Source organism: Neltuma alba, unplaced genomic scaffold (genome assembly GCF_004799145.2).
Source record: "Neltuma alba isolate B1F8T4 unplaced genomic scaffold, ASM479914v2 tig00012449_pilon, whole genome shotgun sequence".
In the NCBI taxonomy this organism is placed as follows: domain Eukaryota; kingdom Viridiplantae; phylum Streptophyta; class Magnoliopsida; order Fabales; family Fabaceae; genus Neltuma; species Neltuma alba.
This window is the reverse complement of record NW_021636928.1, coordinates 2,243-53,554: the sequence shown is the minus strand read 5'-3', so window position 1 is coordinate 53,554 and position 51,312 is coordinate 2,243. Positions and strand designations below refer to the sequence as shown.

At 32.5% G+C, this 51,312-nt stretch overlaps 4 protein-coding genes and 1 non-coding gene across 5 annotated transcripts; 2 read left to right on the top strand and 3 right to left on the bottom strand.

Annotated features, from left to right (window-relative positions):
* Positions 1 to 6,882: 6,882 nt before the first annotated feature.
* Positions 6,883 to 10,545, bottom strand: LOC114727122 (U-box domain-containing protein 9). Its single transcript, XM_028913845.1, has 2 exons — positions 10,129 to 10,545; positions 6,883 to 8,208 (listed from the first exon to the last, which is right to left on the bottom strand). Exons 1-2 carry the CDS (start codon positions 10,450 to 10,452, stop codon positions 7,120 to 7,122), a joined length of 1,413 nt encoding a protein of 470 aa, XP_028769678.1. The 5' UTR covers positions 10,453 to 10,545; the 3' UTR covers positions 6,883 to 7,119.
* A 13,044-nt stretch (positions 10,546 to 23,589) lies between these two features.
* LOC114727121 (uncharacterized) lies at positions 23,590 to 24,914 on the bottom strand. Its single transcript, XM_028913844.1, has one exon. The coding sequence runs from the start codon at positions 24,599 to 24,601 to the stop codon at positions 23,696 to 23,698; it is 906 nt and encodes a 301-aa protein (XP_028769677.1). The 5' UTR covers positions 24,602 to 24,914; the 3' UTR covers positions 23,590 to 23,695.
* Positions 24,915 to 31,273: 6,359 nt separating this feature from the next.
* Positions 31,274 to 31,401, top strand: LOC114727124 (U6atac minor spliceosomal RNA). Its single transcript, XR_003738560.1, has one exon. It is a non-coding gene; the product is annotated as a U6atac minor spliceosomal RNA (small nuclear RNA).
* A 672-nt stretch (positions 31,402 to 32,073) lies between these two features.
* LOC114727120 (probable mitochondrial-processing peptidase subunit beta, mitochondrial) lies at positions 32,074 to 37,343 on the bottom strand. The gene is made up of 9 exons (XM_028913843.1): positions 36,565 to 37,343; positions 35,874 to 36,038; positions 35,570 to 35,707; positions 35,253 to 35,404; positions 35,072 to 35,180; positions 34,376 to 34,474; positions 33,843 to 33,908; positions 32,507 to 32,614; positions 32,074 to 32,429 (listed from the first exon to the last, which is right to left on the bottom strand). Exons 1-9 carry the CDS (start codon positions 37,234 to 37,236, stop codon positions 32,343 to 32,345), a joined length of 1,596 nt encoding a protein of 531 aa, XP_028769676.1. The 5' UTR covers positions 37,237 to 37,343; the 3' UTR covers positions 32,074 to 32,342.
* A 1,611-nt stretch (positions 37,344 to 38,954) lies between these two features.
* On the top strand, positions 38,955 to 44,144 carry LOC114727119 (probable mitochondrial-processing peptidase subunit beta, mitochondrial). The gene is made up of 9 exons (XM_028913842.1): positions 38,955 to 39,781; positions 40,521 to 40,685; positions 40,861 to 40,998; positions 41,095 to 41,246; positions 41,340 to 41,448; positions 42,031 to 42,129; positions 42,530 to 42,595; positions 43,626 to 43,733; positions 43,818 to 44,144. Exons 1-9 carry the CDS (start codon positions 39,110 to 39,112, stop codon positions 43,902 to 43,904), a joined length of 1,596 nt encoding a protein of 531 aa, XP_028769675.1. The 5' UTR covers positions 38,955 to 39,109; the 3' UTR covers positions 43,905 to 44,144.
* The last annotated feature ends 7,168 nt before the right edge of the window (positions 44,145 to 51,312 follow it).

Here is a 51,312-nt window from a genome sequence, read left to right as displayed (position 1 = left end):
CATAATGTAGTACTCTTATGATTTTTAATATAGGATCTAATTAGAAGGTTGATCTTGGTTCTAAATATAGGGCTCATTTCTCTCCTTTTTTTTATTCTTTCTTAAATTACCCCTATTAAATAATTAAATGTCACAATAATACTTATTATTCATTAATAGTACACCTATATATTTTATAAAGTCAATGAGTACTTATTGCTTATTAATTTCATACATCAATTCTACCATTTTATATTTTTAATAAAATAAGAAAAAACATTTTTTTAAAAAAAATGTTTTCATACAAATACCCATTCAAGGTAATTGGATTTTTTACCTTTGAGGAGTAGCATAATAATAATAATCATACTATCTATTTTCTTTGTTCCTAGAAAACATAATCTTTTATTTATATTTTATCCAATCAAATAGAAAAAGTTCCTCCCTGAAGAAAAACAAAAAAAATTAATTCTTTTTTCTTATAAACATGAAAATTGAAAACAAATAAAGAAACAAAAATAAAATATTAAATTAAGTTACACCCTCTATCGTGAGCCAAAAAAATTAATTCTACACATTTACCATTCATTTTAAATCTATAAACTAGCATCTCATGATAGTTAAAAAAAATCATTTTGAATCTATAAAAAATTTCATATACATATGAAGCTTGTTGTGGCTCTCCATCGTGGTATCAAAAGCTGAAATAGTAATGGAAAAACATCAACAAATGCCTCAACAATCCTGAGCTTCATTTATCTTATGCATTTACAAATGATGTTGGACCGAAGGAGGTGAATTATCCAAACTCTTAATTTTTTTTTTTTCAAATGTCAGTCTTTTTTTCAGAAGTTTTAACTAAGGGTATTTTAGAAAACATATGCCATATTTATGATTATTACCTAACTTAACTAATATTTTTAATTTAATCAAAGTAGTTAAATGTATCCTATATTAAGGACCAAAGAAGCACTATTTTAATGGCATGAGGGAGTTCCCAGTAAAGATTTCAATCTTGCTGTTGATTCTCTAAAATATTGATTCATAAGCAACAATTGGCATTATCATAAATCTCAATTCGGTTAAAGACAATAAATTTACACTATAAAATGAATCTTACATTTAAGACTGAATAAGTAAAAATAAAGAGATTGGAAGAGTATTTCATATGCGCAGTCAAATATAATACAATAAAATTGTAGATGAGATATATGTATAATTTTGTTCAAATTATTATTCTAAGGTTACTTTTATAGTAGGCTTAATAGTTAATATAGCCTGTTATAATACCTTAGAGAAGGGAGGGTTTAAATTGATATTTGGCAATAAATTATTGTAATTCCCTTAAATTATATGTGCATGTTCCTATTTGTCAAAAGCCATAAACTATACAAATATATTTGCACATTTGTATCAATTAGAGTTAGTGTAAATTAATATTTATGATAAAAACGTGTTTTAAGTAATTTTAGTGATATTACTCACAAATAATGAAAAGAAATTAATACTATTAAAAGTGACAATAAATATTATTCTAAAATAACAAATATATAGTGAATAATGTATAAATATTTATCTTATTTTCTAGGCAGTTTCTCATTATTTTTGTATTTTTTTTAAATATCTTTTAGCCTCCTTTTTATATGTAACTTAATTAATATTAATATCAATGTAAAATATAATGAATGGATGTACATCCTGTTTTGATACAAATGCATAAAATAGACTATAAAGCATCAAACATTCATTAGTTTTTGTTTTTTTTTTTTTAACATTTTATTCATTTTTTAACTTAAAGCATCATCCATTAATGGGTTTATCACTTAAAATTTTTTACTACTACTACTATAGGACGGGTGAAACACAAGTCAAAATCATATAAGGACAAGAGTGATTTGTCATCATAAGTATAGAAGAGAATGAATTAGGTAAATCATATATATATATTTGTTTATTATAAGCCATAAAATTTTATTTTTAAGTGGAATATTCATCAACTGATACGTGTTCTGATACTGATTAATACGTGCTCTAATACCGACTGATATATGTTCAAAATTATTAAAAAAACAAAAAAAAGAAGCAAATATATCTAATTGCATATGGTTTTAAAATTTATGTTGTTGCTCGTTCAACATTGAGCTTGTGACATGACAGTAATTTCTAAAGAAAAGAGTAAACAAAAAATAGTAACATTTGGAGGTTCTCCAGAGGTTGAACTATGTTACGTGAGAGATAAATCATTTATCAAAGAAAAACATTACGAGGATACTATTTTAAAACTTTTACAGGTATTCTTATTGTCCTTCTAGTACTACCTGTTTGATTTGTTTTTATATAATTGCTTGTTTTGTTATGACCATTAGAAATACATTCTTGATTGGTGTAATGATTTATAAATGGGGGCTAAATTTTCTTGTGGCTATATTATATTGTAGACTCATTTTATATGGGAGACTGTGTTACTGATGAGAAAAAAATATACTAAGGAAGTCAGAGAATTGGAAAAGGTTTGTAAGGATAGAATTGGAATTAAAATTCTTTTTTTTTTTTTATACTTGTGTTAGATTTGTTCTAGATAATATTAGTACAGATGAGACAATTAAACTACAAAATATGCATACTTTTACTTTACTTTTGTCATGTTAGAAGGCACGGAGCAAAGTAGTATCTGTTTAAATGTAACTATACCATTGATGCATTGGATGATGGTAGGCTTATAAGATGTGAATATATGCTTTTTTTTTGCATGGGAATGTTCACGTATTAATTACAAACTTGTATTTTACAGGCTTTCAATCTTGAGACTGTCGCCAATCCTAATGGCAAGATGGTAGAGCTTTTTTAGAAAAAGCTTTTGTAATGAACATCCTATTAAACTTAAGGATACAGAGTAGTATAATATTAATAGAATATTGATAAGAGAGAGTAATATAATATCAATGGAAGATCCATAGGATAATTCCTGGAAAGTTCACTGATGTGTTACTGAATTAATGCTGTCATATATCAGCCAGAATACAAAACATCACGAAACTCAAGAAACATAAGCAGGAAAATGCACACAAAAGAGCTACAAAAAACTAACAGACAAGGAAGAGCAACAGGGAATAATCAGGAGAGGAAGAAAGGCGTACAGAGAGAAATGACCCAAATTTAGCTAAAAGACACCCAATGCTAAGTGAGAAAATACTTATATAACATCATAGCCAACCAATTTCCGTGATCGCTTCCTAATTCTGTTATTGCGCGTGGAATGCATATTGTTATTTTCCACCAGTGTCACGTGTCCATCTTGAGCTGCTGTCACTTTTTCCGCATTGTCCCCATATAATTCCGGTCTTTTCTCATTAATACTGTGATCAGCTGTAATTAATCCCTTGCTAGCTGAGATCATTACAGCTTGCAAGGGCAAAATACAGAAGGAATCGGATTCTCTCCACTACCCTTCCTATCCTCTTTCTCTCCATTACCCTCCTTTTCTCTTCACAACCATTAGATCAAAACTCCAATGGTCCAAATTTAATATTTTATAACATTTTATAAAAATAAATATTATGATAAAAAATAAATAAATAAATTTAAACTGTTAAAATCTAATCTGAACAGTTTATAACTATAGACTGTTATTATAGGGCAAATTTTTTTCAATTTTTTTTTATTACAATTGTAAACTCTTCAGACCATATTTTAACAGTTTAAATTTATTTATTTTTTTTAATGACATTATTTTTATAAGATGTTAAATCTAAACCATTAGAATTTTGATCCAATGGTTGTGAAGAGAAAAGAAGGATAATGGAGAGAATCCAAGTCCCAAAATACAATGGGTGGAAAGAGGCATATGACAAGAGATCACGAGAATTACAAAATTTGAAGTATGTTTTATGGTGATTGTTAGGCCTAATAGCCCAAAGGTTTAAATTTTAAATTGATACCTGTTGGACAATGGCCTATATGTCAAAGCGTATATCATATTCGATCAATATATCAGCTACTTTATGGAATGTGTACTAATATTACAGAGAAGCTTGTAAGTTTGCTCTTAGCGAAAAGCATTCTCAAATGGAAGGGTCTCATTTGGACCAAAAAAAAAAAAGGAAGGGTCTCAAGATGAACTGAAGTTGCATAGTAACAGCAACGTGAGGCTTTAGAAAGAGATTTTGATAAAGCTAAACTAAGCAAGAATTTTTATACTCCTCCAATTCTTAATATAAGACCTAACTGTTGAGTTGATTTTTGTTCTAGATGTAAAACTTAATTATCATATTTATCAATTTTTTCTAAATTATTAATATTGATACTCCATCAAACATAATCAAGTAGAAAAGGAAAGAGGATATTAAGGAAAATTATGATAGTGTTTTCAAAAAACATGTCATATTTCTTATAATAAATTTTTCCTAAATTATTTGCATAACTTTCTTAATCTAATCAAATTGGTTAAATAGATATTATATTAAGGATTGAAGGAACATCTTCAAGAAAATGACAATATGATGTTTGATTATCTGTTGAGTGCTTGAAGGTCCAATATCACTTGTGCTGTGAAATCAATCTTGGCATTGTTGGAGATCCCGTGATTACTCCAAGTAGACATACATAGAGAGGGCAGCGGTTATTCAGCATCTTCAGCAGGTAATGTGGTTTTGCATATTTGGTCCTTTTGATCATACTACTATGAAGAATGGGTACTTGCAGTCATCTATTGTTTGATGTACTTTTTTTTTCTTTTTTCTTTTCCCCTCATAATTATTATGAACTAAACCAAGATAAAAGAAAAAGTGCAATCAGATACTATTGCCTTGGTGCCTGGGTCGATACCTCTATGTCCTTGAAGCACTCGTCTAAGATTATCATCATTTGCTCGCAAACTTAAGGAAAAGGACGTTGCTTTTGCGATAATTTGCTGATTAATGATGAACACCAATCCTTTTCTGAGAAGAACGAAAATAGAACGCCATTTGTTGGACCCTTCATTGTTTGATGTACTTGTCATGTGTGATGTAATGTACGTTTAATCTGCATCAACTCCTACTATTCACAAGTTGTGTATCTTTCTGTTCAAAATATAAGATAAATTTGGCTGATTTACTCAAGAAATCAATTAAAATCAGCTTAAAATAATAAACATATAAGGCATACATGTTTTTTTCAAATATATCCTTAGTGATGAAGAAAATAAATAAAAAAAGTAATTAATGAATCGAAAAGGAGAGAGAATATATAGGAGGTAATATTGAAAAAAAAACTCATTAAATGCTTAGACAAAACTAAAATGTATCTTTAAAAAAATAAGTCCATCCAGCAAAATTTATTTTATATTTTGAACAGTTTGTAATTTTTCGATGCTGCACTTTTGTGATTAGAAAAACGTTGATCCAATCACGCGGAAAGGACTTTATCCAGGACAGCTTGCACCTAATTTGTTTGTTTACTGGGGATTTAGAGAAATATGGTTTTATAACGCATTGTTGCCGGAGTTTTTACTAATATACTTTTCCGGTCCTAAATATAAGACCTTTTTGTAGTGTAATTACATCACAAAAAGGGTTTTATATTTAGGGCCGGAAAAATATATAGTAATTCAAAAGATTGAAAAAATTTTACCCTTCTCATCCAATACTTTAATGAAGATATTAAATGTTCCGTTTACAGTTTGAGACCATATGATTGATTCTTTTCTTTTCTTTTGTAAATAAACATGTTTGACTTTATTGAAAAATCTACTAATAAACATATGCCCTTGTCTAATACTAACATCAAATCATTGTCCCGACAATTACTCTGCATCAACTAACAGGTAATGTGGGATGCTTGTGCCCTAGAATATTTCTCTGTTAATATGCTTTTGCAACCTTTTTTGGGGTGATATATGCTTCCACAAATTCTAATGACAATTATCTACTTTTTCCCGCCCTTTTGGCCTTAATTTATATGTACATATACATATGTGTGTGTGTATATATATGTTTACTGAAAGAATGATGCATATATTATTATCCTTATTATTACAATATTCGTGATTACAATCAAATTTTGGGTGAATTCAACTGAGACAACGATTATTGCAAGAAGCCAAGAAATATAGGTATGTGCTAATAATCATTTTCTTATATCATCATCCGGCTAATGTAGTTTGAAGTTAGTGGCTTTTCCTCCCCACAAAGATTTGTCTTTTGAGATTCGAACTTGAGACATAAAAGGATTTAGTAGGGCCTTACACTGCTAAACTAACATTTTGATGGTTCGTGCTAATAATCACTTCTGCCAGCTCATAATACAAAATTTGAAAATGTAATGGTTTTAAATTCTTAATAATTATAGGAGTGTAACATAGTAACATCATACAGAATTTGCTTTTCTTTGTTCTAGTACTATCTACCGTAATCTCTGTAATTATTTTTAATATTGTGTCTTTAATTTTACATTTTAAAATAAACACATAATTATTATTTTTATATTTTTTTAAAATGATTTTTTATTTCATTCGTTTGTGTTCTGTACATTTACTAAAAATTGTTGCGTAAGTTTAGTTTAGGTATTTATCCTAATTTACCTAATAAGCTTAATTTCTTGAGTCTTGATAGTAAATGTTTGCTATCTAAATGGTTCTTTTAATCGCATTTTTCATAATGAACAGAAGGTCCATACAGTTATCTCCGAGAAGATGACCCGAGAACATTTTATCCTTATTTTTCTAATGAAAATTGCCTCAACAAATAAAAATTGCTCCACAACAATAAATTCCAAGTATATCGCCAAAAATCCAGAGACAGAGCATTAGCTTCGTCCCCCAGCAGTAATTGTTGGTCACGGGAATGACTTTCTTTTTGTTTTGGTGAAAGAACGGAAATTAAAAAGCCGGTCATATATAGGGAAACCTAGCAACATCATTGACTACCAACAACTTCTCCAATAAAATCATGATCAAGAGATATATGTTACAATTTAATACCATAAACATAAGTCTTTTAAGAACCTACTCCACGTTATATTTTACACGTTATGCTTTTATTTGACTACGAGATAATATACACAGAGCAAAAATACTGTCCTAATTTAAACTATCAGAAACCTTAGAAGAATCAAGAATGTACAGACTAATTTACCTTAATAAGAGGATCCTGATAAGGGAAATTATGCAGTGTGTGTAATATTAACAACCCTGTTTAGTCTCTCAAGGATTCCAGCAGCCTTCCTCTTAGCTCTTGAAGTTCCATTTTGTGCAAGCTCTGAGATTGTTTTATGTCTGTTCTCTTCTTCTTTTATCTCCTTCAACCTGGTTCTGTCATGAAGACAGATAGTCTGAAGGATTGCAATGCAGTTCTCTTTGTTTCGTTCACAAGTGGTCTCTCTGATTAAACTCAGCAAGCTAGGAACAGCTCCAAGCTCTCCCATGTCCTGAATTGCCTTCTGGTGACTTGAGAGCAAGGCGAGAATGGCTAGTAGTTCGTCGACATAAACCCGGTCAACAATTTTCTTTACAATCACCTTCACCGTGCCATCCTTCACTGCTCTTGCCTTGTTCTCTTGAAGGACACATAAAGTAAAAATTGCCGATGCAACATCTTTCATGGCTAAGGGATGCCCTTCTTCCAAAAGGTCAACCAGAGGCTTCAAGGCTCCAGATTTCCCTATAAGTTCCTTGTTTGAGTCTAGAGCCGACAAAGTGAAAAGGGCGGCGGCGGCATTGCTTCGTGTTGCTATCGTTCCCGATCTCAATGCCCTCATGAGGAGAGGAATTACCAAGGGAGTTTCTGCCACAAGCTTCTTGTTGTTGTCATGGATGGAGATATTGAGGAGTGTTGTGATAACATCTTCTTGGAGGTCAGGGTGAACATTACCAAGAGAGTGACTCCCACAGATCGGTTTAAGCACTTTGGGAACGGCATCTGAAAACTCACCGAAAAATACCCGGAAAGAAGGCATTTTCTTTGTCAGAATCCGGAGCTCCTTTGCTGCAGCTTTCTGTTCAGAAAGTGCTGATGAAGACACCTTCTCAAGCAAAGAAAGAAAATGACCATGGTCTGGTTCTATTACAGCTTCCTCATTGATATAGTGAACATGGTTGGAAAATTCAAGCCCTTGGGTTCCACAACATTTCTCAATCATTTCCCTTATTAGGTTATTTGGAGTGAGAACAGTGTGTGAGAGGACTTGCTGCGTCCGTGGACATGTCCGGTTGCCGGCTTTCAGCCACTTTTGAATGAACGTTCTCTCATATGTCTGCAGTATTAAACCAAGTTAACATATACAATTAGCCAAAAAGGATAAAATGTTCAATAAGGACCTCAAGTTCAATATCAGTTCCTACTTTCATCCATTTTTTGAATAAATGTTCTATCACATGTCTGCATAATTAAAACCACCAATCCGGCATCATATACTACTAATCAAGGGAGGTAAGAAAATAAAGCAATGTTGATAATAAGAACTTCACATGTCCAGTTCAGCCATTTTTCAGGAGAATCTTCTATCATATGTCTGTATACCTGGAGCAAACAAGTTGGTGTGTGGGGTCTAAGGCTCTAAGCCCAAAAGAGAGAAAATAAAGAATGGTTAATGATTAGGGTAAAAGAAAAACTTAACTTTCTCAAACTTGTTCAGTATTAGTAAACATCATTCAACATCAATCTAAACTAGTCAATCACGGAACAAAAAGGCTTGGGACAAGAAGATGAAAAGAAATTTGGGTGCAGTAATTCACAGAAAGAAAGGGCTCAGAACACTAGAATTCAATGATTCTCTTTCGAGGAAATCCAGTCAAAAGTTTTTCACAAAGCTACAATCAACCACCGGCCTCCACTCAATCAAGAATCACGCTTTATAGACGAAGAAGACTAGGATAACATTCTTTCTTTTCTATGCAGTTTCTTTGCCTCCACTATGGTTGTTGAGATGTATTATCATACTTTTCCTTTCTTTTCTTTTTTTTTGGTTTTCTTCTTTTCAAATTATTTATTATTGGATGTTCTTTGCTCAGTTAAAGCAATATGAATGATCTACCCGCTAGGGACTCAACATAAGTGGTAAAAATGGGTTGGAATGTGAGTAATCTCAAGAGTTCAAATCCTCTGATGTAACCCAGAAAAGAATATAACACAAATGATCTTCATAAATGTACTAAGTAGAAAATACAGAATTGTAAGGTTCTGGGTGATGAAAGAAGGACGACTAATTCTCGTCTGTCTATCTTTCCGCCCTTTTCAGCCTTTTTAACGGAGAAAAAAGTGCAGAAATTCCCGGAAAAAAGATGGACGTACAAGAGAGGCTATTAAATCATATTCTATATTCTCACTTTAATCCGACTCTAAGAAATGCGACAAACCATTTTCATCCAAAACTTTATCTCTGTCACGGTTCAATAGGTTAGATGTCAACCATATATGATTACCAGGATAAGGGGGGGATGGTGGGATCCCATTTTGCTGAATGACATATATATGCATATTTTTAATTTCATTTTTCAAAAATTATATTTTATTATCATCGAAACAATAAAATTAGTAATATTAAAAAAAATTACTTGAATCTGATGGTCAAAAAATTAAAAAGGACTAAATAAACTCTCGAAATAAATTATTAAAATACTTTTAATATTGTTGCGTTGTTTTAATTCAAAAATTAACACTGAACTAAAAATATTTTGATAATTGACTAATTGAGGCCTTCAACTCAAAGCAATTGCATGTGAACAAAAATAAAAATTCAACTTAATTCTTCTACGTTTTATGAAAATTAATTTCTCAAAACTCATCATTATTCGTTACACACCTAATTAAATAAATAATTTGACAAAAGAACAACCAACGCGTTAAGGATAAAAAATAAACGAAGGGTAATTAGGTATATATTTCAACTATCAATTACTGCCAAATTGTTATCTGGCCAAAAAGAAAAGAAAACATTTTACTCAAAAAAATTTTTAAAAAAAAATCCGGGCAAAGGGTTGTCTCTCATTTCTCTGCAAATTTTTCTCAGAAACCAAACAGATCAAAGTCACATTTCGGAATTGCATCACTGAAACAAAATTTGGCTCAAAGAAAGAGAAAAACACGCCGGAGTGTGGTTTTCCGTCAAGATATTTGCGGCATCTTCTGCGAAACCTAACATACCAAAACAACATTTATAAATTCCGGCACTAACCTGACCAGAAGCCACAATGACAGGATCTCTCATCAATTGCTTGGAAAGAGGGCATTTGAATTCTTCGGGGCAATTTAAGCCGGTTTTATGGCGAACCGTCAAAGACAGTGACGAAGACGACGACGACGACGTCGTCGTCGATCTCTTGCTGAGCTTCAGCTCCCTCAGCAACGACAGCGTCTCCATGGTCGTATCGATGGCCTCAATGCCGTAATGATTCTCATCTTCAACAATTGACTTTACCAATCTCTGCAACTCCTTCTTCAGCTCCATTGCCTTCGCCGTCACCGTTGGATCAGCTTCCAACACTCCCGGCTTCGCCATGGGCGGATCCGGGTCGTCCCTTTAAATTTTACCAGAAATGAGTCCGTTCTTCTGAGAATGCCGAAGAAGCAGAGTATAACAGTGGCAAAATACCCCTTTTCATCTCTCTCTTACGTGTTCTTTTCATGTGTGTGTATGTGTGTCAGCATATATATATATATATATATATGTATGTATATAAATACACACATACACACACACATACACACACTAATGATGCTACTATCTTATAAGAATTGATTAAATAATTTGAATAGATTAATAAAATTAATTATTTATAATAAATAAGTATTTTTTTAAAATATCTTTACTAATCAAGTATATTAGTTAGAACTATTATTATTATAAAGATTATTTTGAAATAAATAAATAAATATGAGAGGCAATATGAATTTGGGTTTTATATTTAAAATAAAAATAAAATAAAATCTTATATTAAAAACTGGAGATAGTAATATACTATGATAGATTAAAAAAATTGAATTTAAGAGAATGGAGGTTCAATTTTTGAATGCAAAAAAATTGAATGTATGGTCATTATATATACATTCATACCCCAACCTACTTAATTAGTTTAGATAAATTAATGAAGCGGTAAAATAAATTAATCAATTATAATGAATATGATGTCATTTTCTTAAATTATTTGTTTATATAACATTTTAGATAAATTAGTTTAAGAAAATAATAAATATGAAAAATATGATCAGATTCAATTTTCCAAGAGAAGTTTTATTTTGGGTATACAAAATTTTACTTCACATGCGTGAATAAAATTAATGAGAGTTAGTTAAGGAAATATTTGTTGGCAGACTTATGTTTAATTAATGAATGACTTGTTTTGTTTTAGGGAATCTTAAATTTTTCTGAAAAGGGGCATTTCAATATAGAGACAATGACCCCATCATGCCTGTAAATATTAATGGATGGTAGCAATGAGTATAAAAGTTGTGAAAATAGGAAAGGATAAGAATGGAAAGGGGGGTATGGCGTGCCGACAATGGAGGGCGAGGGAATGTGAGGAATTTGGAGTTTATGAAGAGAGAAGGGAATAGAAGAGAGTCACGTGTTTGGAGATTAGAAAAGGAAGCTTGAGGATATCATTGAACGCCCCTTTGCTGACAAACAGGCCACCTTGGCCCTTGACAGCTACTTTCTGCTTCCTTCCTCTTTTTTTTTTTAAAAAAATTAATTTAACACTCATTCAATACTTAATGTAACATCTATTTAGCTAATTTAATTAGTTTAAGAAAGTTAGGTAAATTTAATAAATTTTAAAGAATATGACATGTTTTCCTTAAAATACCATAATCATCTTTTTTAATATTTCATCCCCTTCTTCTATTTGATTATGGTTGGAGAAGTATCCATAAGATAATTTAATAAAAATTAATAAATATGAAAAAAAATTTTATATTTAGAACTAAAATCAATTCAATAACTATATCCTATATTAAGAATTAGAATAGTATTAATAATTCAAATCACATGCACCTTTCTTGCCTCAACTTTCGCTTCGGAGTTAAAGGGGACTGCTAACGAGGATTATGGCCCCCTTGAGTACTCAACTTTTTCATTGGTGTTTGTGTGGAAATCAGGATTTTTTTTTTGAAAAAAATCATTAAACAAATCACTGAAATAGAAAAATTACATCAAAGGACTCTTTCATAAAAATTATTATCAAAATCCATACTAATATTATTATGGGTCCCAATTTGAAATTTTTCTATTTCAGCGGTTTTTTTACTATTTTCCTTTTTTTTTTTTAGTTCTTATTTGTTTAACATGATGCTTTAAGAAGGGGTTAACTTGAAACTTGAGTCACAGGGTTTCCATTCAAGCAAGACAAAATTTATACATTACAATCTTGGTAAGAGACAAATTGAAAGTGACATGAAAGTTAAATTAGAAGATTAAATCATTCCACAAGTAGTAAAGTGTTGATACTTAAGATCAATTATGGAATTCAAATCAAGTTTTTTAAATGGGGAAAAGTTATTAGAACTTTTTGTAATGAAAGTTTTATTGCACTGGGAAACTATATGGTAAGAAATGTTAGGCTTTAAAGTAACAACATGCGTATAAAATGAGGTAACATGAGATGAAAATGTTGGGATAACCATATAATTATATAAGAAAAAATAAAATTGGTATTGAGCATATATATAGATATTAGAAGAGTTGGAATGACTTTTACTAAAGACAAAACAGTAGAAAATATTTGAGGTAATTTGAATTCATTTAAAAAAAATTCATTAGATGTGGCAGTGGGAAGAGTTAATCAAGCAACACAATTTTTTAAAAAAAAATCCGTTTAGAATAGGTTATAAATAATTTTTCAATCATAATTTATGAAATATAAGGTAAATATGTAAAAAGAGTTTTTTTTTATTTTCGTAAAATATATTTAAAAATAATTTTAATCATAATAACAAACACGACAACAAAATTATCGAGTTGGATGTTTTAAAACTTTGATGGTTAAAAACGATACGCTCATTTTCATACACCTGTTCATATAACTTGTATCATGGAAAGAATTAATCATGTTACCTATAATTTGCGAATAATATTTTTTATTATTGATTATATATTATAAATGAATGATGATTGATTATTGATAAATTAAATATTCAATATTGAATATAAGAACGATTATTTAATCAATCAGAATCTCATTGCGTGGTGGATTATTAAGTACTGTTCGTGACAGAGCAGGTAAGGGGGTCCCACGTGGCGTAAACAACTGGCACGAGGCGTGGGGGCTCCTTGGTCCTTGCCCGCCGTGCCCGCTGATGTTGAGTTATGTTCCGCTGCATCCGAGTCCATGGTCGTCAGGTTTGGGAAAGAGATTTCTCCACTTTCATTTCCTTCTATTTTCATCTCATTTTATCATAATTATTAGATTTTATATTATATAAAATATTTTATATTATTTTTTAAAATTATCATGACTAAAATTTAATAGGTTAATCTTATTTATTTATAATTAAAATGAAAATGGAGGGAAATGAAAGCCAGCCCCTCTTGTGAGCTGGTTCTGGCCCTTTGTGTTTACGTGGCAGTACAGTACAGCAGTGTTGGTAATGATGAGCTGGAGAATTTCAACACGTGTCATCGTCCGATTCATTCCCTTCTTCTTTTTTTTTGGATACCCCCGATTTATTCCCTTATAACAACTCTAACACATGCTTGATCAGGTTAACAAAAATGTGACATTTAAACACCCCACCCTAATTTATACTACCAAGTATAATATGAGTGAGAAGTTATGAGTCTGATTTTATTTATTATTTTAAGCTGCTAATATCTGTCTATTTAAATAATAGCTAGTAGACGTGCATACATATGTGTGTGTCATTCAAAATTTAACACATATGTTTAAACTGTCACATTTAAAAAAGAAGAAGAAGAAGAAAATATTATGCAATTAAAAAGAAATAATTGATGTGTGATTTCTAAATTTAGTGAAAAAGAAGCCTAAGATAGAGAGTACAAATATTAATTTCCGCTCTTTTTCCCTTGTCAAGATGAATAGTTAGTATTAATCATAAATCAATAAAATTAATGAAATTATAAAACATATACTCCTATGATCTTATTGATAGGGCAGAAAAAGAAGATTCTTTTGATCTTGTTTATATGGTATTGAGACAAATTTTTTGTATGGATATACAATTTTACCCTTCATTTAATATTATATTGACTTTATTTAGATGAGGTATAGTATATATTAAATAGGGATAAAGTTAAAAAGTTTTTGAATTTTAAATAAAAGTTAATAAAATTTAAGGTTTTTCTTGGTCTATTTGAAACATGCTGGAAGTGACTTATAAATAGGATCAGAAGAGTATTTCGTTTCTATTTAATATGCTTTTTTTTTTTTAATATAGAGAGGCAAGTATGAGCTAAGGTACAAAATTGAACTACCACCTCTTCTAGTGGGGATTCAAATCATAATTTGTAATATTACAAGAGATTAGCCCTTTCTGTTAGATCTGAACTCCTATTTAATATCCCCAAACGGTATTATAACCACACTGTGTTTATCCTCAGTAACAGAAGGCGTGACAGAGTGGGCCGAAAGAATAATTTCGTATGGCCCAAAATGATGAAGCCCATAACATATACCAAGCCCTCCTGCCCCATTGATCTGCGCCTTTAAGAGAAGTTGTACGTACAGCTAGAGTTTGAGTAATTCACCCCAAAAAACAAATAGGCTTGAGTAATAAAATAAAAAGAATGCTAGTCAATAGAACATCAGTTTTCTAGTGTGGTGAATGATAAGAGAATATTACCATTTTTAGTCAACTCCATTTTGACTCCTCATATATTAATAATTTTGAGTCTAAGCTTCTTTGATTATACTGTTTTATTTAGTTGCTTTGTTTGTATTCTCAATATATATATATATGGGTCTTAAAATTCATAAAATTCAATTGATCTGAATGTGTGTTGGCATTTTAAAGACTTAATTAGTTAGTTATTAATATATTAATTTGTTTATTAATTTACTTAGATAAAATTAAAGAAAATATAAATATAAATATCAAATGAAATTATTACTAAACTATCAGAGCTATTTGTTGCAAATTTGAAACGCCACTTGTAATATTTGAACAAAATTATTGTTCGTATAAATATAATGGAAGGCAGTCCATATCTCCAGAATTTAAAATTTACCATTTTCTAGAATTTGAACTCTAAATTTTGCTTGTCATATAGCTTAAAAGTAGTAGTAAATCTCATTTATATTACTACAGCATGTATATACAAAGAAATCAAAAGAACAGTTGTGCAAAAAGAAACAAATATGCATACATATGCAAACAAAATTAAATACTAAACAAGGTATAAAAAAGTCAGAATAGAGAAAAAAATAAAGAAGATAAGAAATCACAAGAAGAAAATTTTAAAGAAGGATATTTAATCAAATACAAATCTGAAAAATCAACTAGCAAGGTTCTTGAATTTCAACATTTTAATAAGAGTATAGGGATATGCCAAAAGGATGGGCCAACAAAAATGTTCAACAAATGTTCTGTTCAATAAATCATCAATCATCAATAATCAATAGGCCATCATCAAATATAAACTAAGCTTATTGAAAGCATGAGAGGAGATGAATAATCATCAATGATCAAACATCAAATTAAGCTTATTGAAAGCATGAGAGGAGATAGAGGAAGTTGCAGGAACAAACAAAACCCGGTGTGTTTCATTTTAAAAATTAAATTATACAGACTTTTTTACATTGTATCAAAATTATATAACTGTCTTTTATTTATTTATTTATTCATTTTATAAGGTGTGTGTATTATAAGGATTTAGAAGACACATAATTTTGATACAATTTTAACTTTATGAAGGACTTGTAAAATATGTCCTTTTGTTTTAGGACAGTGTATTTTAAGTCTTAAAAGTAAAAACGAATCTTTTGTAATTAAAAAATGGGTACAAATATTTCTTGACAAATATAATTTGTTTTGTTATTTTAAGTGGTTTCTCTATTCTTAGTAATTAAGAATTTATTATTCTTAACTCTTGGATTCAAGAATTCCTATATAGCTTAAGCCACACAATAAAGCCTTTATTTTGTTTTAAATTCTTATAATTTCAAATCATATGTTTTGATTTCTTAAGAAGTAAAATGATCCGTGTCCTTATTAGAATAAGGGATTGACACTTTAGGTGAAAAGAAATTTGCAGAAACAAAATCTATAGTTTGAAATTATAAGAATCAAAATTAAAATAATTATAAATCTATATAGATGGGATTAGTATGATATTAAAAACAAATGGTATGATTCACCCTTACTAAACGAAGGACCAAGGTGCAAAAATGGTATACGTGATTCAACTGAAGCCCAAGCGCCAATGTCCATAAATATTCTGTTAGATGATTATCATTCAAGACGAAGGAAAATTTAATAAATTATAATAATAAACAATAGAGAAATAATGAAAATGAAAGAGAAATGAAAATTTGCAAAACAGCAAAAGAAGATAGCGATTCATCTTGTTTATTTATCTATATTAATTCCCAAGTCCTTTAAATTACTCTTCTCATCCTTTTTATAAGTCAGCCCCAACATATTACACAATAATAAAAATAAAATAAAATAATATATTCGACTTTAAAATGTAATAATGGGACTAAAGTAGTATATGCCATCAACTATATATCCTTCCCCATCTCAGTTATCCAGAAACCTCCTGAAGTCTCTTTCACAATTCACAACATTTCGGTCTTCTCTTTTCCAGGCCTTCTGGGTTATGTATTTGTGCTTAATGCTATCTCATTTCTTCCTCTAATGGAAATGATGTTGGCACTTCTTAGACTATATATGATCTCTTCAAACTTTCATTTTTATGTTGTGAACTTGTGATCCTGTAATGCTACCTTACCCTATGTTTGTTTGGTACGAGGAAAATAGAAAAAAGGAAAGAAAAAATTTTAATGAGTACAATTTAAAAAATTTAAAAAGTGGGGTTCTAAAATTTTAATAAAAAGAAATTGTAAATAATAAAATTAATTAAAAAATTTTAACCCCATTTTTTAATTTTTTAAACCAAACTCATTAAAAAAATTTCCTCTCTTTTCCTTGCATCCATTTAATTTTTCTTGTAGCAAACAAATCCTAAGTAGTTAGTAACATGAACAGCTGATATGAGAGCCGGCACAAACTTCCATTTCAGTTCTTCTTTTCATTCCACGTTCATTTTGCTAAATGCATTCCGTTTCTTCACATTGATTCGTCATACTCATACAACTAAGTTGTACAGTTCCTCTGAAAACCACCATTTTTAACATCTTATGCTCCATGATATGAGGATACTGTCACCAGAAATTAACCTATTAATGAGAAGATCATCCCGCAGTCTTATATAAGCAATCTGATCATGAAAAAAAAAGTACCACAACAAATGAGAAACAAACATGTCTTTTCTTCTACTGGAACTTCTTGTTGGATGTTGGACACTGCTAAGTTTTTATGAGACCTTTTAGTGATTGGATTGCTTGCATAGAACTGCACATTATTTTTTTCCCCCCGTCTGGGCATTAATTTGGAATGGGGAATTAATGGGTTATGTGTGGGGAATGGGCTCATATAGCTACGAAGTGCTCCATTTAAAATAATCAAACCTCAGGAGAAGTTTAGAAACAACGTTTGAATTTTCTGGCACGAAATATTTGCTTAAATTAAATGATGTTTGTATTTCTTTCATAGGATAAAGAGGTTCGCAGAGTCGCAAATAACTTGTACAGTCTGGAAAAGAGGTTCGAAACAATAAACTATTCTCAGCAAGGGATTATGTGTCCAATATAATTGTCCATGCTGGAGTACCATGACCGTTGGCGATACGTTCAGAAACACTAGCTTATCTTCTTACCATACCTACTTTGATAATCTCAATGTTCTCAAGGACCAGAAAAAAAAAAATGAAAAAAAGACCCCAGAACTGATGAAAATAACATATACATATTTTATAGTAGTGTGTGATAGTTTTTGAGTGGCTATTTTTGTTGTTTAAATGTTGCAGAGTTGAATGTGATATTTTTTTTATTGTGAAGAATCTAATTCGAGCCATGTCTAAAGACACCTTCTCTTGTTAACAGTTATTCTAATGTACATGATAAAAAGCTGTATTCTCCAAATTAAAAGAATTCTTCCCGTAACAGCGAGGGCACAAGACAACATAAATATAAGCAGGAAATTTAGCATCAGAATGGAGAAGACAGAAGACCAAAAAAAAAGCACAAAAGATCAAGAGTGGTATGCTTCGGACTGGAATTAAACCAGGGGATGCTGCACCAATGGCTTACATAGGGGTATGTCTTGAATGAAAACTAGCCTATTTTGATTAATTACTTTTTATATATATATATATATATGACGAAAGAAACAGGTTTATCGACAGAGAAAATAGATGGCAAAAAAAAAAAAAAAGAGACACGACAGAGAAAATGAACTGCGGCATTCAGAGCCAGCAACTCGGGCATCACCACCAAGAGCTCCTCTTGATCGGTTTAATATTTAGAATATCTTCAAGTTATTTTAAACTTGAAACTAATCTCTGTCGATTCGAAAGGATTAAGATTAAAACGTTCCCAACAAGTGTGCTTCTCAGGGTTTAAAGTTGTGTTTTTCTCCTTATAGAGGTAAAATTATTTATTCATTTATCATCTTAACTAATAGCTTATTGACAGTGTTACGTTAATATTTTAATTCAACTTTGATTTTGATCTATATAATTTCAAATCGTGATAGTTTCTTGTGTAGAATTTGATTTCCAAGTGTGACTACAATACAAGACCAAACATGCAATATTAGTTAATCAATTCATTTCATGCTTTTGGATTGGCTCATTGCTTTATTAATAAATAATTTAAGATAATCAATGTTTCTAGCAAAATAATTTAGGAGCGAAAATACCTATGGGCCCAATCATTAGTATAAAAATTAAATATCAATCAGTTATTAGTTCAATTTATAAATCATCTTAAACGTTGGCCCAAAAAAAATTATAAATCATCTTAAACATTTACTTAAATGTTACTTTTGCGAAATATTTTTGAAACAAAAGGATACATTAAATTTAGACGCTGCTTCATCATTTTTTAAATTAACTCAAACCAACTGTTGTTTACTTGTTTTATTTGATTTAATTATTTATTTGCCTGTCCTAATCAAAGTCATATATATGTTGTTAATTAAACAAATGGGACTGATCAATTTGATTAAACATTCGTGAGTTCATTTTTACCTTCTTCTTCTTCTTTCTAGGGGCTTCTTTGATGTTGAAAGTTAGAGTTACCATTTATTCATCTCTGTGATTTCCCGGAAAAAGACAAGTTGCAGATAAATCAACCCAGAGAAATAATACAAAATGCTGAAAACTCTATGACAAATGTGTTAATGTCGAGTAATTTCACACAATGACAATGTCACTTTCATTAATTTACATTTGAACAGTTAGAGTAATATTCTTTTTAAGAAATATTTGAGTATACTCCATTGTTTTTCAGACAACAGAGAATAAAAACTGTCGGAAGCTTCTTCTTCTTCTTCTTCTTATAAATCACAAGAAACATTGAGATGGGATTTAATACCCATGGTCAGAAACTGTGCGAGTAAAACATCAAAATACTTAATTCCTATTAATTTCTTCAACTTCTCTTGAACCAAAATAATTTTTTTAGTTCAGATTTTGTTAATAACTCCTAAAAATAACTTATGACTAATTATCTCCTCTATGGCATAACCCATGAACATTTTTGGATAAGATCCAGAAAAAGCTATAGAATAAATAAGTACAATGTTGGATTTTTTTTTCCCCTGATAGACTTGTTTTTCTTATACTAAAAACCTTTTTTTGGACCAACAATATAATAATGCAGGATTCAAACTCAAGAAGTAAAAATCCCGGTCAAAGAGGAGAAGAAAAAAAAGTAACATAAGAAATGAAAATGAGAATAACCACTAATGGGGTTGGATCTATCGAAATGAGTTAAATTCTCACAATGTAATACTCATATTTAATGACTGGCAGTATTTCATATGATTTATGAGAGAATATTTATATCTAGCAAAAAAAAAAGAGGAAAATGAGGTTTTGACCGACAAAATATGTTGCCGTCAATATGATTCACATCAATGGTCCCAGTTCATGAGCCTTATCCAATCCATATGATTCATTGCCACGTTGTTCTTTCTAGTGGATTTAGGCTGCTTCCTCTAAATTTAATGCTCTTTTTTTTTAAAAAAAAATCATTTTGTTGGTATGATCCAAACGATATCAGGGAAAATATATATAGTTTTTAAAAAAACATGATTTTCATTTTGATATGTTTGGCTTCTTAACCATTTATCAAAGAAACGTGACCATCTTCATCACATTCTACTCTTGTTTTTCGCTTACCCATGGTTTGGACTTTTTTAATGGAAGATTTAGACGGATAAGTGGAATTAAACCCACAACCACCTTTTATTCATGTGCAGATTTTTGTGACACAAAATTATAAAGTTATTAGTTTCGATATGTCAACCAAACACTTTATAATTAAAAAAAAAAAAAAGACAAAGCAAAACAAAATCATATCACATGTATATAATAATTATGCGTGAAGAACTCCTAAAATTTAACTTTGCCACTTTATTAGTAGGACACTCCTAAAAATAATAATAAACAAATCTTGGTTTGATTAAAGACGTTGCCAAATGGGCTAAGCACCTTTCAAGGCTAATCCATCTTTAACCTTCATTATCTTTCCCTTAAACTTCACAACCTAAATTATGGCACCAGATAAGAACCAATTTGCTTGTCAAAACTGTAAAAGAGATTGAAAGTTAAAGAAATAAGCTAAGTATAATATAATAAAATATGTTGCCATCAATATGACTCACAAGAATGATCCCAGCTTATTTGAGACTTATCCCATACATATGACACAATGCCACATAATGTTGTTCCTAATGGGTTTACATTTTCTAGGGTAAAATCCATGCAGTTATTGATATTTAAATAAAAATGGTTCCTTAGTCAATTTGATCCCGTCGTTGAGATAGGGACCGAAACTTGATTTAGCAATGTTTTTTAAAAGAAGAAAAAAGTAATATGTAACAATTAATAATAGTCTATTCCAGTAGACATTAGACTTGGATAACCAATGTTGGTAGTTTGGATCTTATATATTTTTAAAAAAAAAAGTTAACTGAATTAAGAGCGTTACTGTGATAATGTTTGAATTTGAGCAATATTATTCCTCCGGTCTTTAATATAAGACATATTTAACTAATTTAATTAGATTAAGAAAGTTAGGTAAGTTAATTAATTATAAGAAATGTGACACGTTTTTCTTAAAACATCATAATCATCTTTCTTAATACCCCATCTCTTTCTTCTACTTGATTATAGTTGAGGGAGTATCTATATGGGTAATTTAGAGAAAATTAATAAATATGAGAAATATGTCTTATATTTAGGATCAAATCCTAACTCAACATTTGGGTCCTATATTAAGGACCGGAGGAGTACTAGATATAATATAATTATATTTTTCAAAAAAAAAAATCAATTAACCCTACAATATACATTACCAAAATGGCAATCCTTATCCGTCAAAATGATCCCACCCCTTATTCCACAAGCTAAATTAAAAATATTATCATAATAACAAGTTAAATGACTATATATTGAAATAATTGGATGGGTAGGTGATGATATTTCTCAGCTAGCCACTTGTTCTTGTGCATATCATTTATCCACATATCGGACATCCTTGAGCTTGTCGTTTACCACGTACCGCTATTACTATAATATACTTCTAATCTACTCAGAGTTCACACGTTAAATGTGTGAATTTGACTCCACAACCTTTATGAAATGACTAGAAATTTATAATATCATTGCTCATCCGTATAATTTGATTGAATTTTGATATCTACAATTTCAAATAGTTAGTTTTGATCCTTATAGTTATATAAGAACTTAATCTAAGTTTAACTATATAGACAAAAATTAAAGAGAAAAACTTACATTCAGTTCCTTATATCAATTATGTCAAATTCTTTAATTACACATACGATGTGTCTTTTTTTTACTTCATTTAGATTTATAATTAAATACTCCTCCGGTCCTTAATATAGGACCTAATTCTTGAGTTAGTTTTAGTCTAAATATAAGACCCATTTCTCATACTTATTAATTTTCTTTAAATTACCTCTATGGATACTGCCTCAACCATAATCAAGTAGAAGAGGAAGAAGAGGTATTAAGAAATATGATTATGGTGTTTTAGAAAAAATGTGTCATTTTTCTTATAATTAACTAACTTACCTAACTTCCTTAATCTAATCAAATTAATTAAATATGTACTCCTCCGGTCCTAATTATAAGACCCAATTGACTTATTTGAGGAGATTAAGGAAGTAAGTTAAGTTGGTTATTTATAATAAATAAGTGTTGTTATTCCTAAAATATCCTTGCTAATTAAGTATATTGGCTAAAACTATCATTATTAGAAGGATTATCTTGGAAAAAAATGCATAATATAAGAGACAAAATGGATTAGGGTCTTATAATTAGGACCAAATAAAAAGTCAAATGGGGTCTTATAATAAGAACCGGAGGAGTATTATATTAAGGACTGGAGGAGTATTAATATTTCAAAAATATGATACACTATCATATGTGATTGAAAAACTTGATATAAGTAATATCTAAAACTATTAAAAGGTAAGGACTGGCCATTAAACTCGAACCAAATCTTTATGAAAAATTATAGATACTAAAACCAACAATTTGAAACAAGAAAATCCAAAATCAAAATTTGATTATGAGGCTAACAATGATGTCAACCCCTCAACACGTTAAACTTGATGAATGTAACAACCAGGTGTGGTCAAATAATTAAAAGTTGACCGAAATAAGTTTGACCATGGACTATGTAAGGATTGATTTTATCCGTCTCGATCATAAGCAAACTCCTCGTCCTTTCCCTGAATCGGCTGCCAAAGTTAAAGATATCTATGACCTTATATTATAATTCGAGAGTGCATATTCTTTTTCCCTATGCTTTAATTTAAAAAAAAACACTTATAAAAAAATATGTAAAATAAGGAAAACCTTGCCATTTAATTAACTAAACTAAACATCATCCAACTACCCCAAACCTTTGTTTTTCTTCTCCGGCCAACTTTAATCAATTGAAAAATAATCGTAAGTTGGGCCCCACCTTGAGTGCCAGCTGTCCTCTCATTACCCACTAATCAAACAATATACACACTCGAGTCCCGACACCACTTGTCACATCGAAAATAGATAAAATATAATGTCTCTCAGATTCGCCACGTCACCCACTATTATCCTATCAAATTCATCTCAGGCTTTTTTTCCGCCCAGGAAAATCATTACTCCACTTGTCCCATGGGTCCCACTCTATTTGTCCTTTTATGATCATCAAAAAAAATCACCAAGTTCGATGAATCTAGACAAGTCTAGGAGTTTCATGTCAGGAGTTTATAGTGGCCGCGTTTGCATGTGATCCAGGCCCCCATTCGCCGCTTAACAAAGAAACGATTTGGATTCGCCGCATTCACTACTCAATTATGAATTATCCACTAAATATTATTAATTTTTTATTTCAATTAACATTAAAGTCCTCAACCAAAAAAAGGGCGCATCGATTTCACAGATTTGCCCTGGGCACCCAAAATATTTACAAAAATTTGCCACTCTATCATCTCGTCCGGACAAAAACGCCACCGTGTCTGGCCTCTGAACTCACGTCGTCGAATCCAACTAATCTGCAATTGGCCCCAGTAACGGCCGGAACAACGGGAGGAACTGTGTTTCCCTGAACTGGATTCGTTGTTCGTCGATACGGCGCGAACCATTTGTTCTGCATGTACCGGTTTTTCCTCCACGGCGGCACAGAAAACCCTCTGCTCCGAAAGCACCTCTTTGCGGCGTTGCACATGGCCTGAACGATACGCTTCAGCTCCTCCGCCTTGCCGACGAAGATGCTTGGCAGAGAGGAAAGAATCTCGGAGTACTTGCTCGTCGGCCGAGCAATCTCGAACTGGGCGGCGAATCCGACGTCAACAAAGTACCTGTTGCTCTGCCACGATGACGCATCGGATTGGATCACGTCGATGAACTCATAGTTACCGGCGGTGACTCCACTGGAGGAATCCCATCTGGTCTTGCAAATCGCCGCATTGTGCCCTTTCTCTCTCAGAAACGCCATCACATTTCGCAGGAACACCGAAACGTTTCCACGAAGAAACGCAAATTTCTCTATCGCCTCCGAAACATGCGTCAGAAGAAGCTTCCGGTAAGAATCCACATTGTTCGCGACACTCAATCTGAGTATCATATCGTCAACCAGCTCCGATCCATCGTCCTCCAGATCGACCCGATCCGGATCCAACTCATTCGTCACCGACTTACACTCATCCTCGTTGTCCTCCAGGAAATCAAGCACAAGCTCGGAAAGACACGGCGAGTCCCCGTCACCATCGCCGGAATGCTCGCTCCCGCTGCTCCCGTAACTCAATCGCCGGAGATCAGCTCCGACAAGACGGGCCTTAGCCTCGTCGTCGAGAGGGTCAGTGACCCGCTTCTTTCTCGCAAGCCCCACCATTGATTCGAGCTACAAAAACAATCAAAACCGAAAACCCAACTCTAAAACAGATCAAAGGCAAATACTTGGTGCCCAGATGAAAGAATGATTGAAGAACTATATTATGTGGGTAGGGCTCGACACTCGAGAGTCAACTTCACTCTGAATTCAGCAAAACGTGAAGGTTAGGTGGTTCTTATAAAGGAGATGATGATGGGTTTAGTGTTCTTATGGAGTAGTTTGGAGGAATTTTCTGGAGAATATTCGAAGGAAATAATCTGCGCAGAGGTGGAAAATTGAAAGTTAATGAGAGAGAGAAATGTGGAATGGGTAACAGAGGGATATGCGGGCTGGATCCGGAAGGGAGATATATAGATGCCGGAGCATATGCGAGCTGGTGACGTGTAGGAGTGTGATTTCACCGTGTGTTGGTGAGAGAAAGGTGAGTATGCACGAGCACGGCACGTGGATGAACACATCCACACAACATACCTGCTCTTATTATTATTATTATTATTATATGAAATACTCGTAAAAATTTTAGGATGACGACCAATTTCGTAACTACCGTTATTGTTAATGTTTGAAGACTTTGACTATATATTGATGAAAATGTTTTTTAATGACAATTTTTAATTAAAAGTTAGATCTAATAATATTAAGGATTCAAAAAATAAATAATACTACCCCTTTTTAATATTAGTTCTGGTAATAAAATCTTATAATTAGAACTAAAAATAATATAATATAAGATGAGTTGACTTATTGGGAGATTAAAGAAGTTATTTTTTCAGTTCTATTTATAAAATACTTTTACTGTGTTTCTAAAAAAAATTTAAATTGTATTAATATTTTATTAAAATATAATAACTTTCTAATTGTATTCTTCTTTAATATATATAAATTCTTAAAAAAAAATTATCTATACTATAATAAATTAATAACAAAACAGTATATTCATATTAAAAGTTTAATAAAATGATTTATAAATAATTAATTGGGTCTGACAGAAAACAGTATAGATAGTAATTAGTAGTGTTCCATTTTTAGAATCCATTTCTAAGAATGAAAGGCGCTATGGTATGATCAGGTCAAAACAAAAAAATTCTGGCGATTTATCAGTTTTGCTGATATCAATATTCAAACATTTATACTCTTCATTTTTTTGGCCCACATAGAATTGACAAAAAAAGTAGTTTATATTTATTTTGCAGATAAAATATAAATTTCATTCCATGATTTCATAATAACATGCCAAACAAATATTCTCCAGTACATTATCTGCCATTACATCTTCTAAGGTTTCCATGATATTAAGAACTTTTTTTTTTCCACCCACAACATTAAGAACTACAATCAATACATGACATAATTAATTTTACATTTTTATAATAAAATAAATAGAAACAAAGGAACAAGCGTACTTATAAATGGTGCATTAAGATTATAAATAAGAGTATAATAAAAAAAATACCAAAAAGTATTGTATGGAACTTTTAGAAGGATATGTAAAACAAAACTTCTCTTTTAAAATGACTTATATTTTGAAATGATGAGTAGAAATTTTGTTAAGTCCTCTTCAATTTTTACTAAAAATAAGATACTTTTTAATTAATAATGGATTGACATTTTTATCAATTTAATAACCGACCTTTTAAAAAAAAATCATTGATTTAATGCGGTCATGCGATGTATCAAAAGTGAAAGGGAAAATTGTAATTAAGTCTCATTTAAGGGAATCAAATACAAAAAAATTCCTTAAAATTATGAAATTATTCTAAAGTCCAAGAGAATTTTTTACAATAAATTTTATTTGTTTAATTACTAAATCACCCTTCATTTTTTTAAAGTTTGTATTGATAATTCAAAGAGTAGTGGTTAACAACTCAGGGTGCAAGGATTGACAACTATCGCGGCTGGTTTGACAACATATTTTCTCAGCATATCACACCCTAAGTTGTCAAACCAGCCGCGATAGTTGTCGATTCTTGCACCCTGAGTTGTCAACCACTACTCTTTCAGTTGTCAATACAAACTTTTTTTTAAAAAAAAAGAAGAAAGATAATTTGGTAATTAAATAAATAAAATTTATTGCAAAAAAGTCTCTTAAGATTTCAGAATAATTTTATAATTTTAAAAAATCTTTTTGTATTTAATTCCTTTAAGTGGGACCTAATTGCAATTCTTCCAGAGTGAAATGAAATGATAGGGATGCAAATAAAAAGACACAATTGGTGTCCTTGGAGGATAAGGGTTGGGGTCGTTTTGAGGGATAAGGATTGCCGTTTGGTGACATGTTGTGGGGTTAAGTGACTTAGTCTTTTAAATATTATTTTATATGTGAGTAATATTCCATCCGACTTGAACATTATTCTGCTTAATTTGGCCAGTTCTCTCTCATCGTAATTAATACTCACATATAAAATAATTTTTTCTTATATGTAGGGTTCAAAGTTTAATCCTACAAGTAGGTGTTGGGAATTTTTCAGTCGAATAATACTAGGGACTTTGCTTGCGTCTATTTTAAACACAACGTTACTAATTTCATCTTTTATAATAAAACATACTTAATTAATTTAGATGGATTAAAAAAATTAGTTAAATTAGTTATTTGTAATAAATATAACATAATTTTTGCAAAATATCTTTTTAATCATACTATTCTTTTTTTCGGACCAGAGACTGAAGGGAAAACCACCTAACGCAGGTGGTACCCAAACAGCCCGAATGTCCTACTTATAAAACTCTCTTAAATAAGTAATTAATTGAAATATTTTAGAGAATAACTTATAAATTTAGGAGACAAAATGAATTACAATTTTATATTAAAAATCAAATTTAATTCTCAACTAACTCTTATATTAAAGAATAGAGGTAGTATGTTAGATGTGTGAGTTTTATCTATCATAACAAAAATACCTACAGTTTGGTTAAAAAAATAAAATAAACTTACAATACTCTTTCAGTCTTTAATATATAACCTAATTATTGAGTTAATTTTGATTCTAAATATAATATCTATTTCTCATATTTATTAATTTTTTTAAAATTATTCCTATAAATATTCCTTCAACCATAATCAAATAGAAGAAGGAAAGATGATATTAAGGAAGATTATTATAATGTTTTAGGAAAAACATATCATATTTTTTATAATTAACTAACTTACCTAACTTTTTTAATCTAATCAAATTAGTTAAATATGTCTTATATTAATGACCGAAGGAATATTATTTAAGAAAATAATATCAATTCTACTTGTATTATTATTATTATTATTAATTGTTATTTTTATTGTTATTGGGGTCGGAGTTTTGTATTTCAACAGCATCAAACGTTTCTCTTAAAGTTGAATTTGAATTTTCTGTTAAGAATATACTACTTCTGATCTTTAATATGCGATTTTGTTTGACTTTTATTTTGATCATAAATATAAGACCTCAATTCACTTTTTCTTTCATATTTATATATTTTTTCCTAAAGTAATCATTCTAACAATAATAGTTTTAACTAATACACTTGATTAGCAAGGATATTTTAAAAAAAACAATACATATTTATTACAAATAACTAACTTAACTTCTTTTCTCAATCTCCTCAAATTAGTCAACTAACTTTTATAATTAAGATTGGAGATAGTATCAGATGGGTGAGTTGAGAGTTTAAAGAAATAAATTATTATTAGTGGAGCGACAGGGCATTGGAGTAAGTGAATTATACTGATCTGATTGATTAATTATTAATTAAAAAAAACAGTAATGGGAAGAGGGGGAAAAGCGCCTAACATTGAAGGCCTTTTTTTTTTTTTTTTTTTTAAATGAAAAGGAACATGCCAATAGGGATAATGATTGAAGTATACTTTAATTATTATTTTCAAAGTAACTTTGAAAATGGTGATTAAGGAAGCTGCTTAGGCCCTTATTTTATTCCCATTGCCATAATCACGACAAATATAAAACAGAGCCCCTTAGCTGGGGGATATTATTTTAAATCAAACAAATAATTTTTAAATAAGAATAAGACAAAGTACCGTCTCAATAACAGATTTAAAAATACAAAAGTGTCACTTTAATCCTTTAATTTTATTTTTTAATTTTATAAGGTGTCTCTTTAGCTTTCTAATCCTAACACAGCTAATAAAAATGCTAATTTAAAAATTTTAAGCATTAACAAAACATTACTAAATACTAATACATTTAGTTTAATTTTTAAAATAAGAATGATTGTCCAAAAAATTATCATGTGAGACTAATTGTATTAGAATTAAGCTACTGAATAGCGGAAGAAACTAGTCTTTTATAACATAACAAGTTAATATTCAAATTTTTATCAGGAGTGGTGTCCACGTATAATACACGATAGTACATCAAATAACATTACTTCTAATTCTAATAAGGGGATACTTATGATAAGCCAAAAAAAAAAACTACTGAAAAGGTTTTTTTTTTATAAAAAAATCTAAAGAAACAAACTAAAAACTTATATAATTGTACGAAGTTAGAGATTCGAAATTGCAACTTCTACCATCTAAAACAAAGGAGCAAAAACTTGGGATGTTTGCAAGGATGCAAGCGTTCGCATTTTAAAACATGGAATTTATGTGAGCGACGCTTAGAAAGAATTAACATATGACTTTTAATTAAAAATAAATTGCAATTTATTTTCTAAAACATCCTATTAGTTATAAGAGATTTTTGCCAAAAAAATAATTTTAATACACATTATTAAAAAAATAATTTAAAAAACCTGTTAATGAGTTCTTATATTAAATAACAAAGGTAATATGTAGTATAATTGTGTTGACCTGTTCAAGATCAAATGATTGTACTTACAGACAATTCACAAACAAGGATGTTGAAAAATGTCATCATCGTTTCTAATAACCCACGACATTATGAAGACATATCGCTTTTTTGTGACCAATGATATATTTTGTTCTACATTCCATATTTTAAAATTGAAAAAGTAGAAAAACATTTATTAACTTAAAGACATACGAAAAAAAATATGTGCTAATAATTAGAAAAAGAGAATGAAAACGTCAAAATATTCACTAAAGGATTTTTAAGGATTGGTCCAATATTCTTTTCAATTTATCATTTCATCACCTAAATATAAATTTTTTAATTTTTTACATTTAAATAAAAACAAAAAAATACTTTCCTATTCTAAATATTATTCAAATAAACTCAAAAGGTATATTGAAATCATATAATAGAAGTATAATTCTATAAAGTTTACTTTTAGGAGCCTAGGTGAAGTTACAACTTTTTAGATAGACTTTGAGCATATATTATGCCTTTAAATCTTACTTTCATGTGAATGTTGATATAATAGTTGTTCATTCACTTTAATCATGCAACTTGCAGGTTCTTTTATGAGATAGAAATGAAACAAGCTATAGGTTAAAGGGACAAAAAGATGCTATATAGGAAAAACAGGCTAAATTGAACAAAAATCTCTTTAATGAATTCAATGCATCAAATGATGAATTTTGAAACAGAGGCTCCTAAAACCAAAGTAACACTTAGTTTGGATGGAAGAAAAATATTATAAGAAAAAACTGTTTAAAAGTTTTTCTTCAAAATATTCTCTCCATCCTTTTTTATTTTAAAAAAAAAAGTGATCAGAATTTCATTTGGGTTCGAATTCTATTTAGAGGTATATTGGAGATTAGAAATTGTCGAATAAAGAACAAGATGTTTTTCTTTTTCCTTTTTTTTCCCCCTACCATCCAAACCAAGCCAAGAGTCAATAAGATACTCAAGGAAGAAAATGAAACTTACTAGAGACAAAAGATAGTTAAAAACAAAGGTACAAGTTTGATGCAAAAAAAATGAATCAATCATCTTTCAATTCAAAAAATGAAATTCTCTTTCTTATTTGAAGAATTTTAGGTACAAGAGAAGTGAAGTTTACATGAGAGGATTTGATTGATCCCTTTGTAAAGGGCATATTCTCCAAATTCATTAGTTCGTTCATTGGGCATGATGGCCTAATTGATTGATTCCTCTGTAAGCAGCATATTCTCCAAAATTATGCCCAACGAATTCGAATGCAAATTAATTCAAGTAAGAGTAATATTCTTAAGCCAATTTACATATTGGAAAATTTTTTTGTTTGAACATTATCCCTAATAGCTGACCCAAGACCCTGAGTTAAGGATGCAGAACAGCAAAAAATATTAGAGTTCTGATTTAGCAGACCCCAAATATTAAAGTCACTGGGGCTTATAAAAACAGTAAAATTTACATGTTTTGTATTCTATTTTTGCAAAAGTGAGGGAGCAAAGTGCCTCCGCTCACTAAAGCCTGTAAGTGCCTCATTGGTTATCCTTAATTGTGTCTAATAATATGTTTAAATATATGATTTGATAATACTAAATATGAAATATATACAGCGTCTTCAGCTAGCTGACACTGTGTTAGAGAGAAGAGCTCTTAAAAGAGAATGTTTGTGAAAAACAATGTGATTTTGAATATATTAAATAATTTTTCTTGATTCGTATAAAGTAGATAATTTTATTTTATAAAGAAAAGGAGGTGATTACTTCTGGCATTTTCAATTGATCCATTTTCCTGAAGCCCAATGTGCAAGTTGGGTTATGTGGAGACTGCCAATCAGAATTTGTCCCACATCGTCAATATTAAATATTATGCACTCTTTATAAAACCATCGAAGACTCGCCGCTCCGTGTTCTTAGAAAGGAGAGATGGTTGGCATCTCCCCTGACAGGGACGGGAACAGCCTTCGGGCTTTCCTGTTATCACACCGTACGGTTAAGGCTATCCGCTTCGGCGGATCTCTAACCCAATTTTTTTCTCACCTGAGTAAAATTATATATGCCCGTTGAATTTTGATAAACGCCTTGTGGAGTTATATTAGACCGCAACCAATTCAAATTGTACCCATGTGGAATAGTAATAAATCATTTTGAAGTGAATTTTAAAAAATAAAGATATACTTTTGGAAATATACTTTCCAAATTCACCATTCATCTCGTTGTAAATTATTATTTAATCTTAAAGGTATCATAAAACATCAAAGCATCATTTCTTTCAAATCAAAATAATTATATGAAAACCAAAAAGGTTAGATTATAAGTTTAAAGGGCATAGCAAAAACTCAAGATGCCAGTGATTTATATGTACATCTTTCCTTGGAAAAATAAACTTTGAAGCTCATTGTTGCTAATTAAATTATATCAAACCGTATGTCACAGGAAGCTCAGAAGGCAATACGCACTGTTCATCTATGCTCCTTCAGGCTATTAGCCTACTAGTTTATATTTTTGGGCAGAAACTAGCCTCTTAGGTTATACTTTCCCGTTAGTTCCACAAGAAATTCAAAATATGATAGAAAGTCACAACTCCACAGGAAATATTCTTCATTGATTTTTTTCGCATCTCTAGGATCTCCTCCAAACTTTGGATGAGCAAATTTAGTGCCAATTGGGGGGGAAAAGGGGAAGGGGGTGCCTTTAACACGGGTCCTTGCAAATATTTAGCCAGTATCATTTTCAAGTACAGGCAGATGATGAAAGGACCTCACAAATTCACAATTACATCGCTCAGGAGAGTGAAGATGGCATCCTTATTTTTGCCTGAATGTTACAAAAAAGGAAGGCCTACAACAATTAAATAAAAAATGATTGTCAATGCCGCTAACCAGAGGCATGTATACAGTAGTAAATTAGAGCAACATTAGGCAGAAGCTCCCATGGAGTTGAATGAAAGGAAAGAAAGAAAACCACAATGTTGAACTAATAGCGGTTCCAGTAGGTTCTGCGTCTAAACCAGTTGTAATCAGGCAAGCCCTGAATAGGTCCCATGGCCGCAATAGCTATATCCTGCAATGGGGGAAGAATGCCATGAGCCACTACACCTGGAAGCATCACACAGGAATAATTGAGATTTCAACCGTTACCTTATCATAAATGAATCGGTTTGCTACGCGTTTAATTGTGCTTGCATCTACTGCATCAATTCTGGCAAACAATTCGGCAAATGGAATTCTTCGACCATACGTGAGCAACTGAAATTGATGAAGTTTCGTGAATATAGCAATTTGATTATTCAATGTTTATTAATTACGATCTTAGTGCCGGGGATAAAAATGATGCAGCATGTCAAGCTAGTCACAATTGAGATGCATAAAAAGCCAGACATCACAAAATCAGAGGTTTGACACAATATCACCAACATCGCAAATTCCCTGGTTACTTGTGATGTAGCATGTTTAACATTATGTTAGAAAACAAAATTTACTATCTCCATTTGAAAATGAAAATAATATCTATTATACTACATCTCTGTCACGCATAATAGAAGGTAATTTTAAAATAAAGGTGGTTTGGTATTTCACTTCCATGGTAACTTCTATACTATGGTGAAGGATACTAATTAAGGCCAAAGGCTTGCCTCTCATCCGTATGGGGGGCCTAAAAGAACTGTGATGTGATATTACACGGTATATTGCATACTATGGTTTAGAACACCAAGGTATAAGATACCATAAGTTTCAGAGTGTCCGTGTTTGGTGTTTAAAGGAATCCAGAGACTGATGCTCATACTCTAATCATTTAAGCCTGAAACAGAGTTACATTCATGGAGAGACCAGAATATTCCAGGTTATGATAAAATAGGAACACAGATGCATCTTAAAAGACCTAATTAATGGACAAATCCGCATCCTCTGAGAGAGGAAAAGGCACAAAAATAAGAACTAAGGTCTAATCAAAATCATCTCAGAAGCCACTAAAACGATGACCCAAACAATAATCTGAGAAACCAACAAACAAATGCATTAAAGCCTGAGCATGATCAAATGTTAAATATAATTTGCAGCAAACAATTGCATATTAAATATGATTTCCAACAACATGAGATAAATAACCCGAAAACAATTTTACTAATTATCAACTCGGATAACAAAGTCGCAAACATGTACATCTAGGATAACGATGGAGACCAGTGTAATAAATTCTTCATAAATTGAAAAATTTCCCAGCATTTCAATTTTGGAATTAAAACGGCGAGACTTGCGATCCATATCTCAGTAACAGTTACAGAAGTAACCATGCTATATAAGTTGCCATTTTCCAATTACTCCCATGTTCATTACCAGCAGCTTTGTTGCCATGAGGTATGATTAGGCTTTCAATGGAAAACGGACACCAATTAAACTCCTCCTGTTCACTATGAACTCTCCCCTTCCCCACTGTTCTTATTTGTAAAATAATAATATGGAAGATCCAATGTACCTGCCGCCCAATATCTTCAGCCACTGGACTTGTGCCATCTATGTGAAGCAGGAGTGAAGATTTCAACTGAAACAAACAAAATTACAGTCACTATTGAACCAGGAGTAGATATAGAAATGAATTATCAGTTGAACTGCATCAAAGATATTGCAACAAATAAGTGAGAAAGATCAAGATCCACAACGAAGGGGAATTAAACGAAAAGTTGGCATGAAGATTTAAGAGGTTTTCAGATACGAACTGAGACTTGTAACAATTAAAATGTCTAAATATCCTTGAGGGTCTAGCAGAAGCCATTGCTGAGCAAGATAATATATGGACTGCGTACATACATCCTCACTAACAAAACCCTTGGCTATGTAAATGTATAATTCAAGCTTCTCAAATGCACCACAGTCATAGAACATCTGTCATAATTTATCTCACCCAGTCCATGATCTTTTGTGAATCAAGCATAAGCAAAATTTAATTTACCAGTAGAACTAGGGGAAATGGATGCAAGCATGGAAGGTCAACACAGGTTTGGCACCTACCTGATTACGAGCACGTGTGACATCATCTTCTGAAACCCGATAAGCCAGCTTGGTGGTCTCATACATTATTGCATAAGCCAAATCATCCAAGCAATCCGGCTGAAAGATATTAAAATTACAAATATAGTTTTGTCAAAAGAACTGAAGATACAAGATCAGATTTTCTTTTTTAAAAAAAAAAGTCAACATCTTTTTTGGAAGAAAAAATGTCAAGAAAATTCCCAACAAAGTATCCTCCTTACAGCTTAAGCATTACTGCTTCAAACATCAACACAGTGTATTGACATTCTCAGCTATAACTTAAGGATTCTTTTCCTCCAGGGTCCAAGTTCGGGGTGAATAACTATATAAATCATCATACGAGTTAGAAATCCACCTCTCCCGAACACCGCCCCCAAAAACCGCCGGGGGGGGGGGGAAGGTAATCGTCACCACATAACATAAATTATTTTCTCCCATCTGTTTACAAATTAGAGAGAAGAGACGGCTATACTTCCTAATGAAATGGATCCGGTGCAAGAAGGATAGTCATGCATTAAACATGTTAAAAACTTCAAGAGGATAAACAAAAATTCATTTACGCAAGGAAGATATTAGGTTTTTCGTCCTGAAGATTCCCATGTACTCGAATGCAAGTTATGCTGTTAGTTTATATCACCAAGTTCCAAAACAAGAACTAACTACAAGACTGCTCACCTTAGCAACAGCGTAAACACCAAAAAGACCTGTGTCCTTGTAGTTGGTGTTGAAAGCCATCATGCTTTCTGCAACTTCATTAATGCCAACCCGCTGGGCTAACTCAGAACTGTTCGTGCAGTTAGAATCTTCTCAGTATGAGGGCAAATTATTTGGAAAAAGAAAACCTCAAGTGACATACCCCATGTGTTTTCCACCTCCTGCTGTCTTGTTCCATGAACCCAGCATAGCTTGCATAACCATCAAGGAAATGGAATCAGGATCTGTCCAAGATGCTCCTTCAAAAGCTACAGCAAATTGGGCGAGGGGAATATCATCATCAATCATTCTAACCTGTAATACAAAATAAAGGAAACAAATAATTGATATTACTATCAAACCATGTAAAGGCACAATGGCGTCATGCAATTTATGTAACCAACACCATCTAGTGGGATAAGACTCGTTATTATATCAACACATGTAAAGATGTGATGTTCTGAACATATACATTCTCACCTCAGACCCAGTAAAAATGGCTGGTTCTTTTGCAACTAATTGAGAAGCTGTAGTAGGATCTGATGACAACTTTGTGAACAGCTTTTTTACTTGTTCAACAATATCTTCATGCTTGACAGCTCCAGATGCAGCTATAACCTAAGAAAGAAAGCCCAAAAAGGGAAAAACATTCAGGCTTTCCGCCATATCCTGTTACTAGGTAATAATCTGTATAGCAAGTAAGATAAAGGATAATCAAACCTAGAAATACCATGGATCCATCATTAAGAAGGCATACAAATAGGAACCTAGATTTTCAGCATACCATCCTAGGAGCCGTGTAGTGCGTCTGAATGTAGTTCTGCAGATGATCTTTAGTGATTGTCTTAATATTCTGAGCAGGTCCAAGAATTGTTCTACCCAAAGGAGTGTACTGGAAAGCTGTTGCATGCAAATGGTCAAAAATAACTTCCTCCGTTTGCCCCTCAACCTATAGGCAGCTCCATGTAAAAGAAAAAAATAGAATACATAAGACTAAAGTTAAACTTAACTTGTACAAATCAAACGGAATAAGATAACTGCTTTAGCATAAAAAATTACACGTTTTATATAATTATATAATATATAATCTGGAAGAAAAAGATAACTACTTTAGCAAATAAAACATACAGGAACGTTAAAAAGAAAGAATTAGATATATGCTAAGAAAATCTGCCAAGCCCAATAAAATGAGACGTGCGAAGGTTGTCAAAAGTTATGAGCAACGTAAAGAAAAAACCCAACTCCTTTACAGTAAAAGTCAAAACCTTGTAATTAGTCCTCAACAATACAAAACTTATCTAGAGAGATGAAAAAATAAACAAACCAACCCTAGACATACTTCTCAACGGCATCATCAAGCACACGCCTTTACAATACCACTGAAATTTAATCCCACATACTTCACATTTAAGAGCTACTAAATTCATAAAAAATGATTCACGCTCGATTCTACAATGAAATGTAATCCTCACTACCTCTTCCATTTCCCTGAGGATCACATCTCGCTCCCGGCTAATTCGGTTCTCGTCAAACTTGGAATTCTGCAATATATCAGATAAAATATCAAGTGCCTTTGGAACATCCTTATCCGTAACCTTAGCGTAGTACGTGGTTTGTTCCCTCGAGGTATAAGCATTCAAATGCCCGCCCATATTCTCTATCTCCTCCTCCAGCTCACGCGCCGTCCTCTTTTCAGTGCCCTTGAAGATCATATGCTCGAGGAAGTGTGCGGTCCCATTGGTCTCCTCCGTCTCAAACCGTGATCCTGCGTCGATCCAGACACCAACAGTGGCGGTTTTCGCGGCAAGGTTAGACTCCGTAGCTACGCGTAATCCATTAGGTAGAGTAGTAACACGAGTTTCAGGTGCAGAGAGGATTCGAGTGTGGTCCGATAATGTAGGGCGAGGAGACCCGTATTTGAGAAATCGCGGGTCGGGGTTTTCAAGCTGCTTGAGCTTAGACCTCACGGACTCGGCAAGACGATCATAGATCATAGCATTGGGAGGAGGAGGGGAAGGAAGAGACGGCTCGGTAGCAACAGCCGGGGAGGATGATGAGGATCGTACGGTCTGGTACGCAGATGAGAGAGCAGAGCTGCGACGTCGTTGGGAACGCCGAGCTACGGTTATTAGGTGCTTGAACGCCATGGCTCAGTACGAGGCTCGCCCTGGTGCAGCTAGGGTTTCAGAGGCGAGAAGCCAAAGTATCCAGGTGAGGGTGTCTGGACTATGGGACGGACGAAGGGAAGAAGAAAACAGTGTCAGTTTTTCTAGGCCAATTGAAAATGAAAATGAAAATAATATTAAAGTGTTGGATACGTTAAAAAATATTTTATTATTTACCGATATTAGGGTTTATTCTTTTTTTTTTGGTTATTCGAAATTTCCACTCATTTCATCAAAAAGTAACAAATGTTGAAGAGGAGAAAAACGAAGAGAGCAGGCTTTAATAAAAAATCTTGGGTATAACCCAAAAAATGACACCGCAACAAGAAGAAAAATCCATCCTACTCAACCAATTGCCCTGATATTTATAAATAATTTTTTAATCATGATTTAAAAAATAAATATATAAAAAGAATTTTATTTTAATTTATATAAAAATATTTATAAGTGATTTTAAATGCGACGTTAAATAAGGTTAATTCTTCCTCTTAACGATTCATGGCTACATGTTACAATATGCAATAAAAAAGACAATATATTAACAAATTCTAACAACAATCATCACATTCACTGCAACCATAATAATTCTACCACCAATCTAATAGTTGAATTTACTTTAGAAATTGGAAAAAAAAAAAAAAAGAGAAACATTTGGTGACCTATGAGCTAATCACAAAATTTTAGGTTGATAATTGATTCTGGCATTCATGGAAGTGTCATATAACTTATGAGATAACTACGATTTTAAGGGGGGAAAACTATGGTTTCCACTTTTCAATTCTACATTTTAATTATACTCAAAACCAGTCTTATAAAAATCAGTTTACAACCTAGTGTATCCCAAAATCATACTTGTAAGTTTTGGCAAAAAAAAAAAAAATCATACTTAGATTTATTGGGGACAACCATCGAACACTCACAAAAAATGATACTCACCTTCATTATGCTACAAGAAGGTAAGATCACAAACCACAAATAGACAAAATCTCGCAAGAAAAGCCATAATATCTGCATCATTGTTAACCATAGCAATCAAATCTAAAAGAGTCCAATGTGATGCCTTGTTGAAAAACATGATGAAGATCAATGAAAACACTCAATAAATCATTAAGCAAAAAATTTAATTCAACAAAACAACAAAATTCTGCCAAATGGGGTAAAATTTGTTGTTCTAATTGGAAAAGCGAGCATTACTTCTTCCAGCAAGATATATTTGTCATATTTTCATTAACATATTTGATGATTGATATTAGGTTAATATGATTTTTAGTCCCTCAAATTTATCCTCATTTTGATTTGGTTTTTAAAGTTTCAAATTATAAATTTTGATCCCTCAAAAGGCAAAATAGTTCAAATCTTTATTAAATCATATAGACTAATGTTTTAAATGAAAAGAAACTTAAAAAAGCTAAAATTTCTAGTTTAAAACCTGAGGGATCAAAGTCAAAATAAGAGTAAACTTAAAGAACTAAAAATTATATTAACTTTTAATATTAAATGTTAATTATCGATAGGATTAGGTCTAACCAATAATACTAATGGGAGTTGGGTCTGAAGTGAAAATTTTTTTTCTGGCCATCTCATTTTATTCTTGTGAAAGATTTTCATTTCTCACTTGGGTACTTCTCCCCCACACAAACTGTCTACAAGTTGAAAGGTCTTCGGTCAACGAAATTCCGAAAGGAGAGCGAGCGAATGTGAGTTTTACTTTCTAGTTTTTTCCCGAAGAAACTTGCTGCCTGTGTGTCTCTCGGGTTCTCTCCTCCCTACGCTCGATCCCAGTTATTTCTGTGTTCTCGGTGGCGTAACTCAAACCCTAATCAGCTGTGCCACTGGGCGAGTCTCTCACAGAGTCATGGCCTTCAAGCACCTTCTGTCCCTAGCTTGGCGATCGCAACGACGTCGCTTATCCCCTCTCTCATCTTCGTTTCAGGCCGTCCGATCCTCATCATCTTCTCCGGCCGTCGCTACTCCCTCGGCCCCTCCTTCCCCGCCTCCTCCCAATGTCATGATCTATGACCGGCTCGCTGAGGCTGTGAAATCCAAACTGACGCAGCTCGAAAACCCCGACCCACGATTCCTCAAATACGGGTCTCCTCGCCCCACCTTGTCGGATCATACTCGGATTCTTTCTGCACCCGAAACTCGGGTTACCACCCTTCCTAATGGACTTCGGGTGGCCACGGAGTCAAATCTTGCCGCGAAAACAGCAACAGTTGGCGTCTGGATTGACGCAGGATCGCGGTTTGAGACCGAGGAGACTAACGGGACGGCACATTTCCTTGAGCACATGATCTTTAAGGGTACTGAGAAGAGGACGGCTCGCGAGCTGGAGGAGGAGATTGAGAATATGGGTGGGCATTTGAATGCTTACACATCGAGGGAACAAACTACTTATTATGCCAAGGTTACGGATAAGGATGTTCCTAAGGCACTTGATATTTTGTCTGATATATTGCAGAATTCGAAGTTTGATGAGAACCGAATCAGTCGGGAGCGCGATGTGATACTCAGGGAAATGGAAGAGGTAATGGGATTACTTTTCGTTGTAGAATTGAGCCAGTATTCTAGCTCATTGCAGCAAATTCAGACAATAATTGGTAAATGTTATCTATTTTCTCTTGTCTATGCTAGTTGCGGGGGAAAATAATTGATCGTGTGTGAAGCTTGTCATTTTGTTGACTTGGTGGTTTTTAAATCTGAAGCTCGTAGGATCAAAAAGGCATAAGCTTGATGGGTTAGTTTAGTGTTTTTCGGTTTATATTTCGGATTCAATTTTCTTCTTGTTGTGGATTAAAAACAAGGTTTTGACTTTTGCTGCAAAGGAGGTTGGTTGTACTTCCTGTAGCATGAAATTTTAAAAACCTTCCCGCTTTGCTCCATATGCTGTTTATTTGTTGAGGTGTCTCTTTGCAACTTTATATTATATACTAAAACGGTTATCTTTTTCTTCAAAATAAGATAATAGTCGAATAAGCGGGTTCTAATTTTTGTGTTTGGCATTGCAGCTTAAGTAACTGTTTCTAGTATTTTTGAATTTTTCTCTTTTACTGTTGTAATATCTTGTTCCGGCTAAATGAACTACTCTAAATTAGTAGTTTATGCTTGCAAAGTTTTTCTTAGCTTCTTACATGTAGTGTTGGACAGAGTTGAATTGTATTGTACTCTTCCAGTCCTAAATATAAGATCCACTTTGTTGTGTAAATTTATCTTTTACTCGTATTTTCTAATTTGTTTATTTGTTTATCACACGGAACCACTGGTAGGTTGAGGGGCAAACAGAGGAAGTCATTTTTGACCATTTGCATGCAACAGCTTTCCAGTACACTCCTTTGGGTAGAACTATTCTTGGACCTGCTCAGAACATTAAGACAATCACCAAAGGTCATTTACAGAGCTACATTCAGACACACTACACAGCTCCCAGGATGGTATGTTTGAAATCCTGAGTTCTTATTTCTATGTACGACCTTGTTAATGGTGGACGCATAGCATTGCTGGAGACATGGCTATCTTGTAACTTTTTTTTCCACGCAGATCATTATTTAGTACTGGAATGTGGTATTTAGCCTGATGCCTGTTTTCTGTTTGGGTCTGCTTTCTCAGGTTATAGCTGCATCTGGAGCTGTCAAGCATGAAGATATTGTTGAGCAAGTGAAAAATTTATTCACAAAGTTGTCAGCGGATCCCACTACTGCTTCTCAATTAGTGGCAAAAGAACCAGCTATTTTTACTGGTTCTGAGGTGAGAATCTATAGACATAGCTGAGTACATTACATCTAACTGTGTAGTGATAGTAATATTTTATAACAACTTCCTTTGACTACTGCCGTGATACAGGTTAGAATGATTGATGATGATATTCCCCTCGCACAATTTGCAGTGGCTTTTGAAGGAGCAGCGTGGACAGATCCCGATTCCATTTCCCTTATGGTCATGCAGGCTATGTTGGGCTCTTGGAACAAGACAGCAGGAGGTGGAAAACATATGGGGTACGTTACCTGAATATTTTTTTTTTCTTTTTTAAAGTAAATATTTCAACTTCACGGACACCTGGGCTAAGAAAATTTTAACTGCATGAACAGTTCTGAGTTGGCACAACGGGTTGGCATTAACGAAGTTGCGGAAAGCATGATGGCTTTCAACACCAACTATAAGGATACTGGTCTTTTTGGCGTTTATGCTGTTGCTAAGGTGAGTCGTCATGTAGGTTTGGTATTGAAACTGATTAAAATATGCTAGAGCACAATACAGATATATGCGTATGAGCGTATTTGTGTGTGTATATTAATATTCACATTAAGGATGGCAAAAAAAAAAAAATTACATTAAAGCTTGAGGATAAGAAATCAAATATCTTTCTTGTAACAAAATACTGCACCCCCTTTCCAAAAAAACGTCTTTAGATTTTCATGTTTTTTTCCACAACGATTTAGTGTAGAAAATATGAAGATTATGATGCAGGGTCTTTATATATCAGCATGTTCAAGTTGATTAAGGTGCTAGCGTATCAAAAGATATTTTGATGTTTGAAATGGTATCATTATTAAGTACTTGTTTCCATAACATAGTTTGGACCAAAGCAACATGAATGTAGCGTTGCCTTGAAAGTTTTAAAATCACTTTTTCAACACACAAAGTCATTGAGTTGGTAATAAAGTGCAGTGTCTAATATTTGATTTGTTGATTTGTTTTGCGATAAACTTTTCCCTCATGTCTTCAAGTGTTTTTTTCCCCGCCCCACAGAACCATATCTCTAATTTTCAATTCTTTCAGCCTGATTGTTTGGATGACTTGGCCTATGCAATAATGTATGAGACCACCAAGTTGGCTTATCGTGTTTCAGAAGATGATGTCACACGTGCTCGTAATCAGGTAGGAACCTTTGTTGGTTTTCTGATATTATGCCCCGTCCATCTAATTCGAGTTGAGAAATGGAATTTCACTGATGCTTAGTACATGCAAAATACTTAATGGATTAGTATGTCCCTGACGTAGCATCTGAAAGGGATAAAATTATGTGATTGTGGCACATGCTTGGTTTGGTCATTTGTGCCCCAAGGTTGATCAGATCTTCCCATATGTACATTCTTCAGTACACCCCTAAATACCTTTGAAATCATCAAGCTGCGTCTTCTTTCAATTCTTCTGCAGTATGGATCGTGATCCTGTTGCATTTATTTATCGTAAAATCTTTGGTTGATGTGACTCTACCTGCAATTCATTCTTGTAGCCTGTTCCTAGTTATAGTGACTGCTATTTGTATTTATTTCAGTTGAAATCTTCACTGCTGCTGCACATAGATGGTACCAGTCCAGTGGCTGAAGATATCGGGCGCCAGGTACGTAATTAGATTTTTATTCACACTACTTGTAAATAAAAGCAATGGGAAGGGGAAGGTTCACTCTAAAGGAAGGAAAGTACCTGTATTTGTACAATTATCAGTGAATCAAGGTTAATTATATTGAATGATAATGAAGTTGCTTGCAGTCGTAATGGACATGAGAATAATTGGAAAATGATGTAGTTTGGGTCCTTCTGCAACTAAATCCTTTGCATACTGATTACAAGCCTCTCCATTAGTAAATCTAAATTTTAAAACGTTAGGAAACATTTTTAAGTAAGGAAGCATTTGAGTGCACCGTCATCTAAATTCATGTTTTGATGTCAGTTGATATCCGATGTGCTTTGGTTTGGTCCTCTCCTATTAGTATGATAAGAGTTGGGTGTCATGGAACATTATCCTATTGTTTGATGTGAAATGCCACATACATTTTCATGGTGTTCTAAGGAAAAAAGAATTTTAGCTGTAATACCAGAGATGGACATTTCGAGTAACAAGTATCAAAGCTTTTGTCTGATTGCTGTTGATACCACTCACTATCTTTTCTGTCGACATTTTTCATCTGTCAACATGGATACCATGGAATCTTATGTATTATCAGACCCGTAATGCACAAGATACCATGTGATGTGAAACTGAAATAGCAGCTTATCAAATTCCTATTTCGTTTCCAATCTACCTTGTGTTATGTTGGACAGAAATGGGATTGTAGAAGGGACCATTCTTATTTTCAAACGGAAACATAATTTTTAGCAAGCTAACATGGGTAACATGACTGGATTCTTTTTTGTTGGCCTAGAAAGCATGAACAGATTCTTCTGTAACTGCAATAGCATACATGTTAGATGACAAAGTAATGGGAGAGAGTGTGATGTTTTTGGCAAGATTGTGTCAAACCCTTCGTTGTCTGATCTGATGTCGTTAATCTGTATTCCAGCTTTTCAATAGGGACTAGCTTGTTATGCGGCAGCACTTTGCCTCTTAAGGTTAACGAATTGTTCTATTCACAAAATTTTATCAATTTCAGTTACTCACGTATGGTCGAAGAATTCCATATGCTGAATTGTTTGCTAGAATCGATGCTGTAGATGCAAGCACAATTAAACGTGTGGCAAACCGATTCATTTATGACAAGGTAATTTTTGAGATCTCTTGAAACGTACTTATTCCTATGTGATTCTTGTGGATGTATGGTTCATGGAATGCTCCCCCACTGCAGGATATAGCTATTGCAGCCATGGGACCTATTCAGGGCTTGCCTGATTACAACTGGTTCAGACGCAGAACCTACTGGAACCGCTATTAGTTTATTGTAGTTTTCTTTCTTCTCTTTGCTTTTTGACTGCACAGGGGGTGTGGCCCAATGTTTTGTTCCAATTTACTACGTACATGCCTTTGGATGAGGCGTGGCAATAATTTTTCATTTAATTGTTATAGGCCTTCCTTTTTGTAACATTCTTGCAAACAATAAGCATGCCATCTTCACTCACTTGAGTGTCGTAATTGTGACATTAGGAGGATGTGGGCTACAATGTGACCGGCATTTTTTTTAAAAAAAAATTATCAATATTAATATTGACTCTTGATAGATGCATGAGTTCTCACCTGGTTCAAGCCTTTCTCAGACGTTTGGGTGGCTTGTGTCATTGTGTGCTAGGAGAAATTACGTCAAAGATTCAGATGGCGTGATGAGTTCAAAGGATGTGAACATTTGTAATTTTAATTATTATTCTTAAAAGTTAGTCGATCAAATCCTTATCTGCACTTGGGGGTGTTTTAGAGTGAATTATGGTTTGAAGAATAGGTTCTAAAGAAAAGATTTTAAAAAAATAGGTTTTGTGAATAGATCTTGGCAAAATAGATTCTAAGAATAGATTGTGAAAAAAATGATTTTAATAAAATAAGGATGTTTGAATGGTGTTATCAGAATTTTTTTTTATATACAAATTATTAAGAAGGATATAAATTAATATGATAATTATATAAAAAATAGATTTTAATTTATATTTTTGTCTGAAATTGTATGTGAAAAAATAATTAATTAATATTATTTTTTGTTTTTAATATAAAAGTTAATTGGATATTTAATTTGATTATCAAAATAGGATTTCAATCTATTTGTTCTCATATATATTTATTTTTTATATCCCAAAGAATGGTTTTATATCTTTAAAAACAAAAAAATTTCATTTTATGAAAAACCATGGTTTCAATCATGGTTTTCAATTTAAAAGTGATTTTGTGCAAAATTACAATGTTTGGCTATTTTTTTCCCGAACCGTGATGGTTTTAATGGTAGTTTCTATTCACCTGTTTCCCTCTCACCAAACAAGCCTTCAATGATCCATGTCTATGAAGGAAAATGAATTGCTATTTTTGGAGGGGGGAAAAAACAATTATAGTAACCTTTGGAATTTATTCCATAGAAATAAATAAACTCTTTTCACATACTTGCCTTGTATTCTATAAAACACTCTTAAAAAATTAATCCAACCACTTTTTAGCGGGTGATATGTGTCCGTGCATGTTTAAAAAGAATATGTCTTCCATTAGATAGTTGGAAGTAAAATGATCCTACCTCATCTTCTTAATATAAAAGCTTATCTCTAATATAAAGCCTAGTTGAAAATTAGATTTACTCCTAAATATAAAATTTAAGTATTCATATTAATTGTATATATTAAAGATTTCTAGTTAAGAATTAGTTCCGATGGACATAATTAAATAAAGTAATTTTAAAAAAAATTACCACACATTTGTTATAATTAATCAATTTAACTAATTTTCTTAATATTTCTAAATTAATTATTTTACTTTTATATTAAGAGTAGGAGGTATTATTTCATGTATTTGTGCATGAGTAACAGAGGCGGAATGCTAGTAGGGGAAGAAAAATCAATGGAAAAAAATTGTTATTTTTCATAATGTAATAGTCAATAATTTTTTTCCTTTTGCCAACTATAATCAATAAATTACATTTTGGTCTTTCAATCTAATTATATCATATTATAAAAATCAACCTACTCAAGACTTTTATTGTTGAACTTTCCAATAAAATACAAGGGAGAATAACATGTAAATACAATATAAAGGACTTCTAAAATAGAGAGAATTAAAAACAGAACGCCTTTGTAGTTTGGAACAACATCACAAAAGTATGGGATCAGTTCTATCAAGGTGTAGGCCGAAGGATTAAAAGTGGTAATCAAACTCACTTCTGGTGGGATTTATGGACACCGCTGGAAATACCACCGATACACCTAGCAGAAAGAAATGTAGCAAGCATTATTCCTGGTGAAAAGGTGAGCCAATTCATTCTCCCTAATGGTTGTTGGGACGTGCACAAATGGAGAGATTTCTTTCTTGATGAAGTTGTTGCAATGCTTGAGAAGATGAAAGCACCGTGTAGCAATGAGGAAGATAAATTTTGGTGGCAAGCAGCTTCTTATGGGAATTTTAGTGTCAAAGCTGCTTACAATATGACCTTCAAACATACTCACACAAATAATAGAGCTTAGTGAAAGACAATTTGGAAGCTTCCAATACCAGAAAAAAATGAAATTTTTCATATGGCAAGCTATTCAAGAGAGATTACCTACCGACGCACTTAGAAAACAGAGAGGAATCCAAACAAGTGAAGAGTGCCCTTTTGAGTGCTCAAGTGAGGAAAACACTTTACATATTTTGAGAGATTGTGAAATTGCCAGAGAAATCTAGATAAACATTGTGCATCCCAATCTTCTTTTTAGTTTTTTTCAATATAACTTGTAACTTTGGATGAAGGAGAACTTATCAAAAGGAGCAGGAAACGCCTATTTTGCAAAGCGGATTTGGTCTAAGGTCTTTATCACAACATGCTGGCTTATCTGGAAGAACATATGCAGAGGTGTACTTGAAAGGCAACAGTATTCAGCCAAGGAAATCAGACATGCACTACTTCACCACCTAATGGAGACTATGAAAAGAGGAAGACTGCAACATATGATCTTTGGATCCACAATGACTAGTGAAGGAACTTGGACCCCCCACTGGAAGGAGTCATGAGACTAGATGTAGATGGCAGCATGTGGAGGTCTGGTAAGGGACGACTAGGAGTCCTTCCACCGACTACAGTTGAACTAATGGCCTTACTAACGAGTCTGCAAATGTGTAAACAACAAGGATTCAGTAAGATTGTGGTCTTCACTGACTCTATTGAAGTTCTTAGATTGATCGTAACCAAAAGAGGTGCAAACCACTTTCTACCTAGTGAAATACTAGAAATCCGGGAGCTAACTTACTCAGATTGGGACATCAACATCAATCACACACCGCGGAATGCAATCCATTGTGCAAACTTGTTGGCAAAAAAGGCACAGGACATACAGGAAGAAACGATCTATTGGTAGAGGCCCCCACTGGAATGTTTAAACCGATTGCAAGATGACATGGCATTAGCCACCTCATCTACCACGAACATCTAAATCAAGTTTTCTTGCCTTGTAAAAGAAAAATAGAGAGAATTAATGAACTGTTGAGAAAGAAAAGATATTAATAGACCACCATGTGGTTGGGGAAGATGCTAATGGATCACATTCCGTGGCTGCCACCACCGTTGTGGCTGGCATCATGGTGGTGGTCGCTGGGATCATGGTGGCCCTGTGGTGGTGGCGGCCGTGGCAGCTGCTCTTGTGATGGTGATAATAACTGCTGTGGTGGCTACTACTACCATCATTGTCATTGTTGTTGTTACTACTGTGGCAGTCATCACCGCCACCATCTGTGGTATCGTCTTTGCCATCTCTAACATGAGCTTTGCATAGACATATTGTAAGGATTTGTTTGGGATAGCAATAAAAAAAACCACTTATAAGCATGCTTTACGTAAGTAAAAACAAAATTTTCTCACATACTTATTTTATATTTTGTAAATTACGATTGAGAAACTATTTATAAACTATTCCAAACAGTTCCTAAGTCTACACAATATTGCGAGTATAAGGAAAAACACGATGAAGCCAACAGCTATGCCGATGATTGCTCCCGAACTTAGCTCCATTGAAGCCTCTGCTGCAATGGCCATACCCGATCTACTGGTCTGCTTTTTTATCAAGTTTCAATTCCATACTGAGATTCAAATTCCAGATATTTTGAAACTAATAATTTTGTGGCGCGTGGCTTTCGCAGAACTATACAAATATGCCCTACATATTCATTATAATATGTAATTAAGATTTAATTAATCGTGGAGAAATTAATTTAAATTGACTCTCATAACCATAATGAGTAATGACTGTCATTGCTAATGTCTTCTGCTAATTTCTCAATTTGATATATATTGTATGCTTTTAATCACGGGTACTGGATTTAATATATTTTAAATAATTCTGTCCGAGATGAATATATAAATATATATTTTTGGTACAAGTCCGAGATAAATATATTAAAGTAGTTTTGTGGCATAAAATGCAAAAATTATAAAATTAGTTAAACACATTAAGTTATGTATATGATTCGAAGCCATCACAAGTTTGTGTATGCTTTCTCTACTTATCTTTCCTTTGCTTTAAAGTGTTCTATAGGATTGTATAAATTTTGGTTTGATAAATTAAGTGGGACCTTAAAACAGTTTTTTGAAGGAACCATATATATTTTTTCAAAAGAAGGATAAAAACATTTCTGAAGTCAACACTTCAGTGCTCAACATCCTTTCTTATATTATGTTGGAACTGAATGAGAAAGGATTGGTTAAAACTCTGCTTAATGCTAAAATGTTTCTTTTTTCTAGGCACAAATATTCTTTTATAGTAATTAATTTTGTTTAAGGCACTCTCAAACATTAAATGTAAGTATTTTTGACTGAGAATTCAAACATTGATTTATCACGTTATAAAGGATTAGTCTTTTATATTAAACCCGTCCACTGGTGCACGCTTTTAGGTGCAAAATTGGGCCTACATATGAGACCATGCAAAATGCGGGCCTACTCTCCCCCCGAACGGAGTACTCATAAGGAGCCTTGGGCTATTCGCTGAGTCATTGGCTAATTATAACAGGCCCAATATACTTCATGACAAGAAAAGCCCAGTTTGATGAAACTCTTCTGTGTGTGTGTGTGTGTTTTGTTATTTGCTTTCCAAGTCAACGGAATCTTCGGTCCCCATATTTTGATAAGAACCTGTTTGTAAACTATAAATAAAGTCTTATAATTAGAACTAGAAATAATATTCTAGACTTAAAATGCAACTTTATGCATAAAATATTCCCTCATGCGCATTTAACAATATAAATTTTTTATAAGTTCAATAGTACACGCAAACTTTTTCAAACGGAGTAAAAATGGCATCCCTATTGATTGTTTCAAACACCTGTTACTTTATTTTAATGAGTTCCCCTTAATTGTATGTCTAGATCAACACTGGTTCACTTGTTCAGCTCCAGAAATCTCCAATCCCAGTTTCTTCTCTCCGACAATCTTCTCGAACCGGTGCCGGCCGGTGATTAGTCACCGGGGGCATGAGCATTGAGGAGTAACATTAAAGCAAATATTTATGGTGGCCCCAGGAATTAGTACAAGATCTTTTAAAACATTATGTTAAAGCACACATCTATGGTGCGCCAAGTAATATTAATACGTTAATGGGTTAACATGCGATTGAAAGTAAAGAAGTGACGATTAGGTTTGTTATTTGGAACAGGCGAAGATCACAATGAACAAAGACCAAAAGTTAGTAACTTACAAATGAATGAATGATATTAATATGTTATATTCTATCTTATCCAACATTATATTTATGAATCCCTTGTTCCCGAAAAGGATATGTTATTTTAGTTTTAGTAACTTTCTTGATCCTAATCATTAACGACGTGGAAAGATCTACAAAAGGATATTTTATTCACATATATAATATTGGATTAATTGACAGCTAAAAATCATGAAGGAAATTAATTTCTTCATATGGTTAGCTATCCCAACTGGCATAAATACTGAAGTCTGAAGCTCTGGGCTATTGACCTAGATTCGCTCATATATTTGCAAGGTGTAAATATAATACTCTTTTATGCGGTGGTTAATTGTAAAGAAAAGACTGCCTACAAAAACAAATTAATATCACCTCTAATTGGTAATGTAAAAGCTAAATAACTAATTTTAGAAAGAAAATTAGTTAATTTGATTGATTATAATAAATATGTGTTAATTTTTTTAGGTTATCCTCTTTAATCATGTGCATAGAAGTTATCTCTTGACGAGAATCCCTTACAATAAATATGTCAGGATATTTTAGAAAAAGCATTATAAATTTAAGAGGGAGAATGTATTGAAATCTTATGCTACCTCCTGTCCTAATTCTAAGACCTTGTTTGAAATCTACAAACGAAGTCTTATAATTAGAATAGGAGGTAGCATAAGATTTCAATATATTTTGCCTTTAAAAACAAGATCTTATAATTAAAACCAAAGATAGTATTTAAAACCATATCAAAATCTTCGGCTAACTCGTATATTAAAATAAGGATATACCACCGTTTTAATTGCCAGGTTGATTTTCCTATGTCTTTCATGTAATGCTGAGAGTAAAAACAATGAGCCACCTTTTTAAACTGTTGAGTTATATACCATGAATTGGACTGGTTTGAAATGCTGCTTATCACACTTTGAAAGAGAAAAATTTTAGAATGTTACAGGATAGCAAGTGTTCCACTTATCCAGGCAATTCTGATTATTGATATGCTCAAATATTATCATCTCAGTTTTTGAGCATCTTTTCTCTTCATGCAATGACACTCAAACTGTTTGATTTGGTTCCCTTTCAATCGGATAGACTGATTTCTTAGTATCTGAGCTTCCATCATAATTAGCTATTGAATACTCTTTGCTCTCTTTTACAAGCAAAGTGAAATTGGTCTAATCCTAAGAATAATTGTTATTATCAAATCTTATTTGGAGGTGGCGCAATTTCACTTTTTGAAGGTGTTGGCCCTAATTCGTTCTTCTTTGGAAATCAATTTCATGGATATATGAATGTTCTGGTAAATATTTGTCCATGGCCTTGGTCTTCTGGTTATGGCTCCCTCATATGCCTTACCCTTAAAAAGTCCCCATCTTTATTTCCTGAAACCTTTAATTTGGCATATCTCGTATACGTTCTTTCATGGACTTCAGCTTATTTTTCTTCTTATCATTAGCAACATCCTTCACTGGCAGTGTTGTGCATTACCCTATATTTGATATGAAAGAAATGGAGAAGAGGAGAAAAAAAAATTTAACGAGCTTGTTTTAAAAATTTGAAGAAGTGGGATTTTAAAATTTTAATAAAAAAGAAGAGGTAAGATAAAAGAGTAATAAAACTTAATTAAAAGATTTCAACCTCATTTCTTGAGTTTTTTAAATCGAGTTCATTAAAAATTTTTCTTCTTTCTCCTTCCCTCTGTCTTACTCATACCTAATCGAACTTTAGTTCCAAGTTTTTACTTCCAACAAGACTCTAAAAAAAACTGAATAAGGATGTTTTGTCGAATAACTTTTTTAATCCTACAAAATGCCAGCAAATGATTGAAGTTCTCAGTTTAGTATTTTGAATTTTGGAGGCTATAGAGTGTCATTATTCTGCTTATTTAGTCCCAAAATATCATTTCTCCTTAAACGTATAATGAAACAGCAGCCACATGATGAGGCTGTTAGAAAATATAATAATCAGAGTGGACCTGACTTTTGAAACTATTTTTTATTTTGC

What these genes read in the sequence shown, in the direction of transcription:
- LOC114727122 (XM_028913845.1), bottom strand. Translation starts at nt 10,452, where the DNA reads ATGGCGAAGCCGGGAGTGTTGGAAGCTGATCCAACGGTGACGGCGAAG. An exon ending in TCATTGTGGCTTCTGGTCAG is followed by an intron (nt 8,209 to 10,128) that starts GTTAGTGCCGGA and finishes TTAATACTGCAG; the next exon opens with ACATATGAGAGAACGTTCAT.
- LOC114727121 (XM_028913844.1), bottom strand. Translation starts at nt 24,601, where the DNA reads ATGGTGGGGCTTGCGAGAAAGAAGCGGGTCACTGACCCTCTCGACGAC.
- LOC114727120 (XM_028913843.1), bottom strand. Translation starts at nt 37,236, where the DNA reads ATGGCGTTCAAGCACCTAATAACCGTAGCTCGGCGTTCCCAACGACGT. An exon ending in CCATTTTTACTGGGTCTGAG is followed by an intron (nt 35,405 to 35,569) that starts GTGAGAATGTAT and finishes TTTGTATTACAG; the next exon opens with GTTAGAATGATTGATGATGA. An exon ending in TCACACGTGCTCGTAATCAG is followed by an intron (nt 33,909 to 34,375) that starts GTAGGTGCCAAA and finishes TGTTTGTTTCAG; the next exon opens with TTGAAATCTTCACTCCTGCT.
- LOC114727119 (XM_028913842.1), top strand. Translation starts at nt 39,110, where the DNA reads ATGGCCTTCAAGCACCTTCTGTCCCTAGCTTGGCGATCGCAACGACGT. An exon ending in TACTCAGGGAAATGGAAGAG is followed by an intron (nt 39,782 to 40,520) that starts GTAATGGGATTA and finishes AACCACTGGTAG; the next exon opens with GTTGAGGGGCAAACAGAGGA. An exon ending in ACTACACAGCTCCCAGGATG is followed by an intron (nt 40,686 to 40,860) that starts GTATGTTTGAAA and finishes CTGCTTTCTCAG; the next exon opens with GTTATAGCTGCATCTGGAGC.